The following is a 66,225-nucleotide window of genomic DNA, read 5'->3' as shown; positions in this document are numbered from 1 at the left end:
AGGTCAGCCACGTCAGCCCATTTTACAGATGAAACACCCTCCGACTTGCCAAAGGTCACTCAGCTGGTCAGCGCCAGAGGCCAGACGTGGCTGGTGCCTGCCTGGCGGCAAAGCCACGTACTCGGACCGCTGGAGGGACGCCGCTTCCCTCAGCAGGAATGTGTCCAGCACCCAGCCCACTCGTCCAGGGGTCACCACAGGCGGGATCCTCACTGCCCAGAGATGAGAATCAGGGGCTTGGGACAGCCAGGAGCCAGGCCCAGGGGCTCCATATGGAAGGAAATGTGAAGGGAACCCCCTCGTGTGTCTTGGGGACCCAAGTGAGGTGCCCTCAGCTGCAGCAGCTCTGGTAGTTGGGGGAGAGGGTGGGCTGGGGAGAAAGGTGTGCAATGACTCAGCGAGACTGTCTCGCGCTGGTCCTTCCCTCCTGGGGAGAGCCCTGCGTCGCAGGCGGGCGGGTGGGTTGGGGACCTGGGAGCCCGCCCGCAGGAACAGGCCACTTAGCGTGCATGGAAGCGAGGCACTGTTTACAAATATTTTCTCAATGTCCCCCAAATGTCTTTTTTATTGAGAATACATAGGTTTATGACATTACATTAGTTTCAGTGGTACAGCATCACACCCCACTCCCGTCAATGCTGCATCTCCCTCCACCAGAGGCCGTTGCCATCCTCCACCCGAGAGCGACCCCTTTCCCGGGGACCCACCCCTCCGGGACCGCCAACCTGTGGTCTGCCCCCAGGAGGCTGTTTCTGTCTTATCTGTTTGTTCACTGGTTTTGGTTTGTTTTCTCTATGAGTCTGTCTCGGAGAGGAAGAAGGAAGGCCAAGGGGAGGGCTGCTTGCTATCCCAGCCCCCTCCCTTCACTTGACCGAGAAGCGCTGGCCGGTGACCTCGGGGTGGCAGCCACACCCCACACTCATCTCCTTCCGGAACTGGCAGGCCTGTGAGGTGAGGCGATAGGGTGGGTTAGCCGAGGGCCCAGGAGCGTGACTGCTGCCCCCCTCCACTGCTCTGGCCCTCAGGGCTCCCCTTCCACCAACAATAGGAATGCTAACAAAGCAGAAGCAGGCGCGTGGAGCCCACTTGTGCCCAGCACCTAGCGCTTTTTGTGCGTGAGCCATGTCATCTTGCACAGCCCTTTGTTGTAGCCCTTAAGTATTACTCAGTAGTAATGTGAACCTGGAGCACAGAGAGGTTAAGTAACTTGCACAAGGTCACCCAGCTATAAGGTCAGAGCAGGATTCAAACTGTGTTTCCACACAGCTGATTCTTCATGGCCAAGAGCTGAGTTCAGCGCCTTTGTGAGCCGGTCAGCCTCTAGCACTCCCCGCCTCCTGTCAGTGGTCCCCAGCCCCTGCCTGCCTGGCCAGTGTTTCCTCCCAGCCACCAGCCGGGCTTTCTTTTCTCCTTGCTCTGCCCTCCTCCTTGCTCCTCCCTCCTCCCTCCCTGCTCCTTGCGCCTCCCTCCTCCCTCTTCGGTCCTCCCTCCTTACTCCTCCCTGCATGCGGCCGCTGTCACCCTTCTCTCCGAAGCTCTTGCTCTTGTCAGGGTCCTGGGCACCAGGGCCAGTCCCGCTGCATTCGGACCACAGTGTCACTCACCTTCTTGATACCGTACAGTGCGCTGACGATCGCTGCCACCACGGTGACGGTGATCAGCACGATGGCCCAGTCTGGAAGCGCGGGGCCTGAGGAGCAGAAAGGGTCAATGACCAGGCAGGTGGGCCTCACGCCCCGCCTCCCACTGCGACCCTAAGACCACATTTCTCAGTGGAGTTCGCTCCTATCCTCTTGGGAACAGAACCTGGGTGGGGGGTGGCGGTGAGGGCCTTGATCCAAGCTCTGATAGAAATAGGTGGATGGTCTCCTGACCTTCGATAGAGGCACCCACACAGCACAGTGGTGGGGCGGCCGAGGGTCCGGGAAATCAATGGTTTTGGGGCAACAGGCTACCAGTGAGGGGAAAACTTGAACTTGACCCCCTCTGTATCCAGGAATTAATCCGAGATGGCTCATAGGCTTAAATTTGAAAACTAATAATAAAGCTTCTGGAAGAACGTGGTCGAGAATATTTTCATGGCCTTGAAGTAGGCAAGAGGATGTTAGGCAGCTACAAAAGGCACCAACCACAGGGAAAAGGTTAAGAAACTGAAAAGCAAAGAAGGCTCCACTTCGTGAGACTCTGGGAACCCCACCCAGAGCTCCAGGCCAAGATGCATTGAGCAGCAGAAATATCACCTGGCAATGCTGAGCCGGGGCCTGAAGCGCTCCCAGACACTGTCGGGGCGGAAGTCGAAGGGCGACTGGGGAGATTCTCAGAGGTTGGAGACACAGAGACAGTGGAGACAGTCGCAGACACACCCCCAGGGACAGTGGGGAGGCCCCCAGGGACAGTGGGCAGGCCCCCAGGGACAGTGGGGAGACCCCCAGGGACAGTGGGCAGGCCCCCAGGGACAGTGGGGAGACCCCCAGGGACAGTGGGCAGGCCCCCAGGGACAGTGGGGAGGCCCCCAGGGACAGTGGGCAGGCCCCCAGGGACAGTGGGGAGACCCCCAGGGACAGTGGGGAGGCCCCCAGGGACAGTGGGGAGACCCCCAGGGACAGTGGGCAGGCCCCCAGGGACAGTGGGGAGGCCCCCAGGGACAGAAGGGAGACCCCCAGAGGCAGAGGGGAGGCCCCCAGGGACAGAGGGGAGGCCCCCAGAGGCAGAAGGGAGGCCCCCAGGGACAGAGGGGAGACCCCCAGAGGCAGAGGGGAGGCCCCCAGGGACAGAGGGGAGGCCCCCAGAGGCAGAAGGGAGGCCCCCAGGGACAGAGGGGAGACCCCCAGAGGCAGAGGGGAGGCCCCCAGGGACAGAGGGGAGGCCCCCAGAGGCAGAGGGAAGGCCCCCTGGGACAGAGGGGAGGCCCCCAGAGGCAGAGGGGAGGCCCCCTGGGACAGAGGGGAGGCCCCCAGAGGCAGAGGGGAGGCCCCCAGAGGCAGAGGGGAGGCCCCCTGGGACAGAGGGGAGGCCCCCTGGGACGTCCCCGGAGAGAGAGAGACTGTCAGAGACAGTGAGGACGCCTCCAGATGTTGTCCTCCATGGGTTCAGCTGAGCTGTTGGAAAGAACAGCATCGGTGAGAAGAGGAGACCACGTCCCTGGGTCTTCACCCCAACACCCAGCACCACTTTCCAGCCTGCTCACCAAGTGTGGCGAAGGCCTGCAGGCCCAGGAGCAGCACCCGCGTGGCGTCCATGGTGCCAGCCAGATGCCTTTGCAGGCCCACGGCCCTGGCTTTTAAAGGTTCTGGGACCTATTCGTGCTTCTGGAGAGCCAGGTGTGCCAGGACCTCCATCAACACCAGGATCTCCGTCCCCAGGGAGAGGTCACCAAGCTGTCCCAGAGGATTAGCCCGTCCCAACCTGATCCCAGGAAGCACTGGGCGAGGGGGAGCGTGAGTAAGAGCCTGAGGACTCCCCTACCTGGCCCTCGGGCTCTTTCCAGACCAGGGACCTAGCCCCCAGCCTGAGTCAGCCTCCCACCCAGACCCTCCTGGAAGGGAGGGGCGGGTGTCCTGCCCCCAGGGCCTCCACTTGCCGTTGGAAGTACAACTATTGGGGTGAGGATACACGGGTCTCTGGGGGAAGCAGGAATTGGGAGCTGGGTGGGGGTGAAGGACGTCCCGGCCTGGGGATGGCATCTGACCCTCAGGAGACCCAGGGCAGGGCGGGTGGACACCTGAGTCCTCCCGCGTCTGACGGCTGCAGCCCAGAGCGCCCGTTCCTCTGGTGGAGAGGAGCAGCAGGGAGGACGCCACCGTGTTGAGGGCAAGTGCACTGCGGAGGTTCAGGGACCAGCTCCGGGCTGACTGCCCCGAACCCATGGCCTCCCAGCTGTGCGCTCTGGCAAGTCACAGATGTATCTTCACTCCTCAAAGGAGGTGCTCTAGCCCCAGTTTAAAGGGCCCTGAAGAACGTTACAGGGAACATGTCGCGCCCGGCACAGCATCCACCTCGGACGGAGACACAGATGCTCCCGCTCCTCGGAGGAAGCTCGGCCGCCCAAGCGTCTCTCCAGGCACCGGCCGCGGCCGCTGCACCTGCTGCCCTTCCTGCATGTCTTCTTCTAGCACAGGTCTGGGTCCCGCTGATGTGTGGTAGCGTCCCCTCCGTCTGCTCCAGTCTCCCGTGCTGGGCCCTCTGGTTTTCGGGGGCGGGTTGGGGGCGGTGAGAGGTTACATACAGAGGCAAACAGGAAGACGAAGAGGCTTCGTGACTGGTGTGTCAATCCTGTCCGTCATAATGAGGGATGAGCTCGAAGCCCTCTGCTGCTGTCTTGCTGTGTGGCCTGAGTAAGTTATTCACCCCCTCTGGGCCTGATTTCCTGGTTGTTCTTTTTCCTGGTTTTTAAAGAAAGATGGTGAATTGGATGGGCTCCCCGAACCTCCCTCTACACATCTGCGCTGGGTCTGCCATGCTGAGCGCCTGTGCTGGGAGGATGAGGGGGCCCTTTTGCCTGAACCGCAGGGGGAGGGGTTTGATGAACCCAGGCCTCCACCTGAGTATCTGGGATGTTTGGAGCCACTGAAATCACTCAACGAGGAAGCTCCCATTGCCTAGACTTCTCACCTAGAAAGTCGCTGCGCCTGGCGGAGTGGGACACCTGGTTTGGGAAGAAACGTGGCTAATCCACCCCTCCCTTTTGGGCCCACATTCCTGAGCCCTTCGTGGCATGAATGATGGAAATTAATTGTAGTTAATAATTAATCCCTAAGAGCGATGAGAGGCCCAGGCCTGGGTGAGCCCAGACAACCTGCAGGACCGGCATCCATGAAGGAGGTGAGGAGGGACCAGCCACTCTTCCCCAGCAGCCCAGCGAATGGCTCTCTCCTGGGTCCTCAAAACCATGTTGGGAGAACTGGAAAATCCAGTCACCCACCTTTCCCCTCTGGTCTCCCCCCCCCCCCCCCCCCCCCCCCCCCCCCAGCACCTGTGCTGAGGATTGGCTGTAGGAGGCAGGCCAGCAAGGAGAGGCCAGCGGGCTCAGGCACCTCTGCTATCCGTCTGAGGAGCGCCGTGGCCACCATGGGGGCCAGACTGCCCCTCTTCCTCCTCCTGACCCTCCTGGGCAGCTCACAAGGAGCAGGTGAGGCTGCAGGGCTGGACGCAGGGGCCTTGTGGCAGGAGGTTGAGAAGGGGAGCTGGAGAGACAGAGGCACCGGGTCCTGAGCCGGAGTTCAGGGCGAACCGCTGCCGGAGGGGCTGGAGGGCCTGGTGCGAAGGGAGAGGGAGCAGGGGTGCCTGCACCTCGGCCCTGGTGGCTGGGTCCTAAGCTGTACTCCTGGGCCCCCAGGGCCGGGGATGACCCTGCGGCTGAAGCTGAAGGATTCCTCTCTGGCAAATTCGTCCTATGGCTCCAGCTTCCTGGAACTGCTCCAGAAGGTAGCTCTTGGGGAGGGAGAGGGGGAGCTGTGGGAACTCCAGTGTGTTTCTGAGGGGGTTTGGGGCTCTCTGCTGGCTCCTGTGTGAGAGCCATTAACCCTTCTCTCCGCAGCTCTGCCTCCTGCTCCACCTCCCGCCAGGGACCCGCGTGACCCCCCATCGGGCAGGATCCCCACACCACGTCACCTGCGCAGGCTGAGAGCAGTGGGAGCTGCCCTGGGGGGAAGGGGGTGGCCCCAGCTTCAGCAGAAAGTCGCTGAAGGCAGTAAATATGCTGAATCCCTGGCTGAGGGCGGCTGTGGGTTCTGAGTAGAAGGCGGCTGTGGGGTGGCTGTGGGTTCCGAGCAGAGGGCGGCTGTGGGGTGGCTGTGGGTTCCGAGCAGAGGGCGGCTGTGGGTTCCGAGTAGAGGGCGGCAGGAAGAGGACTCAGGCCCTGGGAAGCAGAGGGTCCGGGAAGGACACCCTCTCCCTCAGTGCCCTGTCCACACTGGCCGGGTTCCTTAGCTCCTCTCCCAGAGGGTGGACTTCCCAGAGCGGGAAGTTGGGTGAAAGGCCTAACACCCAGCCCCGGATCACCTTCTGCTCACAGGCTGCCTCCTACCCCGTGGGGAGGGTGGCGAGCGGGGGGCCGCCAGCCCTCCTTTAAGACAGCCATGGGCTCCATCCGCCTCGGGACTCCCCATCATCCCCACCATGGGGCAGCTCACACGGGAGTGGCCTGCGACCCAGACAGCCCTGCCTGTGGGCTTGCAATCGGGACAGAGCTGTGCTCAGCCCCTGAAAGCCCTCTCCATTAGGGAGCACTGTCCTGGCCCCTCAGAGTCACTGACTGTGGCCGGGCCCTGAGAGCCAGCTTTCTGCCTCCTTCCCGGGGACCGCCCTTCCTTGAGGACAGGGACCTTCTTGCTGCCACCCAGAGTCTGGACCACAGGGAGGTGGGGCGCTGGCGTCCTCTTGGGACCCTCCTCCGCATTCACGGGCCCCACCAGCCTACCCACTGGACCACTCTCAGCTGCTGACCTGGCGCCAAGCCCTTGATCACCTGACCCATTCCGGGTGTTCACCTGGGCCCAGCCCACACCCTTGGTCCCGGGTCATGTCACCACTTCCAGCTGTCCACCTGGCCACGCCCCCTGGTGACATAACCACTTCCAGTTGGTCACAGGGCCCCACCACTCCTGCTGTCCACCTGGCCCGCCCAGCTTGATGACATAACCACTCCCATCTGGTCACCGGGCCCCACCTTCCTAGCTCATCTGACCACTTCCGGGTGTTCACCTGGGTCCATCCCACCCCCTCAGTGCCTGGTTATGTCATCACTTCCGGTTTTCCACATGGCCTCGCTCCCCTGATGATGTAACAACTTCCACCTGGTCACCGGGCCCCACCCCCACATCGCTCACCTGACCACTTCCGGCTGTCCACCTGGCCCCGCCCCCTTAATGAAGTAACCACTTCTCGCTGGTCACCAGGCCCCACCCCCCCTCATTCAACTGACCACTCTGGGTGTTCACCTGGGCCCAACCCACCCCTTCGGTCTCGGGTCATGTCACCACTTCTGGAAGTCCGCCTGATTCCGCCCCCTTGATGACGTAACCACTTCCAGCTGGTCACCGGGCCCCACCCTCCTCGCACACCTGACCACTTCCGGCTGTCCACCTGGCTCCGCCCCCGTAAAGATGTAACCACTTCCAGCTGGTCACCGGGCCCCACCCACCTCGCTCAACTGACCACTTCCAGGTGTTCACCTGGGTCCACCTCACCCGCTCAGTGCCTGGTTATGTCACCACTTCTGGCTGTCCACCTGGCCCCGCCCCCTTGACGTAACCACTTCCTGCTGGTCACCAGGCCCCACCTTCCCTCGTTCACCTGACTACTTCCAGCTGTCCACCTGGCCCCTTTTCATTGATGACGTAACCACTTCCAGCTGGTCACTGGCCCCGCCCTCCCTCGCACACCTGACTACTTCCTGCTGTCCACCTGGCCCCGCCCCCTTGAAGACGTAACTACTTCCAGGTGGTCACAGGGCCCCAACCCCCCGTCACTCACCTGACCACTTCCAGCTGTCCACCTGGCTCCGCCCCCTTGATGACGTCACCACTTCCAGCTGGTCACGGGGCACCCCCCTCGCTCACCTGACCACTTCCTGCTGTCCACCTGGCCCTGCCCCCTTAATGATGTAACCAGTTCCAGCTGGTCACCGGGCACCACCTTCCCCCCTCGCTCACCTGACCACTTACAGGTGTTCCCAGGCCCTGGTTCACCTGACCAGTTCAGGCTGGTCACCTGGGCCCTCCCCCTTGTTTTCGAGACACCGCCCCGTGTTCACCTGACCACTGAGCCACACTGGCCGGGCCCATTAGCTCCTCACCCAGATGGCTGGATTTCCTGATCGCTGGAAATTGGGTGAAAGGCCTAACACCCAGCCCCGGATCACCTTCTGCTCACAGGCTGCTTCCTACCCCGTGGGGAGGGTGGCGAGCGTGGGGCCGCCAGCCCTCCTTTAAGACAGCCATGGGCTCCATCCGCCTCGGGATTCCTCATCATCCCCACCATGGGGCAGCTCACACGGGAGTGGCCTGCGACCCAGACAGCCCTGCCTGTGGGCTTGCAATCGGGACAGAGCTGTGCTCAGCCCCTGAAAGCCCTCTCCATTAGGGAGCACTGTCCTGGCCCCTCAGAGTCACTGACTGTGGCCGGGCCCTGAGAGCCAGCTTTCTGCCTCCTTCCCGGGGACCGCCCTTCCTTGAGGACAGGGACCTTCTTGCTGCCACCCAGAGTCTGGACCACAGGGAGGTGGGGCGCTGGCGTCCTCTTGGGACCCTCCTCCGCATTCACGGGCCCCACCAGCCTACCCACCTGACCACTTCCAGCTGGTCACCAGCCCCCACCCCCTTGTTCCTGGGACCACCTCCGCTGCTCACCTGGCCCTCACTCGACCACTTCTAGTGTTGACCTGAGCCCCGCCCCTGGTTCCCGAGACCCTGCCCCCTTGTTCACCTCACCACTGACCACACTGGTCATGCTGCTCTGCTCCTCACGCAGAGGGGTGGACTGCCCAATCTCTGGAAGTTGACTTAAGTGCCTAACACCCACAGCCCGGGATCATCTTCTGCTCACACAGCGGGCAGGGCAGGCAGATGATGACTGCCAGGTCCAATTCTTTTCCATCCTTTTTTTCTGACACCTAAAGTTTCAGCTACAGCATCTGAGGATCAAACACATGTCAATGACCATCTTATCAGCTGTTCTCAAAGCAAGCGCTGTGTCTCCTGACTGCCCTCCCTCTCTCAGGGCCCTCCTCCCCACCCCACATCCGGTTAAACAATTCTAGCACATTCCATTCCTCCCAAGGAAGGTACCCAAATACATATTATCCCAAGACCACGAGGCACCTGGCAGTTTCTGATCTTGAGTATTTCCTTCTTTAAGCTTCTATCCTTGTCACAGCCCAACAGAACCTAATGTCCACTCTTAAGACAGCTATTGAATATGCCAGAGGTGAGTCCTAGTGATCAAAGTGGGGACAGCAATGCCTGCCTCCGTGGGAGAGCTTACCTGAGCCTGCGTGGCCCGAGTCTCTCTCTGCGCCTGGAAGATGATCCAAATGCTTCCTTTCTCCTTCTTGTCTTCTTGCTCTTGTAGGGAGAGAGAGAAAGAGAGAGAGAGAGAGAGAGAGAGAGAGAGAGAGAGAGAGAGAAGAGACGAAAGGGAAAGATGTTAACCTGTCAACAGGCCCTGCCACTTACATGGGATGCAGAGGTGGCCCCGTGCATTTGGGGACAGACCTGTGAGGCAAACAGATACACACAAATGCAAAGGGAAACTCATTCCAGCCACGAGAGCAGCCTGCCTTGTCCTTCACTGGTCAAGCAAGGACTGCCAGGCACCCGGACTCACCAATAATGTAAAGAAAAAAGTAACAAAACGACCACCTCGGGAGGAAGCGGAGCTGTAGGATAAAGACGAAGAAAATGCTTTTAACATTGTAATTAGCATCATCAGAGAGATTTCAAAGTAAGTTTCATTCGAAGACTATTTTCATTAAAAAAAATTAATATTGCATTGATCAACATCATAAATGCGGAACCATGATTTCAGTTCAGCTTAAGAATCTCATTATTCTCATTATAAATGCACCAAATTTCAAGAAATCATTCTAAGGAGGCTTTTATCACTTCACAAAACTCCCTTTCATATTTGAAATTGTTGCATTAATAAATTTATCATACTTGATTTCCTTCATAAGGATTGAAATATTTTTCTGACTCAAAAAACCTTCCAATTACTTAAGTAACTCCTTATTTACCCAAGTGGATAAATCTAACCAATTCAACTTATAAGTAAATCCTAAATATTCCAATATTGTTTCTAAACAATAAACGTTCAGTTTAAAATCACAAATCTAAATCGATTCTTCAACCGTAATTTTTAAAAATGAATCCACTAAAAAAACAACAAAAAAAACAAAGAAAATCTCCAAGGTAGAGCTGCCTGAACCTGAGCCTTGGCCTCTCACCTTCCTCCCCAAACAACATGAGCTTCAGCGCCCACTCCAGCTTCTCCAGCACCCAACTCCCAGGCCTGGGCTCCCCGCAGTCACACAGCCACCGGCCCCGCCCCGATGGCCAGCAGCGTGGCCAACATCTACGCAGGCGCCAGGGCCTCGGACTCCTGGGTCTCCGTGTCCCACTCCAGGGCAGCTGGAGGTCCAGGGCCTTGGCTGTGGGGGTGGTCTGGGGTCTAGCAGGCATCAGGGCATCTGGAGCAAGAAGGAGGCGAGGCAAAGCCTGAAGGACTACCTGGCCTCCTGGCTGGAGAGGGTGCGGAGCCTGGAGGCTGCTGATGAGAGACGGGAGAGCAAAACCCGGACACCTGGATGAGACGGGACCCTGGATCAGAGGCACTCATAGTTGTGATGGCAAACAGGTTGTGAACTCAAGTGATCGGCAGGGGCCGCGGAGTCCTGAGGTGAGAAGTGTTTCGGTGAGTTGTTTGCGGTGAGTTGTTTGCGTGAAGGGCTCTGCCTGTTCACTCCCTCGGTGAATTCGCAGCCTGAGAGCGTGACTTATTGAAGTCCCCTATTGAGAGGTGGTGTGAGTCTCCCTAGCCCCGAGTTCTGAGTTTGGCCCAGGTTCTGACCAAAGCAGAGTGCTTGCAGGGGGCCCTTTCTGCCCTGGCATCTGTACTGTTGCCACGAGAATAAGACAGGCCAGCCTGCTGGAAGGAGGACAGAGACACGGGCAGCCGAGCCCCAAGCCGACAGCCTGCCAAACCCAGGTCATGGGAGGGAGCCTCACCGAGGCCTGAATCACTGACCCACCGACGCTCTTGAGCTGAAGAGATGCGTGTTTGAAGCCGCTGCGTTCTGGGTGGTTTGTTACGCAGCGTGACTGTGGCCATAGATAGCTGAGACAAGTGCTGAGAGCTGCGTCTGCCACGGTGCAGACTTCCGGTGAGGTCTTCAGTACACCGGGGATGAGGGCGCGACTGAGTCCGTTTTGAGTCCGTCTGGTCACAGGCGCGCCCCTGGGTCAGTGCCTGCAGCCGCGTGGACTTCATTAGCCGACCTCACAGACAGGACATTGAGGCTTAGCGCTCAGGCCGCACCCCTGAGGCCCATTAGCGGTGGCGAGGTCACGCCAGATACCTGGGCTTCAGAGCATCTCCCTCTGCTTGAGCTTTGAGGCTGGGGGCTCAGAGCCTGACAGGGATGTGGACAGACACCCCCAGGACATGAGCTCCCCGACCCAGGGGTCCACCCAGGTCCATCGGGTGGAAGGTGGAGGGAGGCGGCTCAGGTGAGAGGGGAGGGGTTCCACTGATGACAGGGTGGCCACTGGCCCCTGGGGGGGGGGGGGCAGCCACACAGACCCACACTTGAGTCCTGGGTGTTTCTCACCCGCATGGAGCCTGCCTGCCTTCACCTGCAAATGGGACTCCTGCCAGCACCTGCCTCGCAGGATTGCCGAGGGCCACACGGACCCGCTGCCTGGGCACACGCCGCGTGCTGCCAGAGAAGGGCCAGCGGCGGGGGTGGTTATTAGGGTGGAAAGCCGGTCCCATCGGGCTGCAGGCGTCCCCCTGGTTTCCTCGAGGCAGGCTCACCTGACTCCCCACTTGAGACCGACTTGACTTCTATTTTTTTAATCCTCACCCGAGGATATTTTTCCATTAAATTTTAGAGTGGAAGAGAAAGGGAAAGACAGAAATATCAAAGTGAGAGGAACACATCCATCGGTTGCCTTCTGCATGCGCCCCGACCAGGGCCCGGGCCAGGAAGGAGCCTGCAACCAAGGTACGTGCCCTTGATCAGAATTGAACCTGGGACCCTTGGGTCCGCAGAAGACCATCTTGACTTCTTACCAGCCGTCTCAAACTGCAAAGCCCTGCCTGCTTGGGGTGTGGACAGGATTGCTTCCTGCTCTCACAGTGCCCGCCTGCCTCCTGTCCACCCACCCAACACCGTCAGCACCTAGGAAATGAGCGCCGGCTGCTCTGGAGGGAGGGCCCCTGAAGCGAGGGGAGCATAGGAAGTGGGAGAGTGAAGACAAACTCAATCCCCCTGGTTCCCGCTGCACCTGTCCTGGGAGTTAGCCCAGAGGAGAGGTGGCTGAGGGCCCGAAGGGCCCCTATGTCATGACTTGCCCCCGGCCTGCCTGCACGGTGGGCAGTGGCACCTCTGTGTTGGCCAAACAAGCTGGGGGACTAGAAGTCTGGATCCCCAAGTGTCTGGAGCAGACTGACTGCTTCAGAGCCTGGTTCTTAGATCTCAGGACCTGAGACAACGGGGCTGTGACTTCCAGATGCTTTTCTCTAAGAATTCTCTCCCCAAACTCACGACATCAGTGCAAAGAATGCTTTGGGGTTCATTAGCCCTGGGGTGGTAAGCATGCTCCTCCTTTTGGACAGCCATGTGAACTTCAGCTGGGCACCTGGCTGGGCCGTCTCCGGCCTCCCTCGCAGCTAGGAATGGCTGTGGTTGGGGTCCAGCAGGATGCAAGCGGAAAGGAAGTAGGCAGCTTCCAAGGCAGCAAAGCCCTTACAATGGCCAACAAGCTCCTGGACCAGCACTTCCCACAGGACTTTCTGAGATGATGGAAATGCTTTGGAGCCTGTGCTGAGCGGCATGGTAGCCACCAGCCACGTGTGGCTGTCAGGCCCTTGATGTAGGAACTGAACGTTGAACTTTGTAAATTACTTTAGACAGCCAATGGCTACCATTTTGAACAGCACCACCCTACATAACCCTCCTGAGCCTTCCTCCCCTCCGCACCCGGCACTGCCGCACTGCTCAGCCCCCGGGCACCGAGTTTCCCAGACATGCTCCACCCACTCTCCCTCCCCCAGACGCGCTCGCAGCTCCCTGACGTCCACTCCCGGAAGTCCTCGCCTCCTGCAATGACTCCCACCTGACCCATCTTAATACTACAACCTGCTCTCCACACACACACCAGGCCCTACCCCCTTCCTTCCCCCAGCTTTCACGACCTTCAGACACACTACCTATTAAGTACTTATGTCATTTTGACTTTCCCTGCTAGAACCAAAGTACTACCAGGCAGAGATCTTGGTTTCTTTCATTCACTGATGAATCCAAGGGTGTAGAACAGGGCCCAGTACAGAGCAGGTGCTGAAGCAATACCTGGTGACGCTGGGGAAGAGAAAAGGAAGCTGCCCGCCGCTTCCGCTCACTCTGGGCGGGAATGTGGATGTGGGTGGGACCGGGCAGATGTTCGATCTAGTTAGAAAGTGTAGAGCAGAGGAGGAGCGGCCGCCAGCGCAGAGCCACCATACACGTGAAGCTCGGATACAGCACCAGAAAGAACTGCATGTAGGTCACTGGGCTAAATCCCAGGTGATACTTTTTACACAAACTACTTTTAATCTCTGAGCACATTCCTTCATCTCAGAAATGGAGAGAACGCCCCCACCTCTGAGGTCTCAGGATTCAGCAGCACCAGGGCGGGCCCAGCTGCGAGCGGCCACCATGGAATTGGGCCTAGAAGGGCCAGGCCCTGAACTCCACTGCCACGAGGCAGCAGCTGGGGCGGGCGGTGGGCGTCTGCGCATCTGTGCGCCCATCAGGGCTGGGCAGCGTCCCTGCACCCATCTCAGCAGAGTGGGGCGCACTCCCGGCAGCCCCTACGGCCTGGAAGGAGTCCCTGCTCCTCTCAGCCCTCACCAGAGGAGCAAGGAAGTGGGGAAGGGCAGGCAGGAGCAGCGGGCACTGTCAGCAGCCCGGGCAGTAGTGGACCCGGGTCACTGTGCCAGCACGAGAAAGCTCCGCTTCCCTCCAGCGAGGCGGCCCGCCCAGCACCCACTCCCACGGCGGCCGGAGCCCGAGGCAGAGGCACCCTCCTTTCCCAGGCAAGAATCTCGGGGACAAGTGAGAGGCAAGAGTCACCACTGGGGGAAAGAGGGACAAAAGAACCACAGGCAGATGCGTTTGAGACTAAGTTTATCTGCCTTCCTCGTGCCCAAGCTTCCAGGTGGGGCTGCACAGGGGCAGCGGCAGGAGTGCAAGCATCGAGTGGCCATGCTGGTCTGCTCCCAGGAGCGAGGGGCACCACATGGATTCCGAGGCCCCCTTGCCGGCAGCTGCGGGATCAGTCTGTCCTCACAGGCAGGTCTGGCGGGCGGAGAAGCGCCAGGTGGGAGGGCTCACGGTTCCCTGGGGCTGGGAGACGCAGCCATCAGCTGCCTGAGGTGAGAGGCCGCCTGGTCCAGTTTCGACAATTCCAGGTGGAGGGAAGAAAGCTGGACGGGCGAGAAGCAGTAAGGATCCGGCAGGAGGCCCACCCTCCCTCCACCCTCCCTCGGGAGGCGGACTCCCTGAGCAGCCTCCCAGCCTCACCCTCTGCTGCCGCCGAGCCTCGGCCTCCCCCTCTGACGGGGTCCGGGCCATAAGGCCGTCCAGCTGCTTCTGCAACTTGTGCCTTCGGGCAGCCAGCAGAGGCAGATGGGCCTGCGGGTCCACCAGGCCCTGCGGGAGGACAGAGGCATCGCGGCCGCCCTGCGCCTCCCACGCGAAGACCCTCCTCACTGACAGAACTCGCCCTGCCCTCCGCCCCACAGCCTTTCTGACCCTCCCCAGCCCCCAGCTCCTCTGGGCACCTGCAGCTCCATGTAGACCTGAACGCTGTCACTGAGCGGGGCCTGGGCCCAGCCGGAGGGGGCGGCTGCACCTGCAGGCAGGAGGCCCACAGCCCCGCAGCGGCCCAGGGTGCCCAGCGGCTCCAGGAAGGCCTCGAAGACACCCTGCTCTCCAGGCTCGGAGCTCTGCAGCAGCACTGGGGGAAAGGGGCCGGTCAGGGTCAAGGCCGGCCCCAAGCGCTCCCCCTGCCCCGCCAGCCGCTGCTTCTCCCGCAGCCACTGGGAGCCCAGGCCACGCCTCACCTCGGGGCCGGGCCTTGGTGAGCTGGTACGTGGCCCGGAGAGCCCTCAGCGCCTGCACGGCCTCCTGGACCCGGGAAAAGCGCCGCTCCAGCTCGGGGCGGTGCCAGCGCTCCTGCAGGTGGGACCGGACTGGGGCTGAGCAGCAGGCTCCTGGGACCCGCCAACTCTCCTGGCTCTGCCCCGCCCACCCACCTCTGCACCACCTCAGGGATGTCACCCGCAAAACCTGGGCACCATCTACGATCTTAGATGATCAGTGGCTGTTGCCTGTTCAGTCGCTCTGACTGACGATACCAAATAACCAAAAATAAAATATTTAAAATGTATTATTCAAAACTCACAAAAGCACGTAACTCAGAAAACACATCATTTAAAAACTAAGTTAAGCTTGAAAATGATTTTTGAGTAAGTTTGAGGCATTCACCCTTTGCAGGTTATTAAAGCTTAAAACTGCACAGAGAATTTGGGAATCCTGTTACTAGCATCCACCCTCATCACAGCATGGCACTGCCTGCCACCATCCCGGTTTAACGACAGGGGAAACTGAGGCACGGTCGCTCTTGCCCACGGTGCTAACAGGGCTCCCCAAGGCGCTGCAGAACTCAAAGCCTCCGCAGTGAAGTGTCAGCTGTTAGTGACCCACAGCTAACCCTTTCGGAAGACCCCCGCCCCGGGCCACCCCAGGGATGTGTGACTCACCAGGCTTTGGGCACTGGGATAGGGGGCAACAGAGATGCTGGGGGCGCGGGGGCCGCCCGGCCCGGGGGGCAGCCTCTGCCAGAGCTCCTCGGCCAGGAAGGGCATGAACGGGGCCATCAGGCGGAGACCGACGTCCGCACAGCAGAATAGCACCTGAGGCGGCCCAGGCGGGCGGGGGCCGTGCGACAGCCCCGGCTTCACGGCCTCCTGGGGAGGAAGCCTGCGGGTCATGCCACACCCTGGCCGCCCACAGCCAGGACTGCGGGCACAGCATCGGCTGTCCCATGAGAAGGGAAACCCCAGGCAGGATTCTCAGAGGAAGGTGGGTAATCGAACTCTAGGAAGGTTGTGTAACTTAGAAAGAAAACTATTGCGTTTTCTGCTCATCAAAGAAACAGAGTTTTTTAAAAGACTGAGAAGCAGTGACCTCGGGCAGCGGTCCTGAGCTAGCAGCATCCCCGGGACAAGCAATGACCATTTCCACCACCCACCGCCTGGGGAGCCCGCGCTGGGGCAGGGGACACGGGTGCACCCGCTGGCCCTCCCGCTGGCACTCCCGCGGCATTAGCTGAGAAACCCCGGTGCAGACCATGGCGCTTCCTCCCCGGCCAGCCCAGTGCCCAGCTGCCCGGCCTGAACCGAGTCAGAGGCTGAGGAAGAAGCTCCCTCCACCTCCGGGCCTGCCTGTCCGACTGCTTCAGAAGCCTCCCCGCCTCCCGCAACCTCTCGCCCAGGCGATAGGCAGGGCAGGCGCTCAACCAGCCCCAGGAAGGGGAGTCAGGGTTCCCTGGCTCGTCATCTTCCTGTCCTAACAGAACAGACCATGGGGAACCCAGCTGAGAGCTCTGCCAGGGACCACTCGCTCTCAGGGCACGAGGGGCAGGCCTGCAGGAGAGCACGCACTGGCCCTGCCCCACTCACCAAGTAGACATCACAGAGACTGTGGAGCCAGAAGTGGTGCAGGGCATGGGTGGCAAGGGGCAGCTCCCGGGTGAGGAAGCCTCGCTCGCACTCCCGGGCGGTGCGGGCCAGGCGGCTCAGGATCCAGGCGTCCATGGGGGACGTGGGGCACAGCTGCAGGCAGAGAGGCTGCAGGTCACGGGAGGGCGACTCCACACCCCTCCCTTTCCTTCCAGAGGCTGCCTTCCACCTCAGACGGCAGACAAGCCCACGCCAGGCACCTCCTCTGCAGGCTGCGGCGTGAAGTTCTCCCCTAGGGCACTGAAGATAAAGCGCAGGGCGTTCCAGACCTTGTTGCAGAAATGTCGGGAGCTCAGGACCTCAGAGACAGACAGGTGCAGGTCCCCCGCTGGGAGGGAGAGAGGAGAGCGCATGCAGGTGGACGCGTTGGCACAGGGCGTCCTCAGCCCTGCCAGCCCCTCTTCGCAACCCCAACACCTTGCCCGGCTTACCCAGGGCCCCATGGGAGCACAGGGCGAAGCGCAGGGCATCTGTCCCACACTCGGGGATCCCATGAGGAAAGTCCTTTCTCTGCAACCAGAGGGAGGAGGGGTGGCAGATGCCCATGAGGCTGGAGGGCCAGGAGGCTGGGTCGCAGAGAAAGCCAGTGGCTGTGAGCTAGAGGCCGGATGGGGCAGACACCAGGGACAGACCTGCGCTGCAGCCGCGATCGCCAGCTCTGTGGGGTCCAAGTTCCCATCCCTCAGCTTCTCCTGCAGCACCTGGGACAGGTGAGTATTCGCTCGCCTCAGTCCAAGACCCACCCCTACAAGGGTCCCACCCCTGTACCCCCAGCTGGCTCCTCCCCCCACAAACCTCAGCCCTGCCCAGCTCTCATCCTACCTGCAGCTCCGCCCCTCGGATGATGTCCCGTGGGTCCAGCACGTTCCCCAGGGACTTGCTCATCTTCCGGCCCTGCCTGTCCCGAACCATGGAGTGCAGAAGCACCTGGGGGCGGGAGGGCGGCAGAAGGCGGCCTGGAGAGCCTTCCCGAGGCCCCGTGGGCTTTAGGGCTGAGGATGGGGAGGGAATCGGGAGGTGGAGACCACCAAGGCAGGGGTCAGAGTGAGGACAAGGTTGGGGAAAGGAGCTACCGAGGGACAGGGCACGACAAGGCGTTACCTTGCTGAAGGGGAGCTGCCCCGTGAGCTGGGTCCCCAGCATGACCATGCGGCCCACCCAGAACAGCAGGAGGTCACTGCCGGTCTCCAGAAGTGACAAGGGGTAGAAGCGAGTGAGGTCTGGGGTCTGGGGGAAAGACAAGCAGGAAGAGACCCTGGCGCCATCTCCTCGAGACTCGGGCCCACATGTGTCCTTCACCTCCACCCTCCCTCTGCCGCTCGCCAGGGGCCTCACCTGCTGGGGCCAGCCCAAGGAAGAAAAGGGGAAAAGAGCTGAAGAGAACCACGTGTCCAGGACATCGGGGTCTGCCAAATAGAACTGGAACCTCAGCTTCTAGGCCCTCAGCCAGCGCACTCAGCCCCAGCCTCCCCACCAGCTTCCCCTACCCCACCCCTCCAGGCCCAGCCCTCACCTCGCTCCAGGGTCAGCTCGGCGCCTGGCCTCCCTGTCAGTGCTGCAGCTGCCTCCCTGGCCTCAGCCTCCGTCCGCCCGACCACCCAGCAGTCCTCCCCGTGGCCCTGCAGAATGAGGCGCGTGAGGAGCCGCCACAGGTGGGAAGCCTGTCTCTGGGTCTCCCAGGGCCTCCGCAGGGAGGTCACAGGACTGAGGCTGGACCACGGGAGAGAAGGCCTGAGCCCCAGCAGGCCTGGGACTCCGGGCTAAGCCCCGCCCTGCCCGCCCGCTCTGCCTCCTACCACCTTCCCGGGCTCCCCCACGAGCAGGTAGGCTGGAATCCGATGGCCCCACCACAGCTGCCGGGAGACGCACCAGTCCCTGCCACAGAGCCAGAGGAGTGGCTTCTCAGCGGGAGCAGCACCACCCCCTCCCCGCCCCCACCCCCCAGAGACCCTCTTACTCAGTGCGGGAGAACCAGAGCTGCCAGGTCTTCTGGTGGAAGGATGGGCTCAGCTCCAGGGCCCCCGACTCCACAGCCTGCAGGAGACGCTTCAACAATGCTCCCGCCCGGCCCCACCCCCTGCTTCTCGAGCTCAAAAGGACCTCCCAAACCTCCTGAGAAGATTCTGGGCTTGAGTGAGGACACGAGCCAGCCCTCTGGGCCACGTCGCCTCCCTGCCCACAGCGTCCTGATTCTGCATCTGCCCAGCGTCCTTCCTCACCTGCGCAGCGCGGGCCGCCATCTCCCGGCAGCGGACGAACCACTGGCTCTTCAGCAGGTACTCCACCACGTCCCCCGAGCGGCTGAAAGGGAGAGGGCTGAGCCCTGGCCCAGCCCTGGCCTCGCCCTAACCCAGCCCTGGCCTCGCCCCAGGGCTCCGGGGCCCTCGAGGTGCCAGGCCCGCGCCCTGAGGACACAGCAGCCAGTGACACTGACGCAGGCCTGCGTTCCAGCCCGAGGGGTGCAGAGCCCCCATGCCCTCCCAGGAGCCCGAGGGAGCCCGAGGAGAAGACGTCAGGGAGGCTCACCTGCAAATGGGCAGCACCATGGGGTGGCTCTGGAGGCCCCGGAGCAGGCCCCGCTCCCTCAGCGCGGACAGGATCTTCTCCCGGGCCACGAAGCGGTGCAGACCCTGGAAAAGGGGCAGCAGCAAAGCTTCAAGGCCTCCCTGGAAAGGAGAATGGGGCGGGGGTGCCCCCACAGGGTGGGGAACAGTAGGCCGGTCCCACCTGGAGCCAGTCCCCACAGGCGGGGGCCATGGTCCCATCCTCCGCAATGACACTCAGGGGGCGCAGGCCGTGGCGGGCCCCCAGCTCGGCGTCAGCAGGGCTGTGCGCTGGAGTCACCTTCACTGCCCCTGGGGGAGCAGAGCCCGTGAGCACGGAGGCCGCCAGGCGTAGGCTTCCCATCGGGGCCCAGGCCTCCCAGCCCTCCCTCCTCTGTGCCTCCCCTTTGTGACCCCACCACCCCGACGACTCCACACGGGTTCCCCGCCTTTCCTCCTCCTCCCGGTCCCCACTCCCAGCACCCGGCTTCCCTGCTCCCTGTGGCACTCACCCGTGCCCACATGCGGCTGGACAGCAGAGTCTGTGACGAGCGGGAGAAGCTGCCCTGTCAAGGGGTGACGAAGGTGTCGCCCATGTAGATGCTGAAGGGAAGGAGGGGCAAGGACAGGCACATGTGAGCAGAAAGGCCTGGGCAGGGTGGGAGAGCCCTGAGGATAAGGGGGGAGGACCAAGTCAAGAGCCAGAGGGGTCAGCCACCGTTTCTCAGGGGGTTGGGGAGCGGGGGGTGTGTGACTACTATAGGCTCTGCTGGCCAAGGGGCCAACGCAGCCTCTGGCTCCTCCACCTGCCTCAAGGTAGGCGCACACAGGCAGCGCGGATCTGCCCCCGCCCGACCTGGTCAACCCCAGCGAGAGGAAAAGTGCGACATCGAGAAGAGACCGGGCAGCCTCAGAGCCCCTGGAGGGCTGAGCCGGTGGGAGCTGGAGAGAAGGCGTTGCCATGGGGAAGGTGGGGCGAGGAAGCTGTGGGCAGGATGGCCAGGGGCAGGGCAGGGCAGGGCAGGGCATTACTGTGTATCGGGCGTCATCGGGATGAACAGCCACTGCCACGTCTCCAGGCAATGTCTCTGGTCTCGTAGTCCCTACCACGACCTCTGCATCTGAGGGTAAAATCCAAGCACGTCCAGCTAGTGACCATTCTCACCCTCACCCCAGACACAGCCAAAGGCAGGAGAACTGGAAAAGGGAGGGGCAGGAGCAGTCCAGGTTGAAATAACGAGACATGAGGAGCCTGGGACAGAGGCGGTGCCGGAATCCCTGGCAGAAATGGGGATGGGCATTCGGAAAGGCGGGGCCCAGGGGACCCCAATCACAAACGCTGCGCGCCTCCCACCACCAACACCCTCTGACACTCCAGCTCATCTGCCAGCCCCGCCTGGAACTGAGCGCACCTCCTGCCCACACCCCACTCCAGAACTGACCTGTCTCCCCCGGGGCCAGCCTCCTGCAGAATTACTCCGAGCTCCCAGGGCCCAGGAGCCAGGCTAAATGCCCACAGAACACGAACACTACCAGGTTCCTCACGCCCCTCCCACCAGGCCCACATGGGCTCGAAAAAACAGGGAGGCAGAGGTGAGTGGGTGGCCCTTCCCAGACTGCCTCACCAGGCTCTCCATCCACGGGGAAGGCCACAGAGACCAGGAGGCCGAAAGACACAGGGGTGGGGCAGCCAGGCAGCCGAAGCTCTGTGGGGCCAGGCAGGGACCGGCTCTCCACCTAGCGGGTGGATGAAGCAGGGTCTGAGAGCAGCCCCGTGCAAGGCTCCCACCCGGGCCTCCCACCCCCACTCCCCCACCCGCCCAGCCTCCCTGCTGCGCACTACGGAAGCCTTCAGAGGGCGGGGTGCCACCTCCGGGCCCTCACCTAGCGCTGCGCAGTGCAGCTGCCGTGGACAGTCACCGAGCACAGCCACACAGGTGCTGTGCTGACACCTCCCAGGAGGCCTCCCTCCATCCTCACAACACCCCAGGGCTTTCCCATCAGCCCTGATGTTCAGATTGCGAAAACTGAGGCTCAGAGACTGAGTCGGGCAGTCTGGCTCCAGACTCAGCTTCCACCCGCCACGCGCTCCCCCGGGGCCGCTTCTCTTCCCCGCCTCACCTCGACATCCGAGATGGCTGACCTCAAAGCGCACGACCAGTTGACAAGCTGCCGGCTGCGGTACAACAACCCTGCCTTGTGGAGTCGCACGAAAGCTTCCGTCACAGCCACTGAGGAGCCCTAGGATGAACGAGTGTCCACACCCAACAGCCCCTTCTCAGCCCGCCGCCCCCGTTCAGGGCCCCGCACTCCCACCCTGCTACCCCGACACACTGCCACCCGCCACCCTCGCTATCTCTAAACCCCTCCCACCTCACAGGGCCTGAGGGCACACTCACTGCGTCCATAGTGAAGCACTCTCGGTCCCAGTCCAGGGAGGCCCCCAGAGCTCGCAGCTGCCCACAGATCTCTCCCCCTTTCCTGTGCCCAGAGAGGTTTGTCAGCAAACATGTCCCGAGCACCAACGACCAGGCCCAGGGACACCCAGCCACGCTGGGGGCTGGGAGGAGTGCAGCATTGGTCCAGCCTCTGGAAGCTAATGTAGACAGTATGGAGACTTCCAGAACATCAAAAAAAGCACAGCCTAGCCGGTGTGGCTCAGTGGTTAAGCATCGACCTATGAACCAGGAGGTCACGGTTCGATCCCCAGTCAGGGCACATGCCCAGGTTGCAGGCTTGATCCCCAGTGTGGGGTGTGCAAGAGGCAGCTGATCAATGGTTCTCTCTCCATTTATGTTTTTACCTCTCTGATATTAATAAAAATATACTTTAAAAGCATAAAGCTCTATAAGAGGTCAGCCGACCTGTGGGAAACCCAGAGCAGCTTTGCAGAGGAGACGGCATGTGCTAGCCGACCTGGGGACACGAGGACAGGTCAAGCAGAGGGAAGGTGGCAGTGGGTGAGTGGGAGATGATAAAGCCTAGGCCAGGAAAATGGGACCAGTGGGAGCGTGTGAGTGTATATACATACACATACGTCAATAAGCACATCTTATTGTGTCACACACACACACACACACACACACACACCAGTGGGAACATGTGAGTGTATATACATACACATATGTCAATAAGCACATCTTACTGTGTCTCACACAGACACACACACACACACACCAGTGGGAACGTGTGAGTGTATATACATACACATATGTCAATAAGCACATCTTACTATATCTCACACACACACACACACACACACACCAGTGGGAACGTGTGAGTGTATATACATACACATACGTCAATAAGCACATCTTACTGTGTCTCACACACACACACACACACACACACACACCAGTGGGAGCGTGTGAGTGTATATACATACACATACGTCAATAAGCACATCTTACTGTGTCTCACACACACACACACACACACACACACACACACCAGTGGGAGCGTGTGAGTGTATATACATACACATACGTCAATAAGCACATCTTACTGTGTCTCACACACACACACACACACACACACCAGAGGGAGCGTGTGAGTGTATATACATACACATATGTCAATAAGCACATCTTACTGTGTCTCTCACACACACACACACACCAGTGGGAGCGTGTGAGTGTATATACATACACATATGTCAATAAGCACATCTTACTGTGTCACACACACACACACACACACACACACCAGTGGGAGCGTGTGAGTGTATATACATACACATAAGTCAATAAGCACATCTTACTGTGTCACACACACACACACACACACACACCAGTGGGAACGTGTGAGTGTATATACATACACATACGTCAATAAGCACATCTTACTGTGTCTCTCTCACACACACACACACACACACACACCAGTGGGAGCGTGTGAGTGTATATACATACACATATGTCAATAAGCACATCTTACTGTGTCTCTCACACACACACACACACCAGTGGGAGCGTGTGAGTGTATATACATACACATATGTCAATAAGCACATCTTACTGTGTCACACACACACACACACACACACACCAGTGGGAGCGTGTGAGTGTATATACATACACATAAGTCAATAAGCACATCTTACTGTGTCACACACACACACACACACACACACACACCAGTGGGAACGTGTGAGTGTATATACATACACATACGTCAATAAGCACATCTTACTGTGTCTCACACACACACACACACACACACACACACACACACACACACGCGCGCGCGCGCGCGCGCGCACATACGCAGACGCAGAGCTTGGAGACCCCACCAAACACTAAGAGGCTCCAGAGCTCAAGTCTCTGGAAGTGAGGGAAGTGAGGGGGATGGGAAGAGCAACCCCCAGCCGGAGAGAGGCTGGGAAGCAAGGTCCCAAACCCATGATCTCGACCCCTGCGCCTGGCACTCACTCCTCCTTCCACTTCCACACCTCCCGGAGGAAGTCTTCCCGGCCCAGCTCGTGTCTCCTCAGCCCCCGCTCCTTCCACAGCTGCTTCTCCACCACAGCCTAGGAGATGAGGGGCAGACAGTGAATCGGGTGTCTTGCACCCGAGCAAAGGAAACAGTGGCAAGAGACATACTTGGGTAGCAATCCCTGCATGATCTGAGCCAGGGACCCACAGCACGCAATCCCCGCGCATCCGGTGCCTGCAACAGAAACACGCACACGCGAAGCCCTGAGCTTCCACGTTTATCCTCCCTCCTCCCCCTCCCGTGCCCCTCCCGAAACTCAAGCAGCCCCCTTCCCCTCACCAGCGCACAAGCGCGTCCTGGATGGCCACAGTCAGTGCGTGCCCGACGTGCAGGGACCCGGTGACGTTGGGAGGGGGGATGCACATGGAAAAGGTCTCCCCCGTGCTCTGGGGCAGCCTGGTCTAGGAGCCAAGGCAAAGGGCAAGAGAGGGCTGGCCCTTACCTGGGTGAACAGCTCCCTCTGCTGTCCCGGGGCATAAAGGACTGGAAGTAACGGCCAGGGCGGGGACCTGCCCAGGGGATGTGTGGGGACACTGGAGCAGGAGACAAGCTCTCCCATGAGTTGGCCTCGGGGACTCCCCGCCAGTACAGACCTGATACTCGGGTTTGAAGAAGCCCTCTCGCACCCACCAAGGGTACCAGGCCGCCTCCACGTAGCGGGGGCTGTAGGCAGCAGGCAGGGGCCGGGAGACATCTGTGGAGGCGGCAGAGCTCCTAAGTCCCCTGCATTTCAGCAGACCGGATGGGCGACGGGAGAGCCAGTTTCTAGCTACCTTTCTTTTCGCCGGGTTCCGTGGGGAGTTCATACAACACTATTTCTTTAGGAGTCCAGGCCTTACTGGATTCTGCAGGTGCCTGGGGGACGGGAGAGGGGGGAGGGGCCGAGGGAGGGGCTGCAGTTCCCGGTGCACCCCAGGCACCTGGGGTCCAGTCTCCCTCGCAGCCCCGCCCACGTCTCTCGGGGACCCAAGGACAAGCGGGGCGACCCCAACCTTGCTCTTCCCGGCTAGCCCGGCCTCCAGCGCCGCCTGCTTCTCTCGCAGGCGTTTCTGTTTGGCTTCGCGGTTCCTCCGGGAGGTGGGGGTCCCGTAGGGCTCGGACTGGGTAGAAAGGGCATGGGACCCGGGGAGGCCCCGTGAGGGCCTCAGCCCCCAGGGCCGGAAAGAGGCCCGAGGCAGGTGCGGCATCGGCAGGGCTGGGACAGGCACTGAGGACAGGGCGCGCGGTGGTCACACCCCTGGTCCCGCCTTACTCCCGCCTCCTCCCAGCCTGCGTTACTCCCTCCCACCCCGCACAGCGCCCGCCGGCACCAGGGGGCCCGTCCCGGCAACCGGACCCGGAGCCACGAGGAGCGCTCTCCCGGGGAAGGGTCAGTTTCTAGCCCCGATCTACGCACGTGCGAAGAGGGGGTGACCGCTGACACGCGGGAAGGTGAAGGGCTCGGGGATTCGGGGAGATGGCCGCCCGGCGCGCCGAGAGCCAGCAGGAGTCCGGCCAGCCACCGCGACCTCGGCCTGCCCAGCGCCGCCGCGCGCGCTCACCCGACCCCAGAGCGCCCCGCAGCGGCGACGCCGAGGACTGAGCTACCGGAACCGGACCCGCGGCCGCGCGGCGCAAGGGGCAGAGCTCGGCGAGCGCATGCGCGGCAGCCGCGGACCCGCCCCTCCTCCCCCCTCCCGGCCAATGGGCGCGCGCGGGGGCGGGGCGGCGAGAGGGAGGGGCCGGACCGCGAGGAGCGCTTTCCGACTTTATTGAACAGCAGGGGCCCCACGTGCAGTCCGCCCAAGTCCCCGGGGCATCGCCCGGTGCCCGCGTCAGGAGCTGTGCTTCTGCCGCTTCCAGAAGCGCTTCACGTCGCCGTGCCCCGCAGGCGTCACCACCATGAGCCGCTTGGCCGCGTTCTCGAACACCAGCACGCCCAGCTCCCGCGCGTGGGCCAGCAGCAGCTCAAAGTCCACTTGCGACAGGAACTGGTTATACAGGACGCCTGGGGGCGAGGAGGCGCGCCGTGAGCCCCTCGCCCCTCGCCCCAGGCTGCCCACCATGTCAATGTGGCCCTCTAAGTCTCTTCCTTGGCTCATCCAACCATATTCAGGGAGGCAACGTAGTGCAGTAAGAAAACCCAGAATGCTCACCAAAACCAGAGAGGTGACCCCTCCCAATTTCCCTCTCCTAACTAAATCCAAATTACACAGATTTGAGACTCGCCCGGAAATAAAGTGTCTTGTCAGCAAGACAAAAAAAATGCATCAATAGCTTTTTCAGGTCATCAAGACGGAATTGTCCTTCCTCTGGCCAAAGGCTAAGAATCAACCACCAAAGCCACTCACCCTCGGTGAAGCGAAGTCTGTCCCTTTCCAGCTCCCACAGCCGGATCTGGTCTGTGATGGTGGGCGGCAGCACAGGTGTCTGCAGGGCCAGGGGTGGCTGTGAGGTTCCGGAACACCGCCCCAGAGGACCCAGCCCTCCACGCAGCCCCGATTTCCCAGCGCTTCGTCACCAGTGCCAGGGCTGCCAGCCTCCAGCACGTGGTACCTGTCTGTACCTGTTTAAGCATCACTGGGTGGGCCCTTGTCCTTAGGAAATGGATGATCTAAAACAACAGAGAAGAATGAAATCAGGAGCTTGAATAAGAGGGCAGGAAAACTCCCTCGGCCATCACCTATGTCAGTGGAACATCAACTTACTGCTTACAAACTCTCAGCCACCGGGCTGTCATCAGCCCATTCCCTGCTCAGCTGTGGTCCCAAGTTGCTGTTCCCACTGGCCATGTCTGCCATTTCATCTGCCTTTGCACAGTCTTATTTTGTTTTTCTTTAAAATAGCAGCACTTAATGTGTGGCAGGCTCTGAGCTCAATGTTTTACTGCTGCTCTCTCACTGAATCCTCCCCTCAATCCAGTGAGTTGAAAACTCAGGATTCCCATTTCCCACACAAGGAAACTGAGGCTCAGAAACGAAGCACCTAGCCTGTTTATGCAGCTAGGAAGTAGTGGTGCCAAGACACAAATCCAGAGCTAACCCTCGTCCCTCCAGTCTTTCCCACGCCTAGAGCCTCAACTTCTCATGTGCCTGCTCCATGCTCAAGCAGGCAAGTCACACCACCCACTGCAACAGACCTGGTGCTGGCCTTCTCTAAGGGGACCACACAGCCCATGTGCATCCCGTCTTCCCGCCACACCCCCCAGGTGGGGCTACCTGCTGGGCTGTAATGCCGCTGGCGATGGCCTGCTGCACGCTCTCCCGGGTGACCTGCGCCACCACCATGTTGGGGAAGCGATAGAGCATCTCAGAGAAGAGGGCAATGAGGGCGATCTGCAGCTCCGACTCTGCCCGGGGATGGGAAGAGAGGATGAGGAGGCTGCCCTGCACCCAGGCTCCCTCAGCCCTGCCCTCATGTGTGAATGGAAGTGTCGGAAAACTGTACACTGTCGGATAAACTGAAAAAACCTGACATTTCCTCCGGCCTCCTTCCCTCCCCACTCCCATCCCAACCTGCTCTCCCAGGGCCTCTGTCGCCTCACCTGTGTAGGCGTACAGCCGGTAATTGGTTTCCACGACAATGAAGCCTGGCTGATGTGCAGTGCCCCCCGTCCCAGAAACACCGGATGAGAGATTGATGGCCAGGCGCGTGGGGTAGTACCGCCGAGACTTCCTCTGGGAAGGGTGGAGGGAAAGGCAGAGGGCCCTCAGGTGTCATGCCTCCTTCCTGAGACACCCGATCCCTCCCAGTGCACAGAGCCCCACCCAACTTCTCTCCCAAGGGACCCAAGTATTCAGTCTGGCAGCTGCTTTCTGCTGCCTTGCGAAGGCCCTCTCCTTTCTAAAGGCCATGGCAACATGGACCCGCCTCTTCCCTAGAAGCCGTGTGTTTGGGTGCTCATACCTTCCTCTGGAAAACAAGCCCAAACTCACGCAGATGCTGCAGGAAGTTCAACAGAGAATCACTCATACCTTCCACAGAGTAATCCTGGGGAAGAGGTAGCCAGCTGGGGTCCAAAACACCTCCCCTTCTCCCCCTGCCAAGCCCACCCACTCGCTCTCTTTTCCCATCTCTGGCCGTGCTCTGTTCATTCTCATCTTTCACTCTCTTGCCACACAGCCTCACTTCCCCTTCCCATCTCACCCCTTCAGTTTGCCCACCCAGACCCCCAGCTCCAGCCCCTGCATACCTTGCCCAGAGTAGAGAAGCTGAGCTGGAAGAGGAAGGAGAGGATCTCCACTAGGTCCATGCCCCGACTCTAAGGAGGGGTGGGCAGAGACAAAGAGAGGAGGGTCAGGGAGCAGTCCGTTGGCAGCAGCCTCCGAGGGGGCCTTGGGAAGAGCCGCGAGCGGCGAGCAGCCCCACCCCTCACCTGGGCCGTCTGCAGGTACTGCAGCATGAAGTACCAAAGCTGGGCGGGGGTGTCCAGCAACAGGAACTGGAAGCCAGCAGAGGTGATGCAGGGCGGCTCTCCAGGCTCAGCACTGGGGGCGGGGAGAGGGATGGGAGAGACGTGCAGGGAAAGGCCACAATCCCCACTGGTCCTCTCACGTCTTCTGGTTTATCTCTGGCCACACTCTACTCAACTCGCCTTTTTCAGTCAAGCCCCTCCACTCCTGACCGCCCAGACACGCCGTTCAGCAGGCAAAGGCAGGCGAAGCCGGGCACAGTCGTGCCTTTGGCTTCCTCACCTCTTCATAAGCCCCGCCTGGCTGAGGAGCTGAGCCAAGTCCTGGCTGACGGCTGCACTGGGGGAGCCCACCATGAAGTGCAGGACCACCTGAGGGAGGGGAGAGAGCAGATGCCTCTAGGGCCCACGGGAAGGAGCACGAGCAGAGACACACAGAGTCCCAAGGCCTCACCTCCCATCGCTCCTCGGCGTACTTATCCAGTGAGGGGACATCCCGGGCATGCTTGTCTGGTCCCAGCTGACTTGTGTCATCAGACCAGGCCTTGCCCCTATGCCCGGATAGGCCAAGAGTAAGGAGCCCTGCCTGTGTCCCATGCCCACCCTCTGCCCTCCTTCCACCCTCGTCCCCAGGGGCCATGAGTGGGAGGTCTTCCCCATGCTGTGCAGCCACATCCGGTCCGACTCATTCCTAAAGGGACTCCCGAAGGAGGCCCTCAGGTCCGGAGGCCCTGGCCCGGCTCAGGAAGATCAGGAAGGACATACCCACCCAGAAGCGCAGTGCGGAGGTTCTGGCGGAAGACGGGGTTGAGGATGAGGCCCTGGAGACCACCAGGAAGCAGCTGCGTGTGCCAGATCCGGAGGCCGCTCAGCAGCCCTGTACTTTCCTCCTGAGCTCTGACACAGAAACAGAGAGTGAGGGGGTGTCTGGAGAACAAAAAAAGGAGGCCCAGAATGGCCTCCATTCCTACCTTTTCTGAACTGGTGATCCTTGGGTCACTGTTTCTGGGTGGAATCAGTGTCTTCTTAAGGCAAATTTCTGTACTGCAGCACTTACCAGAGCCTCGTTACAGACACAACAACTCTCCCCGAGGGAAATACAGCATGCTGAGTTTCCCAGACTCATTTAGTTACAAGTTTGGTGCTGTACCCATTACTATTCCTGAAAATGTTCCCGGGAACAGCAGTTTGGGGAAATCTAGCTGTTGAGAATGCAGCAGACTCACTTGCTGAATTCCTTCTTCACCCACAGGGCCACAGCAGCTTGTGGCAAAGGCTGCTCCAGAAAGAGCATCCGCATCACCCAGTTCTTAGCCAACGACGGGAGCTCCCTGCAGGGGGCAGAGACAAAATGTTATTGTCAGCAACTGCTCTCCACCTGCACCTCAGCCTCTCACCCCCACAGCCTTACCCGTCTCGCCGTCCCACAAACACCATCTGTTTTGACCTGATACACTTTAATCTCCAAGCCCCTTAGAATTATGCTCCTACCCATGATGGCTTACCCCAGTCTGCAGGCCCATTTCATTTCCCACCATGGTGCCTGTCAGGAAGGGCATCCTCACCTGAAGACAGCCAGACAGGTGGCAGGGTGCCCGTAGAGTCGGTCCAGTACCCCAGGGCTCAGGCCCCCAAGGAACTCCTGCAGATTCCTGCATTGTAGGTGTGCTCGGTTCAGTCCACCCCTCGACGGGGTGCTCTCCATCACCTGAGATTCAAGTGTTAGAAACGCAGCCCACAGTGTGTGCCAATGTCACCCCTCATCTTTCCCATTCAGGTCCCAGATCCACTGGCCCCACCATGACCCATCTTTTCTCCGGTTTCCCTTTCCATGTCATTCATCTCTTGTTCCTCCCAAACCCGACTGACTTCTTCCTCTCCTGCCTCCTCACCCCACTTCTGGCCTCAACTCCAGTTTTCTTTTAATTTCCAAGCAACAGACTGTTAATTATCCCATATTTTCAAAATTATTTTGTATTTCGGTAATTTGTCTCGTCTTTACTAAGCAGTGACCTCTCCTGGTCAGAGCAGCCCCTACGCTCCACATCTGTCAGACCTTCCCATCTACTTGGCCCACGCCTCTTGCTGGCCACGGCAATAAGCTACCTCTCCCTCCATGTCTCCCCAATCTAAGTCTACCTCTTTCCTTTTCCTCCCCCCAAGACTACTGCTTCACCCCATTCGACCTGATCCACCACGTCCGATCTAACTTCCCACTTTTCTCCCACTCCTCCCTCTCACTCAACGCTCCTACCCTCCGCCATCCCCTCTCCCGGCCCCTTACCACTCTGTCGACCCCAACTCGTGTACGTCGCTTAATCGGAGTCAATGTCTCGCACTGGCTCCAGGAAACAGGGGAAAGGACGGTTAAAAATTAGAGAAAAGGGTAGGGAGAGCGACGAAGGCTTTCACAGACAGGGGTCCCGAGTGGAGGATTCAGAAGAGAAGGGAAGGAGTGGGAAAGTAGGGAGGATCAGAGCAGGCGCTGCACCCGACCGCCGCGGGGCGTACTGGGATTTGGAGTTTTGCCCTTGTCCACCCAACAAGCTGGCTGAAGCGCGTCTGACTACAACTCCCAAAAGGCACCGCGGGGAAACAGCAAGGAAAGAGGGCCCGGGACACCCGAGCCCGGGACACTTGGTTCCGCGTCGCTCTCCACTCTTGCCGCCCCTCGGCATGTCTAACCCACCGGTAGGCTAGGCGGCCCGAGGGCTTCCTGGCGGAGGCGCGCAGACAGCTCGGTGGTGAGGCTCTTAGTTTTTAAGACCCAGGAACGGGGTTCCTTGGACTCCGTTGCTCCCGGTAAAATTGTGATACTGCGTTCCCCAGAGCGTTTGCGCGGGTTAGGAGTTGTTACTGGCCACATCCGCCATGCCGTGCCCCCCCCCCCCCCGCCCCCCGCCGTAATTAGAAGATCCTAGTAAATACAGTGTTTAACACAATTGCTCGCTCTGATTTGATTGATGAACCTACTTCAGGAAAAGGGAACGGGCGTCTTCAGCCAAGATGAAAGCTACACACTTCCCTAAATTCGTAAAAGGCCAGTTTTATTCCCGTTTTACAGACTACAAGGCAGAAGGCCAGTGAGATCTAGTATTTTCCCACGACCCGACAGCTGGAAAGCACCGAAGCAGGGACCTAAAGGGCATCTGCCCTGGACCAGGGACTCACTGTGTAACTGTCCTGTTTGCTTTGTTGTTTCTTTCTTTAGCAATTAATGTTTAAAGTCCTCAATGAAGGCCACAAAATTAACAAAGCTTCTCTATGCAAATGTTAAGTAAAGTTAAAAGACAAACTACAATCTGGGAAGAAGTATTTGATAAAATGGACAAAATACAAAGAGCCCTTATAAAGCAATAAGATAAAGAAACAGCATAGTGGAAAGATTGATAAGAAAAATAACAGGCAGAAACAAGAAATACAAGGGAAAACCTCTCAACTTCACTGGTAATTCAGAAAAAAGTAAACTAAAGAAACAATCACATCCAATTTAAAAAGAATTAAGAACTGTCCACCTCGATGTTAGTTTAGCCTTAGTACGTGAGCCTATGAGCATACTCACACACTTTCCCTGATAGGCATGCTTTTTTAAGGGCAATTTAGCAACCCCCCCTTTAAGAATGTTTCATACTAAAATTCTACCACCTGGGTACAGAGATATACATGCAAAGATGTTTCTGGAAGTGTGTTTGTCGTGTTAGGAAAACAATGGAAACAGCCCAAGCGTCCATCACTGGGAGGTGGTTAGATAAGATGTGGATCTTTGCAACATAAAGAATACTGGGCAACACTTAGGAGGGGAGGTACAGTGGTGACCTGGAGCTCCGCACTGCCTGTCACGAGGGAAGAAAAGCAGATTACAAAATGGCACGCCTACCCTAGGCCATCTTTTTTTAAAAAAATATATTTTATTGATTTTTTACAGAGAGGAAGGGAGAGGGACAGAGAGTTAGAAACATCGATGAAAGAGATACATCGATCAGCTGCCTCCTGCACACTCCCTACTGGGGATGTGCCCGCAACCCAGGTACATGCCCTTGGCCGGAATCGAATCTGGGACCCCTCAGTCTGCAAGCCGATGCTCTATCTACTGAGCCAAACCGGTTAGGGCCCTAGGCCATCTTTGTACAAGCTTTCATGTGTGTGTAAAACTCAACTAGGGCATATGCTTCATGTTAATGGAAGAGAGAAGGTGGGGCTGGCAGACCAAGCCACATGTAAGGAAAGCTCTGAGGCTACTGAGCTGCTAGCCACCTGTAGCTATTTCTATTCAAATTAAAACATTTACAATGTAGTTCTCAGTCACACAGCCCGTTTCAAGTACTCAGCGGTGGCTACCAATTGCCCAGTGCAGGTATAGCCGTCTCCTCGTCACAGAGTTCTCTTGGAGTTTCCTGCTCGAAGGGATGCAGTAGGCGAGGGCACATGTTCCTGGCAGGAACTGAGCAGGCTGATTCCTGGAACTGGCCTTCAGAAAGAAATCAGCCTGGGCTCCTAGGAGCTGATTTGTAGAAAGCTCCCTGATTTAGGGCTGTCCAATCTGTGCTCCAAACTTGCTGTTGAAATAGGAATTTTGGGGGGGTGAAGAAGGCAGGTATATGGAATTTTTTAAATTAAGGGGGTCCATGAAAGAAACACAGGGCTTCAGAGTTGCAAAGGAGTACATTTCCATAAGACAAGGGAGCAGGGAGCCAGCAGAAGTTACGTTTCCATAAGACAAGGGAACTGGGAATAGCCAAAGATCTATATTTACAAAATAAAGGAGGGCCTCACATGTCCCATGTGAGGTTTAACCTTTGAGCTCAGGAGTTGCTATAGTGACCAAATCAAAGGGGAATAGTGGCCAATCAGAGGGGATATCAAGGCACAAAAACTGCAGCCTTTATAAATCAGGGCGGGGAGGGGAACTCTGAGGGACTCTTTCCCCCTCCCCACATGGGAGTCTGTGCTGTGAGATTCTTTCCCCTTCCCATGTGGGAGTCTGTACTTGTTCTTCAATAAATTTCCACCTTTGCTATACCACCTTCCGTACGTGGATTCATTCTTCGACTCCTACGGACAAAGAATCTGGGGAAGCCATCCTGCCCAGGGGAACACCGTGTGTTCCAGTCCAAAAATCCCCTATCACTGTGATGTAGAGTGAGCAGCATCCCCTCAGGCAGCATTCTGGAGAAAGAGCAGAGATCCAGGAGCCCACAGGCTGCTTCTCAGCAGCACCGCCCTCTGAAGCTGTGCCCCCTCTGCAGCTGTGTCCCCCTCTGCAGCTGTGCCCTCTGCAGCTGTGCCCCCCCTGCAGCTGTGTCCTCTGCAGCTGTGCCCTCTGCAGCTGTGCCCCCCTGCAGCTGTGTCCTCTTCAGCTGTGTCCCCATCTGCAGCTGTGCCCCCCTGCAGCTGTGTCCTCTTCCGCTGTGTCCCCCTCTGCAGCTGTGCCCCCCTGCAGCTGTGCCCCCTCGGCAGCTGTGTCCCCCTCTGCAGCTGTGCCCTCTACAGCTGTGCCCCCCTCTGCAGCTGTGTCCCCCTCTGCATTTGTGCCCCCCTGCAGCTGTGCCCCCTCTGCAGCTGTGCCCTCTGCAGCTGTGCCCTCTGCAGCTGTGCCTCCCTCTGCAACTGTGCCCCCCTCTGCAGCTGTGCCCTCTGCAGCTGTGTCCCCCTTGCAGCTGTGCCCCCTCTGCAGCTGTGTCCTCTGCAGCAGTGTCCCCCTCTGCAGCTGTGTCCTCTGCAGCTGTGTCCCCCTCTGCAGCTGTGTCCCCCTCTGCAGCTGTGTCCCCCTCTGCAGCTGTGTCCTCTGCAGCTGTGTCCCCCTCTGCAGCTGTGCCCCCTCTGCAGCTGCGTCCCCCTCTGAAGCTATGCCCTCTGCAGCTGTGTCCCCCTCTGCAGCTGTGCCCCCTCTGTAGCTGTGTCCCCCTCTGCAGCTGTGTCCCCCTCTGCAGCTGTGCCCCCTCTGTAGCTGTGTCCCCCTCTGCAGCTGTGCCCTCTGCAGCTGTGCCCCCCCTGCAGCTGTGTCCTCTGCAGCTGTGCCCTCTGCAGCTGTGCCCCCCTGCAGCTGTGTCCTCTTCAGCTGTGTCCCCCTCTGCAGCTGTGCCCCCCCTGCAGCTGTGTCCTCTTCAGCTGTGTCCCCCTCTGCAGCTGTGTCCCCCTCTGCAGCTGTGCCCTCTACAGCTGTGCCCCCCTCTGCAGCTGTGTCCCCCTCTGCATTTGTGCCCCCCCTGCAGCTGTGCCCCCTCTGCAGCTGTGCCCCCTCTGCAGCTCTGTCCCCCTCTGCAGCTGTGTCCTCTTCAGCTGTGTCCCCCTCTGAAGCTGTGTCCCCCTCTGCAGCTGTGCCCCCCCTGCAGCTGTGTCCCCCTCTGCAGCTGTGTCCCCCTCTGCAGCTGTGTCCTCTGCAGCTGTGCCCTCTGCAGCTGTGTCCCCCTCTGCAGCTGTGCCCCCCCTGCAGCTGTGTCCCCCCTCTGCAGCTGTGTCCCCCTCTGCAGCTGTGTCCTCTGCAGCTGTGCCCTCTGCAGCTGTATCCCCCTCTGCTGCTGTGTCCCCCTCTGCTGCTGTGTCCCCCTCTGCAGCTGCACCACCCTCTGCAGTTGTGCCGCCTTGGGCAGGTGGCTTCACCTGGCAGCGTTTTCTTCCCTGTGAAGTGGCAGTATTTTTAGCTAGTTTATATGTTGGGAGTATTAAATATGTAAGAAGTATGGCACAGGGCACATAGTAGATGAATATATTCTTTTTAAAAACCACACATTTTGCCAAAACCAGTTTGGCTCAGTGGATAGAGCGTCGGCCTGTGGACTGAAGGGTCCCGGGTTCGATTCCAGTCAAGGGCATGTGCCTGGGTTGCGGGCACATCCCCAGTGGGAGATGTGCAGGAGGCAGCTGATCGATGTTTCTCTCCCATCGATGTTTCTAACTGTCTACCTCTCTCCCTTCCTCTCTGTAAAAAATCAATAAAATATATTTAAAAAAATAAAAACCACACATTTAAAATCACACCTCTAGTCAGTGCTACAAAGAAGAGAGTGGTGGTGCTCTGCGCATCAAGAGGGAACGTGACCTCGGCAGGTCAGGGCGCCTGCTGAGGGACAAGCAGATGCTCCCAGGAAGACAGCGGGGAGCTGTGTTCCAGGTGGGGGACAGCGTGCTACAAAGGCCATGAGGCAGGAGGGCATGAGGTCCAGGGGAGCTGAGAGGCTGGTGCCTAAAGGAGAGGGTGGGGAAGGACCCAGCCTGTGGGTGGGAGCCCAACATTGGCCAGGAAGGTTTTGTTCTTTTTTTTCCTTAAAGTATTACAAAGAGTATTATACATGTCTCCTCTCCCCCTTTGACATTCCCCCGGCTTCCCCCACCCCCCAGTGTCTTGTGTCCATTAGTTATTCTCATATGCATGCATACAAGTCCTTCGGTTGATCTCTTACCCGCCCCCCCAACCCTCCCCAGGGTTCCCACTGTAGTTTGACTGTCTGCTCAATGCTGCTCTGCCTCTGTATCCATTTTTGTTCATCAGTCTATAATGGTCCTTATTATCCATAAATGAGTGAGTTCATGTGGTATTTTTCTCAGCTTCCCAGGGGCCGTTTCAGTCTCACAGGGGCCGTTTCAGTCTCACAGGGGCCATCTCAGCCTCACAGGGGCCGTCCCAGCCTCACAGGGGCCGCCTCAACCTCACAGGGGCCGTTTCAACTTCAGCGGGGCCGTTTCAACCTCACCGGGGCCATTGCAAGCTCACCAGGGCCACCTCAACCTCACAGGGGCCGTTTCAACCTCACCGGGGCCATCTCGACCTCACCGGGGCTGATTCAACCTCACCGGAGCCGTCTCAACCTCACCGGGGCCATCTCAGCCTCACCTGGGCCGTCTCAGCCTCACCGTGGCCGTCCCAGCCTCAACGGGGCCATCTCAGCCTCACATGGGCCGTCTCAACCTCACCGGGGCCGTCTCGACCTCACCAGTGCTGTCTCAACTTCACCGGGGCTGATTCAACCTAACCAGGGCTGTCTCAGCCTCACCGGGGCCATCCCAGCCTCACCAGGGCCGTCGCAACCTCCCCGGGGCCGTCTCAACCTCCCCAGGGCCGTCTCAGCCTCACCAGGGCCATCTCAGCAACACAAAGTTTGGCATTCTGTCCTTTTTGGGCGGCTCCTTGGTGGACAAAATCTCCAGGTGTTCCTAGTGGCTGAGTATCTGGTATGCTTGCTTGGATTTCGTTTTCTACCAAGTGCACAGACTGTTTGTCTGCCGTCTCCCAGCGTCCCATGTGAGAATGGATCTGGTGGACCTGCCTGTGTGTTTGCTGGTACAGCGGTTCCATGTCACCCACCCAGCCAGGTCCAGCTCCGGCTTCCTCTGAACCTGATTCTGCTTCTTGAGTGTGTCCCTTATGTATGCGAGGAGTTGAAATCTGCATTCTGCTGGGCTGGGCTGCAAAAGCGCCAGTGGTTCTCTTTGTGCCACTAGCACAGCTTGGGTGGGGATGTAAATTGAGTAGGGCAGGGTCTCAAGGAGTCACCAGGGCAGAGCAGACAGCAATGGCATCTCCGCAGCTTCTCGCCTCTCCAGACTCCACAACTCCGCGTCCCTGAGTGCTGGTGCACAGCTCCACGAGAGAGCCACCCTCGCTCTTCGACCCGCTGCAAGGGCATCCCACCTCTCCCCGGAGGGGTCTGTGACCTCAGAATTCCGCCCCAAACAAGCTCAGTGGATTCAAGAGTTTGTAACCCTTCCTATTGAAAAAAAAAACCTCTTCTTGAGTGTGTCCCTTATGTATGCTAGGAGTTGAAATCGTCAGTTTCTTGGGTTAAGCTGTAAAAGCGCCAGTGGTTCTCTTTGTGCCACTAGCACAGCTTGGGCGGGGATGTAATTTGAGTAGGGTGGGGTCTCAGGGAGTCCCCAGGGCAGAGCAAACAGCAATGGTGTCTCCGCAGCTTCTCGCCTCTCCGCAACTCCACGACTCTGCGTCCCCAAGTGCTGGTGCGCAGCTCCGTGAGAGAGCCACCCTCGCTTTCTGCCCCGCTGCACGGCCGTCCCGCCTCTCCCCATAGGGGTTTGGGACCTCAGAATCCGTACCTCCGCTCTTGGCGCCTCTGCATATCCTACTCAGTCTCAATGCGCTTCTTTCTTTCCTTCCAGTTGTAGAGCTTCCACTGGGCCAGCTTTCCCATGGTTCTGAATGATAGCTGTTTGTCTTATAGTTGGTAGTTTCAATGTTGTTGTGGGAGGCAGCACGCACAGGTCTATACCTTACGCTGCCATCTTGGTTCTCCCAGGAAGGTTTTGTTCTTATTCTAAAGTCCATGGGAAGCCATTAAAGGGTTTGAAACCATGGAGCAGATTTACGTGTTTTCAAGTTCAGTCTGGCTGCAGTGCTGAAGACAACCCTGAGAGGAGCAGGCACGGGTCCCTCGGGACACTGTCCGAGTCCAGGCAAGAGGACTTAGGCGTGCCGGGTGCCGGAGAGGAGGGACAGGTTTAAGGGAAGTTTGGGAAGCAATGTCAACAGAGCCTCGTGATAGGCTGGATTTGTGAGGGAGAGCAAGGGAGCCCAGGTTTGTGGCTTGTGCGCTGAGTGGATTCCACTGCCATTCAGTCAGGGAACAAGGGGCGAGGACACACCGAGACTGACATGCACCTGAACTTCTGGTAGTTGTGTCTAGGGTAGCGATTATCAACTGTGTGCCGCAAGAATTGTTAAAACATGAGATACCTGACTATTTAGTCAGAGCACTGGCCTCTTTTCCTTTAGATTAAAAAATGGCAACATCCAGGCCCCAGCCTGGTAGCTCAGCTGGTTAGAGAATCGTCCGTTACGTTAAGGTTGCAGATTCAGTCCCGGGTCAGGGCACGTACAAGAACCAACCAGTGAATGCGCAAATAAGTGGAACCACAAACCAGTCTCTCTTTCTCTCACTCTCTCTCGCTCTCAAAAAAATAAATAACATGACATCCAACACAATAGCCGTCCAGTGTGAATGAATCAAAATTATACCTATTTTGGTCAGATTAGCAAAAAACACACATTTCTTTAGTGTGCCACAGAATTTTAGCGATTAGTTTGTGTGCCACGAGATGAAAAGGGTAGGAAGTCTGAGCACAGAGGCTTGGGTCCCCGCCTGCTGCACGGCCTCCAGACCTCACCACGGGGCTCTGGCTGCTGAGCCCTGGCCCTGCCGTCACCGCCTCCCCTCGCAGTGCGGTTCGCGCTCAGACCTGCGGCTCAGCGGGCTCCTCCACCGTCCTGGGCCCCGAGGGCCCATGAATCCAACGGAAGCTGAAAGTGGTCTCTACTGCTATCCTCACCACCACCACCACCCCCTCACCCCCCACCACCCCGCCCCGCCGCCCCACCGCTGGCTCATTGTGTGAACATCGACCATGTCCCCTGGGTCTTTATTTCACAAGAACTACCATCACGGTGGGTCTGCCTTTGCTAGTACTTGCAACTGATTTTTTTCCCTTTCCAACCAATTTTGAACTTTCTGTTAAATGTTCTCTTGGTGGTTATAGATCATCCTTCCAAGCCTGAAACAATTTAGGGTCTTGTTTTTGGCTCCAGGAAGACTCCCACTGGGTGACCTGCACACTTGACCAGCATAATCCAAGTGAGTATTCTCCAGCTGGGACTTCCAGAACCTTGCGGGGGGGGGGGAGGGGGGGCTGGAATATGGGCTAGAAAAGAAGGACAGGTCTATTTTTATTAACCTCTAGCTGAAATTTAGCATCTCCTCCAAGTGTGAGTATGAGCAAAACCCCCGCATGTGCCTGTCACTAACAGACCACAGCCATTTTCACATCCCGCCACAGAAATGTCAGGTACCGATTTCTGTTTGAACATGTCAGTACTTATTACAACTGCTGCTAGATGTTATTAAATATATTTAAAAGGAATGGGCATAGCATAATTTTTAACATTTTTACAAACACTGTATCATCCTATATATACACACCCCACTGTAAACCCAGAGGCCCCTCCCTGCTGCCAGAGCCGTGGGTCAAACGAGGTCCAGATGCAGTCCCTCCCCCTCTCCCCCCGGCAGAGCTCTTGCTGGAGCTGCTGAGGCTCAGACAGTCCTGGGTCCCAGCAGCAGGGCCTGGCTTATGGACACGAAGCACTGTGCTAGGCAAAGAGCACAGCAGGGAAGGGAATAGGGACGAGGGAAAAGGAGGAAGAAACGGAGCAGCAGTAGGAGATTTTACCAAAACCACCAGAAACCTACTCATAGCTGTGGAAAACTCAACCTTTATTGTTACCTGCCTAGTGCAGGGGATTAAAATTACACTGAGCTTGATCCATATATTAGTGTAAAAATCTGTGTCTCTTCCGCCAAAAATGTACAAACCCCAAGTGATCATAGAAAAACCAATGTGGCAGCTACGACAGAGATGCTGACCCCAGGGCCACAGGCGTTTTCCCCTCTGTCCCCTAATTCCAATATTTATTCCACAGAAACATCGGCTTAGAGGAGTTCTAGCTCTAACGGGCAGGAGAGGTGGGCGTGACTGGGGCCGGGCAGGGTCACCCAGGTCCAGTGTTTCTGCGGATGGGCGGGAGGGGAAGCCAAGCGGAGGACAATTCCTTTTGCGCCCTCCTCACCTCCCAGGTCCTCAGCCAGTGGGGTCCAGTGTGTGACGGAGAGAGAGGCTGTGGGCCACACCTTCCCTCCAAGAACCAGTGTTGTCCAGGGGCCCAGGGGCTCCAGAGGCCAAGTCCAGTGTCTGCCCTGTGTCTGCCAGGCCTCCCCAAGGGACGGCCAGAAGAGGCCTGAGAGGGTCTGGCCACAGGCCTGCTGGGTGGGCGGGGGGGCTGCTAGGAGGGGAGCAGCGAGGGGTCACACTGCCTCTCAGAGGTAAAGGGCAGGGGGCGGGGGGCCATGGGCTCCTCTGGTTGGCGCCTGGCTCCCCTGAGCCCCCTGAGGGAGGCGGCTGGGCGTCAGGATTCACACTGTGTTGAGTGCATCTTCTGCCAGGAACCGGTGCAGCTGGGAAAAGGGCGGCCGCTGCTCCGGCTCCCGGCTCCAGCACCGAAGCATCAGCTCATACACGCCCAGGGGGCAGGCAGGTGGCCGGGACAGGTACACCTACATTGTGGGAGCAGGTGGAGGAAGGCCAGGGACAGATGTGCCTTAGTTTCCCTGACGGCAGGCCCCGCCCTCCCCGCCCCACCCCGCCCCGCCGGGGCCTGTCTCACCTGGCGGCCCTGGTCCCGGAAGAACTCCCCTGCGTTCTCGATGACCTGCTCGTCTGTCAGCTGCCCGAAGGGCTGGGCCCGGCAGAGCATCAGCACCTCCCACAGGGTCACCCCGAAGGCCCACACGTCGCTGGCCGTGGTGAACTTCCCCTGGTGCACGGGTGAGGCATCAGGCAGCAGACCTCCCTTCCCCTCGGCCCTTCCCAGGCCCGGGGCCACTCCCCACGGGGCTCTCCCAAGGAGCTGCCCCTCTCAGCCTTGCTTCTCCCGGCTCGTCCTCTCCCTCCGCTCTTCTACCCTCCTGCCCCCATTTTCTGGTCTCGACTAACTCCCAACTCATCCTCTTCTAGCTCTAGCCCCCCGCCTCCTATCACTTGGGCTCTCTTGCTCTCTGCCACCCTGACTCCACCTGTCGGGCCCACTCCTGTCTCCTGGGCCCTCCCCATCACGCCCTCCCTCCCTCCTCCGTGCTTGCTCCAGCCCCTGCACCACACCTCTTTGTAGATGAGCTCGGGTGGCAGCGGAGCACCCGCCGCCCCTGCAGGCATCTCACCATGAGGATGCACTCCCAGGCCATCCAGCGGATGGGCAGCACTGCCCGGCCCTGCACCCGGTAGTAGTCCCCGGCGTAGAGGTTCCTGCTCATGCCGAAGTCGGCGATTTTGATGGTGAAATTTTCCCCAACCAGGCAGTTCCTTGTGGCCAGGTCCCGGTGCACAAAGTTGAGTGTGGCCAGGTAGCGCATGCCCGAGGCGATCTGGGTTGCCACGTGCAACAGCATCGGGTAGCTGAGTGGGGGGCACGGACAGAGGGTCACTGGGTAGCCCCAGCGCTCCCCGCTTACAGATCCCCAGGAGGAAGGGCAGCCACAATGCCAAGATGGAAGTACCAGGGGGAGGCTGTGGTAAGTGCCCGCCCAACCCTTCTCTGGTCATCGGACCCCAGGGAGCCGCTGCTTTTATTATGCTCCGGGACCTAGCCTCAGGCAGTGAGGGTGAAGAGGGCACAGGGAAACTCCGCCAGGTCCAAGTCCCTTCCGCCCTTGCGGCAGGTAGGCCCAGCCTTCCTGCCCCTCGTGGTCCTCATCCCAGGCCCTCCTGCAGCCCGTGCGCCCCACCCAGTGCTCTCTGCCCGCAGGCTGGCGCTCTCAGGGCAGGGCCTGCCTGGGCAGCTGCTGACCTGATAGTGGGCCCCTGGGCGGGCTCCCCACCCTCAGGGGCCCCCGCGGCCGCCTTGTCCTCCAGCTGGTGCGCACTAAGGAACTGGTTCAGGTCGCCGTTCTCCATGTAGTCGGTGATCATGCAGAGAGGGTCGTCCTGCACGCACACGCCCAGCAGCCGGATGATGTTTGGGTCCTTCAGCCTCGCCATGATCTTCACCTCCTTCAGGAAGTCGTTCCTGGAGCGGCGGGGAGGCGGCGAGGGCATGTGGGCTGACCTGCACATGCATAGCCCCTGCTCCATGGGCCAGCCGCCCCGCGACACACGCTGGCTCACGGGGGACGTGGGCACCTTCCCCAGACACCCCTCAGCGGTCTCTACCACATTTCTCTCTAGATCACTCTCTGTGGCCTCACCTCCACTCCCAGATATGCCATCCTGGTGCTCACCTGGCATTCTTGGTGGCATCCGGCCGCAGGATCTTGACAGCTACCAGCAGGGGGTGCCCCTTGCGCACACTAAGGGGGAAATCGAGACTGACCAGCTCCTGAGGGCGCTCCACCTCGCACAGGTGCACCTGCAGAAACAGGGTCACGTGTCAGAGGGTCGAAGGGTCACCAAGGCCACAGGGTCCACTGGGGTAACAGTCAGATGACAGGTTCCTGCTCCAGGGCGCTCTGTGGGCACCTGCCAGCCCCCGACAATCAGGTACCCTGATGGCTGGCAGGGTCCTCCTTACCTCCCCAAACTGGCCCTCGCCAAGCTTCTCCTTGAAGCAGAGCCGTGACCGAGGAAAATCCACTCTGGGGGGCCCGTCCCCAGCCCCCCCGGGGGGCAGCGCGGGCACGGCATAGGTGTTGCCCCCCGTGACGCCCTGCAGAGTGACAATGTCAGCCTCGGCATAGTGGGGGACGCTGTTCTGAGGAGGTGGGGGCAAAAGCGGGGCACCTGGCTTCTCAGGCTCCATGTAGTCCCCACTGCAGGCTGGAGGGTAAAGGAGAGAAGACCGGGGAGGCGTCAGGAGCCGCCCAGGAGCCACACTCCCCGCACCCCAGCCCCCCCCCCCCCCCCCACCCCCGTCTCCTGTTGGGTCAGAGACTGGGTCTGCCCTCCCTCAATGTCCTCAAACAGAGAAGCTGCTGGCGTGGAGGAGGCTAGTGGGCCAGAGCTTTCCCAGCACCGGCGACGTCGTACGTCGTATTCTCTAGGCATCTCAGCGCAGCCCAGAGCCCGGGAGTCTCTCTGGAAGAGGGACTCCTCTCCGCACCATCACAAGGAGGATGGTGCCAGCCATCCGATCGCCCTCCGCTTTCCAAACCTTTCCGCCACTGCCAGCTCCTCGCTCTCACTTAACTGTTCCCTTCCTCCCCCCGTCCCCCACCACCACCTTCAGCCTCGGTTCCTCCCTGCCCTCATCACCCCACCCCCCTGACCCACACACCGAGCTCAGAGACAAGCAGAGACAGGGGCACACAGAGGGGAGGGACGTCCCTCAGGCCCGCACAACAGGGTCTACATACAGGAGGGAGGCAGAGCCGCCCTCGGCCTGGAGGAGGGCAACAGTGAGAAGGCAACACCACGAGAGGAGGGCAGACAGAAGGAGGGGCGGGCCTTCACCTCGGGGGCCGCGGAGAGAGGACACATGGGGGGACAGGGCCAGCACCCAGGGTGAGAGGCCCTCCTCCTCGAAGCTCTGGAGAGGGGAGAACAAAGGAGTCACAGGAGAGCCGGGCAGCACCGCAGCCTCCTCTCGCTCTGGAGAGCTGAAGAGATGAGGTGGGAGAGGAGGAGGGGCAGAGCTGAGGGCCAGTGGGCTTCCCACTCCTCAGCTCAAGGGGAGGCCGTGAAAGGAGCGAGCAGCAGAGGAGAGCTAAGGGCACAAGAGAGGCCTCCGTGGGAACTCGGGAGGCGAGGAGGCGGTGCGAGGGGTGAGGACCTTCCCTGTCCCATAGAGGCGTGGGCGCCTGGCGGAGTCCCGGGCAGAGGGGCTTACCCTGGGTGTTGGTGGGTTTGGCCCAGGCGGGTGTGGGGGGGCCCGGGCCTCGAGGGGGACGGGCGTAAGTGGCCAGAAGGAGGCGGTAGGCCGGATTGGAGAGCAGCAACGCTGTCGGGAGAAGGAGGGGTGGGGGACACGGGGAAGGGGTGAGACTCAGGCTGGACAGACAAGGCGACCCGGAAGAGGGCAAGACCAATGTACTAAGAGAGACAGGATAAAACCAAGATGTGGAGAGTGCTGGCTAGCTGGAAGGATAATGGATGGATGAACAGATGGCTGGCTGCATGGATGGATGATGGATGGATGGTTGGATGAATGCATGGATGGATGACGGATGGATGACTGGATGGGTGGATGGGTGATGGATAAACGGTTGGATGGATGGAATGAATGACAGATACATGATGAATGATGTATGCATATAGATGGGTAGATGATGAATAATGGACGGGTGAGTGTGGAAGAAAGGAGAGGGCCAGGAAGACGCAATGAGAGAGCCCCACAGAGAAGAGAGGGAGGCGTGTATGGACACAGGGCCAGGAGGAGACCGCTGGGACCATGGGTGGCAGGCACGGGGAGGCTCCTGAGATTACAAGGTCGGGACATGGACTGCTAGAGTGGGCAGTGACCAGAGACACAGAATAAGAAAATGAGTTGAAACTGGGGGTGACATAAAAGCAAGGGGACGGGAAAGGAACACAATAAGAAAACAGGCGGGGAGGACGGAGGCGGACCCAGAGCGAGGCAGGTCTTACCAGAGCCGTTGGGGACACTGGGGGCAGGGTGGGCTGGGTTCCCACGAGGCCGGGGCTCCTGGTAGGGGGGTGGCTCTCGAGGGCCCGGGCGGTTGTTGATGAGGATGGTGTCCCCAGGGACAGAGAGATGAACTGTCAGCTCCTCTTCTAAGACCCGCCGCTCGGCCTTGTCCGGAGAAGGTGAGATGTGAGCTGCGCCGCTGCTCAGCTCTGAAATGCTGCACCCAGCTCCCTCCCCGTCCTCACACGGGCTGGAGTGGCGACAATGAACTCCATCCGCAGGCGAAACCCGGCTGGAGAGCCTTTGAGCCCGCAGATGGGACCCCCAAGTCTGACCAGCCCACTATCATCAACTGTAACGGAGCCGCCACCGACTCTCTCCGGAAGACGGGTGTGGGGTTTCCACACTTCCCGCATCTGTTCCCACCGCCGTGCCCAGGAGTCCGGAGGCCCTGGACAGTGCGGTCTGCGCTTTTCCTCCCAGCCTGCCCTCCAGGCCTGCCCTCCTCTCAGCAAGCAGCCAGGAGACTATGGGGACGACGCCCCCCAGGCCCCACCACCCCTTGATTTCCATGCACCCCACCCACTAATTATCCTACTTAGACACGCGGAGGCCCTGAGGGTCCCTGACTGGCAGACGGGACCCAGGCCCGGAGCCCCGCCCACCTCGCTGAGGAGCCGGAGCCCCGCCCACCTTGCTGAGGAGCCGGAGGCCCGCCCACCTTGCTGAGGAGCCGGAGCCCCGCCCACCTCGCTGAGGAGCCGGAGCCCCGCCCACCTCGCTGAGGAGCCGGAGGCCCGCCCACCTCGCTGAGGAGCCGGAGCCCCGCCCACCTCGCTGAGGAGCCGGAGGCCCGCCCACTTCGCTGACGGGAGCCCCGCCCACCTCGCTGAGGAGCCGGAGCCCCGCCCACCTCGCTGAGGAGCCGGAGCCCCGCCCACCTTGCTGAGGAGCCGACGCCAGTGCAGCCGCCAGAGCATGAGGGCGATGATGAGCAGCAGCAGCAGGATGATGGCCACCAGGCAGCCGATGAGGATGGCCGTCGGGCTGCCCTCTGCCTTGGCCACGGGCTGCTGGCCCCGGGGCTCCAGCTCTGGGGGGGCATGAGGGTCAGAGCGGCAAAAGGCTCCCCACCCACGCTGGGGTGCCCGGGGGGAGCGGAGCACAGACCCACCCCGAGGAGGCCCAGGCTGCTCACCCAAGCCGCTGAAGTTGGTGGGAGGTGGGCCAGGTGGCCACCAGGGGGCTGGTGGGAAGGTGCCCCCCAGAGCCAGGGAGGACTCATTCACAACATCTGGGGAGAAGGAAGACAAGAAAGAGAGGCAGCCAGGGCAGCCCAGGGCAGGGCCGGGACTGCAGAACCAGGGAGGAGGCCAGTGGGAACAGGCTGACCCTCAACCCATGTCCCAACCAACCAGAACGGGAGGTGGGAGGGAGGTGGGATGGGGCCGGGGTCTGGAGGCCTGGCTGTGGTGGACGTTAACCTTTTAGGTGCTGGGTTGTGGGAAGATGCAGGGCTCAGGGGAGCACCAGGGGCTCAGAGAAGAGGCTAGTTCCCAACCAGCAGTGTTTCAGTGTTTAGCAGCCAGCGTCATACTGGCTCAACGTCAGTCCTGGGGATCTCACCAAAGACAGGCAGACAGGTGGGAGGGGGAGGGTGGCAATCACTCGGGGACCCCCTGCTTGGGAAGTCTCCTGGGTGGCGGGTGCCGGGGTGGTGTCTTGGGGCCTGCGGCTTGGCAGCCGGAGCTGGGGATTAGGCGGACACCAGGGCTTACCAGAGACGAAGGAGATCTCACTGAAGAGTAGCCACGGCCCAGCAAAGAGGAAGCGACACTGCAAAAAGCGGGCCACGCGGCCGCCCAGGGGCACCGACACAGTCCGGGCTCTGGGGTCCCCCAGGCTGCCCCCCAGGACGTGACGCACAGGCTCCCCCTCCCAGGCCATGGCTGGGCCTCGCTTGAAGCGACACTCCACCCCGCCAGGCAGGCGGGCTCCCAGGGTGTGCATGTTGTTGCAGTGAACCTGGGGGAAGGGAAAGAGATGTAGGGCCAAGGCCAGGGGAGCTGGCGAGCTCCCGGGGGCACCGCCTGGCCTCAGCGCCCTCCCTGGGAGCTGGACACACTCACTTGCATGGCCTGGAAGGCCCTGAGCTGGTCAAACTCAAACTCCATCTCCACGTAGCCGCTGGGGAAGCTATGGTTGCTCCATCCCACATAGTCATAGCCCGGCCAGACCCGCAGCTCCTGGCTCTCCCGAAAGTCATCCAGCCCCAGCACACCATCTGCCAGCTGGCCTAGCCCTCCATACTGCAGCCTGGGGAGGAGGGCCGGGGACCAGGTTGGAAGAAAGTGTCCTATCCAGGTGCTTGGCAACCCCAGCCCCTTACCCCAGCCTCCCCACTCTCTCCCACCACCAGGACTAGGACGGGTACTCTGAGCCATGTGCTGCGCAAAGCACCCTACGATGCATATGTTTATTGTGACAATTCCCAAAAGATGTGTTAGCAAAGGGGTGCCTTTTTCTAATTCACACAAAGTGGCACATGAGCTACCGGTCGCCTTGCTGCCCTTCAATCCTGGTCCTGGCCCTTTTGCCCACCTAACCCATCCCCCGCCCCATTCTTCTATCTCACTGCGACTACTTACCACCCCCACCCCCACCCATTTTCCTCCCTCCGCCCCTCCCTCCCTCCCCAGGCCCCTACGGCAGGGGCAGGGCCTGCTTCTTCACCCGCCAACAGTGTGCGTGGTGTGTCCATCGTAGGTGGAATCGTTGAGGTGCACGGCCTCAGCCAAGTTCATCAAGTTCATCGTCTGCCCCACAGGGGCCGTGTACGATAGCAGTCCATCTGGGCAGAGCGGGAGGGGGCATGAGGGCAGGCTTGGAGGAGGCCATGATGCCAGTCCTCTCCTCACTCAGAATGAGGCTCCCCAAGGGAGAGGCCCTGGATGCCCCCCCCCGTCCCCCCCCCCCCAAGGATAGGGAAACAGTTGGGAGGGGGGAGGAAGAGCCTCTGAACAACTCACCTTTCCAGACGCAGCCGTAGAGCTCCACCCGCAGACAGACGCTCATGACCCGGTCGGCCCGAGGGTAGAAGCGAACCAGTCGGGCCACCATGGGGGGCCCCAGGTCCTTCAGCACCACTCCCCCCGGGTCCTCATTTCCCAAGATCACCTGCAGGCCAGGGAACAGGGTGGATGGGTGGGAAAGGCAGGTCTGCCATCCCATCACCTGCTCCCACCCTAGCCCCCCAGCCCCTCTGCAGGTGCCCAGCAAACCCTCACTGGTGAGCGCCAGTCCCTCCCCTGCGGACGGAGCCCACAGGGAGACAGCTGTGAAGAATGAGGCAGCAGTGGGGCTGGAGCAGTGAGAGGAGGGTGGCCAGAAAAGGCTGGCTGAGGTGACATCTGGGGGAAGGGCGAGCCTTGGGCAAGGGGGTGGACATGGGGCAGGAGGAGCTTTCCAGGCAGAGAATAGCCAGTGAAAATGCTGAAGGTGTGGGATGAGCCCTAGCTGGTTCACAAACGGCCAGAAAACCAGGGTGGCCAGCGGGCAAGGACAGGGTCATGGGCGCGGCCAGGGCCAGGCAGGCCAAGTGTTGTTTCTGGTGAGCGGGAGCCAGCCGCGGCCTGCAGCCACTGTGCCCCATCGGACGTGCACCTCCTTTTTAATTTTTTTTAATTTTGAGTTTATTAAAGTTGGAAACAGTGGAACACAGGATAGCCTAGGGTAGAAGACGCAACAGGGAGGGGCTAGGCAGGGAAGGGTGCCAGGGCTGGGCTGCTGGCTCACTAAGAAGTCAGAGAAGCCCTGGCCGGTGCTCAGTGGTTAGAGATTCCGCCTGTGCAGCAGAGAGTCACAGGTTCGATTCCTGGTCGAGGGTGCGTTCCTTGGTTGCGGGTTTGATCCCCACCTCAGGGCCAGGTGGACTCCGTGTGGGAGGCAACCAGTGGATGTGTCTCTCACAGCATATCTCACTCTCTCTCTCCCCTTCCACTCTCGTTAAAGATCAAAGGAAAAAATATCCTCACTCCTTGGGCAAGGATTGATTAAATGAAAGAATGAATGAATGAATGAATGAATGAAATAAGTCAGAGAAAAGGAGGCCTTGGGGACAGGGTCAGGGTTGCCGGGGATGAGCTGCGCTGCCCAGTGGTGCCCTGATCGCCAATTGTGCGGGTCCCTTAGGGTGGAGGAGAGACATGTCTGTGCGGGCCTGGTGGCCTCGTCTGAAAAACACTAATGTCGCCTCAAAGGCAAGATCTGACTCAGGCAGGATGGGCGGGAGCAGGGGGAACAGCCGGGAGATCCCTCAGGCCCGCACCTGAGCGGGATGGGGTGGGGATGGTGGGCTCGCCCAGGGCAGGTGGAAGAGGGCGGTGGGGAGTGGTGGAGGCAGGAATCAGCAGGCGGTAGCACAGACTGGTCTTGCTGATGCATCGGAAGCAGGAGGTGAGAGAACAGAGTTGGGGATATCATCTTAGCTCCTGACCTGAGCCCTGGGCACATGGTGGGCCATTTCCTGAGCTGGAGACATGGGGGAGGAGGGGACAACGGGCTGGGGCGGGCGTGGGACTCAAGCTCAGCTTGGGAAGCTGATGGAAAGTTCGAGGCCCCCTTGGACGCCCAGGTTGAGCAGCGCTTGATGGAGCTCAGGTGAGAGGTTTGGGCTGGAGAGGACCTGGACCGAAGGATGGTCAGTGGAGGAGAGAAGAGAGCCACCCCTCCTGGCTGTCGCCCTGCCAGCCTCACCTCCTGACCCCAGCGGTCCCTCCAGTCCATCCAGCGGTGGCCGTCCCGGGAGTAGCGCAGCCGGTAGCTGGGTGAGAACTCTTTGCCCAGGCCTCCAGCATGCCGCCCCTGGGTGCCCACCAGAGCCACCAGGTGCAGCCGCCGAAGATCCACCTGCAGGTACTCCTCCTCCTTGGGAAAGACCGGCCCTGCTGGGCACCAGGCCCCGTCCCCATCGCTGCTCTCCAGCCTGGGAGGGGGCAGGGGGTCACAGGAACGTCTGGCCCTGGGTCTGCCTCTGGCTCTAGTGTTTAAAGCCCCCAGGGCCGTGGGGTCGCATTGGCATTGGCCCTCTCAGAAGCCTCTTGGCTTGCGCAGAGGGGTTGGAGGGGCAAGTAGAGACCCCAGGAGCTAAGCTCCAGGGCCGCCCTGCCCGGTGTGCCAGGTACCTGCTGTGGCGAGCAGCCGTGGAGTCTGACCAGGAGCTAGAGGCAGAGATGTCCCCGTCTGGGATGGTCCGGTCCTGCATGCCCAGGGCATAGCGGCACTTGGCTGGGTGAGGACGGGCAGGTGAGGGCCTGCCTCTGATTATCTGTCTCCCAAGTCCCTCCCTCAGGGACCCAAGAGCCAGCCTCCTCACCAGGGTTGAAATGTCCTGTCATGTCAGCACCTCCAGTTGCCACCGAGAACAGCAGCAGCAGCAGAGATGAGAGGGCCCTCGGCCCCATAGCTCCTGATTCCTTGGGCCTAAGGGGGTGGGGGCAGCATCTCTGCAGGGGACACAATGGGGGTGTGGGTAAGTTAAAGGGCAACCAAGGAGAAGGGCCGCAGCCAGCAACAGATAGGCAGAACGGGCTGCTTTGGGGAAATGGCAGGAAGGGGACACCCGCGTTGTTGGACAGCATCCGCTGTTTTTAGAATGCTTCCCGGGAACCAGACGCTGGGCTAATCTCTGGTCCCCTCCCCATCTAGGAGCCCAAATTTTTAAGACAAGTGGGGGACCCCGCAGTTTCCAATCTCACAGCTCCCAGTAGCCTACTAGCCCCAGTGTGGTCCCGGGACCAGGAACACCGGGAAACGTGGGAGAAGCGCAGGCCTCAGGCCTCACCCTGGCCCGCCAGTGATCTGTGCCAGGAACGCCTGAGAACCCTGCCCTTCCCCCCTGGGTCCAGGCAGCTCGTCCCAACGGAACCCATCCCAACAGCGCCTCCTAATGAACCCTGGGACTACCTCCCCAGCCCTGCAGGTGGGACTACCTCCCCAGCCCTGCAGGTGGGACTACCTCCCCAGCCCTGCAGGTGGGACTACCTCCCCAGCCCTGCAGGTGGGACTACCTCCCAGCCCTGCAGGTGGGACTACCCCTCCAGCCCTGCAGGTGGGACTACCTCCCAGCCCTGCAGGTGGGACTACTTCCCCAGCCCTGCAGGTGGGACTACCTCCCCAGCCCTGCAGGTGGGACTACCCCTCCAGCCCTGCAGGTGGGACTACCTCCCAGCCCTGCAGGTGGGACTACCTCCCCAGCCCTGCAGGTGGGACTACCTCCCCAGCCCTGCAGGTGGGACTACCCCTCCAGCCCTGCAGGTGGGACTACCTCCCCAGCCCTGCAGGTGGGACTACCCCTCCAGCCCTGCAGGTGGGACTACCTCCCCAGCCCTGCAGGTGGGACTACCCCTCCAGCCCTGCAGGTGGGACTACCCCTCCAGCCCTGCAGGTGGGACTACCTCCCCAGCCCTGCAGGTGGGACTACCCCTCCAGCCCTGCAGGTGGGACTACCCCTCCAGCCCTGCAGGTGGGACTACCCCTCCAGCCCTGCAGGTGGGACTACCTCCCCAGCCCTGCAGGTGGGACTACCCCTCCAGCCCTGCAGGTGGGACTACCTCCCAGCCCTGCAGGTGGGACTACCTCCCCAGCCCTGCAGGTGGGACTACCCCTCCAGCCCTGCAGGTGGGACTACCCCTCCAGCCCTGCAGGTGGGACTACCCCTCCAGCCCTGCAGGTGGGACTACCTCCCCAGCCCTGCAGGTGGGACTACCTCCCCAGCCCTGCAGGTGGGACTACCCCTCCAGCCCTGCAGGTGGGACTACCTCCCAGCCCTGCAGGTGGGACTACCTCCCCAGCCCTGCAGGTGGGACTACCTCCCCAGCCCTGCAGGTGGGACTACCCCTCCAGCCCTGCAGGTGGGACTACCTCCCCAGCCCTGCAGGTGGGACTACCCCTCCAGCCCTGCAGGTGGGACTACCTCCCCAGCCCTGCAGGTGGGACTACCCCTCCAGCCCTGCAGGTGGGACTACCCCTCCAGCCCTGCAGGTGGGACTACCCCTCCAGCCCTGCAGGTGGGACTACCCCTCCAGCCCGTGCCGGAAAAGCAGCCTGGCCTGTCCTCTTCCCGGGTCCACTCTGAGCTCCCCAGCCCTGGAACCCTGAGGGACCCCAGGACCACCCTTCACGCTGCAGCTCTTCCTGCTGTGCCTTCCCTCCTGAGCCCAGACCACCTGTGCCCCCAGCCCCCTTTCTGAAGGGGGAAGGCCCAGGGCTGAGGTCACCCCAGGGTGTAGGAGGAGTGGGGCACACTCCCCCCATCCTTTTGTCCTCCTCCAGCTGCTCCCACAATGCTCTAGGCAGGAATGTAAGAGGCAGCTGAGACCCCGCAGCTCTGAAGCAGCAGCTGAGGGCTGAGTTACGGAGGGCACCCTGCATCCAGTCAGAGCTAGAACCAGAGGCATCATACCTAGTCCCCAGGAGCCACCCATAGGGGCCTGGAACCCTGGGTGCCGCTCTCCACCACCAACCCCCCGCCCCCCCCCGCCCCGCCCCCCCCGCCCCGCCCCCCCCCCCCCCCCCCCCCCCGTCAGAACAGCAGGCCCTTGTTCCCTGAGTAACCTTCCTGCCAATCCCAGATGAGTCATCAGAGCCAGGCGGGCAGAGGGGCCTGGCAGAGACACAGACCCGCAGAGGATGGGCGGCGGGAGGTGGGAGGCGGGAGGCAGGAGGCAGGAGGCAGGCGAGAAACACAAAGCAAGAGGTAAATAGGGCAGGCGCCCGGGGCCACCCTTCTCCGCCTCCCATCCCCCATTCTCTCCACTGGGCCAGACCCAGAGAGGCAGGCCCACAATCCTGCCCCCCACCACCCACCCTGCCCATCACAGCCAATGACAGCCTGGGGGCTGGACACCCTCCCCACCCCCATGCCAGACAACAGACACACACACTCACACAGACACTCTCACACACAGTCACTCTCACAGACACACACTCTCACAGACACACTCTCACAGACACACACTCACACAGACACACAGACACACACTCTCGCAGACACTCTCACACACAGTCACTCTCACAGACACACACACTCTCACAGACACACTCACACACAGACACACACTCACACAGACACACAGACACACACTCGCGCAGACACTCTCACACACAGTCACTCTCACAGACACACTCACACACAAACACTCACACACACAGACACACAGACTCTGACATTCTCACACACACCCACTGACACTCAGACACACACTCAGACACACACTCACACACACCCACTGACACTCAGACACACACTCACACACACACTCACACACACACTCACACACAGATACACTCTCACAGACACAGACACTCTCACACAGACACACTCACGCAGACACACACACACACACACACACACACAGACTCTGACATTCTCACACACACCCACTGACACTCAGACACACACTCAGACACACACACCTGGAGCCCGCTGTGTGCAAGGCCGGATTAGCTCAGCACACACCTCTGTGCCGCACAGCACCCGTCAGACTCAGTGACGGACACGTGACATCCACATACTCGAACACAGGTTGACAGACTCCCAGCAGGACAAACACAGCGGCTCACACAACCCCATCCACACCTCGGCCTTCTTTGCGCGCAAGCCCATCCGTAGGGAGAGCCAGCGTCAGGCACCTGTGGGCCTGAAATGGGCCCAGGCCCCTGCCCACATGCGCGCCCGCCCTCAGGGGGCAGCGCCAGACACACACCCAGGCCCTGGGCAGGACCCCCAGCGAACTCGGGCGCAGGCCACCACCTAACCCTCCCCCCACCCCGGGCCAGGGAGGGGGAGTCCGGGGCGCGGGAACCGGGGCGGCCGCCGGCGGAGGGAGAGCTCGCACCCTGCGCACCGGCTCGCGGTTCCGCCCCGCTCTGCCCTGCGGGGCCCTCGGCCCGGAGCCTGAGCGCCGCACTGGCTGGACCCGCTGGACCGAGGTGCGGGCAGGCGCGTGCAGCTTCGGGGGACCTGCGGGCGGGGCGGGCGGGGCGGGCGGGCGCTGAGGCTGGTGCTTTCTCTCCGGGCAGAACCAACCGACCGCCCAGCGGGGGTGGCGGCTGCCCCGGGCAGGTCCGGGCGCCAGTGCCTGTGCCGGGCTGTGGCCAGGCCGCCCGACTGGGAGCTGGCCCGGCGGAGGCCCGGGGACCGGCCGGGCAGGGGGGCGCCCGCCTCCCGGGGGCCGAGGAGGAGCGTCCTGCCGGGCGAGGGGCCCACCCGCTGCCGGGCACTTGCCCGAGGCCGGGCCCCGCGCCCACCGCCAGCCCGGAGGCGGCAGGGCAGACCTCGGGCCGCGCCAGCAAGTGCAGCTCCGCACGGGGGTGCCCTCCGCCCCCGCCCGGCCGCCGCCGCCGCCCCCGCCCCCGCCAGGCCCCGCCGCCCCTACCTCTCCTCGCGCTGCCCGCCCGGCCGGCGGAGCGGGGCCTCGGGAGGCGGCGGGCGCGGGGCGGGGCGGCGCCTGGCCGAGCGGAGGCGCCGGCGGGGCTCGGTGGCGGCGGCTCCGAGCAGCTGTCGGGGGCCTGCGGGGCCCGCAGCCAGGGCCTCGGCTGGGCCAGGCGCCGCCCCGCCCCGCGCCCGCCGCCTCCCGTGGCCCCGCGGTCCCCGGCGTCACCGCCCCCTCCGCTCGGCGTCCGCGTCGCCCTTCACCCACCGCGCCCGGTTCCCCACGGAGAGCCGCCGAGCCCAGGCCCCGCTCCGGGCCTCCGCGCCCGCCCCTCCCCGCCCCCTTTCTGGGCTCGGTTCCCGGAGAGGGAGGTGGCGAGGGGCAGCCCCAGGCGAGGCGGGAGCAGGTTCCCACAGGCCCGGCGGGAGCAGCGGCGTCCGCGGGGCAGGAGGCAGCTCACCTGACACCCAGCCCGGACCCACTCCGCGCACCGCCGCCGGCCCCCCACGCCGCGCCCCGCCTCCACTGCCCCCCGCCTGGCGCCGGCCCCTCTCCGGGCCCCTCGCTCCTCCCTGACCCGGTCCGTCCTCCAGCGCCGGAGCTCTCCGGGGCCTCGCCACCAGCCGGGCGGCGGGCGGGAGGGGCCGGCCACTGGCAAGGACGGGCCTGGACGAGGGGGCAGAGCCGAGAGGAGCCGGACCCCGGAGCCGGGCGCACCCCGGGGACCGCGAGCGGTGGGCGAGGTGGCAGCGGGCGCTCCCGCCCACCCACTCCGTCGCCGCGGCGAGGTCTCCGCCGGCCGCCGCCCACCCCGGGCGCCTCACTCCCGCCCGCCGCCCCGCCGCCGGCCCGGAGGGCACGGATCCCCGCCGACAAGTGCCCACGGCGTGCGGGGAGGGGCTGGCCCGTGCGGGCCCGGCGCAGGGGCGTCCGGCCCACACCCGCACCAACGCCAGCGCCCACCTGCCGAGGGCTCACCGGCCGCAGCCGGGCGCCGAGGCCGGCTCTGCCCCTCGTCCGCTCCGGCCCACCCGGAGGCCCGGCACCTACCCCTCGGGAGCCGGTCTCGGGGAGTCTGGGCGGGAGAGGCGGGCCGAGGGCGGAGCCAGGCCGGGCGGGGCCGGGGTGCCCGCGCACCTCACCTGGCGGCTCTCAGCCTCCGCTTCCAGGCGGCGCCGGAGACCAGCCCGGCCGGCGGGCCGCGCCCCCGCCTCGGAGAGGAGCAGCCTCGCTCCGGTGGGACATTCCGCAGCCCGGCCCACGCCGGCCCGGCCAGGTGGCGTGGCGGGGCCAGACGCGGGGTGCGCGGCGGAGGGTAGGGCTGGCCGTGAAGTCCTGAGACACCCCCCCCCCCCCCCGGGAAATTCCTAACTGGTGATGCCCACCTCGCCCGGCCCAGGCCCGGGGAGCGGCAGGACGCAGGGCTGGGGCCCCGCGGAGTCGAGTGACAGCAGGAGCGGCTGGAGCCGGCTGGAATGCGGGGCTCGGAGCCCAGATTCCCAGGGCGCGAGGGAAACCCCAGCCATCCCGGGGCCCAGCGCGGTGCCAAGCCTGAGCGTCCACACCTGCCAGGGCCCACCCCGCGTCCCCTGCCGCACCCCCACTCCAGACGCCCTTTGTCCTCCGGGGCCCCCACAGGTCTCCCCTCCCCCACCATGCCCTCCCGTCCACGCTTCCCTGCCTTCCCACCCACGGCCTCGGCTGCCCTGCCCAGGAGAGGAGGGAAACAGCGGGGAGGACGTGCGGGGGAGCACCCAGCAGAGGGGCTTCGGGGCCGCGGGCACCGGGCCGGAGGGGAGGCCCAGCTGGCCCCGGAGCTGCAGTCCTCTTCCCGGGACCAGCAAGCTGGCTCGGCCCCGGGCGAGGGAGAGTGGCTGGTGGGGACGGGGTGAGGGCAGGCGAGGCCCCCTGACACCACTGGGTACAAGTGGGAAACCGAGGCTCCGGAGTGGGAGGAGGCGGGGTGCGGGGCGGGGGGGGGGGGGGGGGGCGGCTCCGCGTGGATAGCCCGAGCACGAGGAGAGGCGGTCCTGGCGGTGGAGACCGACGGGCAGAAGATACACGGAAGCCGGGGGCGAGGGCGCTGGGGCGGCGAGAGGACAGGGCGGGGAGAGGGCACAGCACAGCCGGGAAGGTGGGGAGCCTGAGGTCTGGGGAGGAAGCAGGGACGGAGTGGGTGCCCTGTGTGGGGCGAGAGGGCAGGAAAGCCAGGCCCGAGCGGGCGGCAGACCGAGGGGACAGGGAACAAAGACAAAGAGAGAACAAGGGGCTGGAGTGAGACCAAAAGCTGGGGGAAGAGAAGGGAGACTGAGGCACAGGGGCGTGGAGCGACGAGGAGAGTCAGAGGCTCCAAAGGGCGGGCAACTGGGGACAGGCCAGGGGAGACGGCGACGACGGAATCAAACCTGGTTCTGGGCTCAGGACACAGGCCGCAGACCTCCCCTTGGGGCAGCCCAGCCCCTCAGCCCAGTCTCCATCCTTCCCCTCCTCCCGCCAGGCAGGCGAGCTCCCTCCTCCCCCGCCTCCAGCCTCCAGCCTGGACCGCTGGTCCCTCCCTCCAGGGGAGGCCCGCTCAGCCCCACTCCGGCCTCCCAGTCCAGCTCCGGCTTCCTCTCACCTCCAGTTCAGTCCTGGGTCCCAGTCTCCCCAGTCTCAGGCCTTTGGGGTCCCAGGTCTGAAGCTGCCAATGCTGCCGGGCTTTGTCCGCCCTTCAGGGCGGGAGCAGCTGCCCCAGCCAGCTGCCTCGGCTTCAACGTGACCATGGCAACCCAGCCGGCGGCCCCCGCAGAGGGGGAGGGAACAGCCTGGCCCCGGAGAAAGGGAGGGAGAGGCCAGAACTGAGAAACTGAAGCAAAGGGAGACCACAGACAAAGAGCCCCCAAACAAAGGGGGGTGGGGGAGGCAGGTCGGGAGAAAGCTGCGCGGCGGGGCGCTGGGGCCTGCTGAGGGGGAGGGTCCAGGCGGGGCTGACCGCCAGGAGGTGGGAGAAGGGAGAGTGGAATTGCCTGGCGGGTCCTTTGGAGGTCTCCCGAGTCCCCTCCAGTTCACATTCTTCTCTGTTTTTGCACCCTGGGGAGAGAACCAGAGTTCCAGTTCCTTTTTTTCTTTTTTAAATATATTTTTATTGATTTCAGAGAGGAAGGGAGAGGGGGAGAGAGACAGAAACATCAATGATGAGAATCATGGATCAGCCGCCTCCTGCGGGCCCCACACTGGGGATGCAGAGCCGGCAACCCAGGCACGTGTCTTGACTGGGAATCCCACGGTGCCCTCCTGGTTCATAGGTCGGCGCTCAGCCACGGGGCCACGCTGCTGGGCAAGAGGACCCGTTTCCTAGTTGGTTGCCCCCAGTTGTACCAGTGTCCATAAGTCACCCTTAGTTTCCAAGAATAACCCGTTTTAAACATAGTCTGGCCTGTCCCTCTGAAGACAAATGTCGTTGTCAGACAATGTTGTCCATTTCTTGGTTCAGAAACTAGGTCCCCAAAGCCAAAGGTGGCTGGTTGGGCTGGAGGGGCAGGGAAGGAGGAGGAAGCACGCACAGCACCATGGGGGGGGGGGGGGGGGCGGAGAGGAAGAGACTGAGCGAGCTGGGCCCTGTCTGAGAGGCCAGCAGTGAGCTTGCCACTGGCATCTGCATCCCAGACCCCTCGCCCTTAGGCCCCAGGAGCCTGCTGCTATGGTCTTGTGCGATGGGGCTGCAAGGGGCAGGCCCTCTGATGGAAGCAACAACCCAACCCCCACCAACCTGAGTGCCTCCCTCTGTGGTTTCTCATGTGTCACTTGGGTCTGAGTTCCACCTCCCAATTCATTCCTGTTAGGGAGGGTTTGTCAGCGCAGGGGTCTGACAGTAAGAGCTATGAACGTGCACTCCCCGTCCTCCGGCATTTACAGTCAGAGGCGGAGCCAGGCATGTACGTGTGTGCACGTGTGTATGTGTGCATGCACGTGTGTATGTGTATACTAGTATGTATGTATGTGGTGTGCGTGTGTGTGAGTTGATAAAGACTCCCTGGAACTTTCAGCAGCCTGGAGGGCCTCTGGGAAGAGCTGGGGCTTGTGGAAGTTCTCCCCCAAGTAATCGTGAGAACCCTGCAGGAGAGCCCTCAGGAAGAACTCTATGTTGGCAATAAAGCTCCCTGTTCTCAGTTCCCTCCTTTAGCTTCCTTTCCCTTTGTAAACAGCCCTCCATCTTGGCACGAAGGCAGAGGCGCATCACTGGGTGGCAGCCGGTTCTTTTCCTGAATAAATCCTTTCTGGTGATGGAACACTAATTGACATTGTTTTCAGTCGCCGTGTGTGTGTGTGTGGGGGGGGGGGGGTGTGCGTGTGCGTGTGCGTGCGCGCGCACACGTGTGTGTATGATCACAGAATGCAATGTGGCCCGTGCGTCCTCGGGGCTGCAACGCCTCCTCCTGAGAGGAGAGGAAGGCTGGAAAGTGCAGAGATGGGGGTGGACAGGGTGTGTGACTGGGAGACAGGGTCTGTCCAGGTGAGAAAACCGAGAGGCAAAGTGAGCTTCTTCTGAAGGCGGGAGGAAGAGCCTGGAGGTTTGAGCCAGAAACCGCGTGATTAGGTTTGTGTTATTTTACAAGCAGAGTGCTGGGTGCACAGTGCAGAGCAAGGCTGCTGGGGAGGGAGGCTTACCCCACTCAGTCCCTCCACACACCTGGCGCTGCCCCCAGCCCCACCCCCCACCCCCCCGACCGGAATGCCAGGAGGAAGTGGGAGCTCCTCTTGACCCTGGAAGTCAAGGTCAGTGCTAAGATAGTGTTTCTCATACTGAGGTCCCTGGACTCCTTAGGACCCGTGAGTGCCCTGTGGAAATGCTAGGCATTTTCCTGGTGTTTTCTCTTATCATCTGATCGCCTCTTTGGGGCCTCTGAGGTGGGTGGGCAGGGCTCTTCGTAAGAAGGGAACCGCGTCCAGAGAGGCTGCGCCTTCCCACGCAGCACTTGGCCTGGGTGCTCCACCTTACGCCTCCGGAGCTGGTGGGCCTCTGTGAGGCTGGGCGCTCACCTGAGCCTCTTAGGTTCGCCCTCCCACCACCACCTTTCCTCCGTCTTTTGCTGGTCTCGAGGTCCCTGCAATGAACAGGAGAGACACTGGGGCGCTCGCTGCACAGGTGACCTACACCGCTGCAGGGAAAGAAGTCAGTCTGTGGGCAGAGCCGCTGGGAGCTGGGGGAGGGCACAGCTGAGAGGCTGTGGGGACCTTAGGGCAGCTGCAGGGCTCCTCGGGGTGAAACACCTGACAGTCACCCATCAGAAATGTGGCTTACAGACAGCATTTAGACGCTTCTCTTTGTCTTCTATTGTCGTTGGCCAAGCGCCTGTGGCGTTCTCAGCAGCCCCTGGCCACTTCCTATGATGATCACTGGCCTTGCTGGTTGCCAGGCTCTGCCCTTGGCACTTTCCCGTTTGGCCTTCACCATGGCTCTGTGAAGGGGCATTTTAAAATATGCCCACTTTACAGGCACAGAAACTGAAGGTAGAGAAGTCAGACACTCACAGCAACATACAGATCTAGAATTCAAACCCGAGTTCTTTTGACTCCAAAGCCGAAACTAGACTGGAGAGTCTCAGTCATCATTATTGTTAGGGTCGCCAAAGGAGGAACGTACAAAGCCAAAAGGCGTAAAGAATTATAAATGTACTAGAGGCCCGGTGCACGAAATTTGTGCGGCAGTGGGGGGGTGTCCCTCAGCCCAACCTGCACCCTCTCTAATCTGGGACCCCTTGGGGGATGTCCGACTACTGGTTTAGGCACGAACCGGCAATTGGACATCCCTCTCACAATCCGGGACTGCTGGCTCCCAACCGCTCGCCTGCCTGCATACCTGATTGCCCCTAACCACTTCTGCCTGCCAGCCTGATTGCCTCCTAACCACTCCCCTGTCAGCTTGATTGATGCATAACTTCTCCCCTGCTGGCCCGATTGCCCCCAACTGCCCTCCCCTGCTGGCCATATTGTGGCGGCCATCTTTTGACCACATGGGGGTGGCCATCTTGTGCGAGGATGTGACGGTCGATTTGCATATCACTTCTTTATTATATAGGATTGTTACATCTGCCAGCAGAAGGGCTGAGACCAAGTTGGCATCAGCAGGGCAGAGTAGGGGGAGTGTGATATTTATGTCCCTTGTAAGAGTAACGGGTGGGACCAGGTGCAGGTGGGGGCCAGGTGTAGGGGGTTTACTGGAAGCCGAACAGGACAATAGCTGGGAGGGGGTTGTGCCTAACAGTTATTTTCCCAACTCAAGGGTCTGTAACAAACCCTGTCCCTTCCTTTACAGTCCTTGAAGGTCTTCTAACTTTACTCATCTCCTGGAATAGCAGTGGCCCGAATCATTCTTGTGTGTGTACAAGGCATGTACAGAGACCCAACAATGGCAAAAGATCAGTTCAAGGTCACCCTGGAAGTCAAGGTCAGTGCTTTGATAGTGTTTCTCAAACTGAGGACCCTGGACTCCTTAGGGCCCATGAGTGCCCTGTGGAAATTATTCGAGTCCATGTTTTCATTTCATTGGTAGTTTTTAAAAAGCATCATAAGCATGCTCCGGCTCACATGTAACCAGCCTTGGCTGCACGGGAGGGCCTGCATTCGGTTCTGTCACCTTCTCAAGGTTGAGTTAGCACTTCTTAATGGTCTGGGTTGCATTTGTACCAAGTGAAGTCCAGCAAACATGTACTGACAAAGATTTCTTAGTAATTTGAAGAGGCAAATGGGAGGTTGGGGGGGGGGGCACTGAGTTATCATCAGGCACCCAGTGGAATGCTGTCAGTTTCAGAAGAGCCTGCAGCAGGCAGTGCTTTAGTGGGTCATGTCCCAGCAGCAACTGAATTTCAGAAAAATGGCTCTTCATCACTTCCAGTGAGACAGCCAGTCAGCCAGGTCATCGGACCGGGAATGGAGACAGTTAACCGGCCAAGCAGTTCGCAGCCATCTAGTAAATCGCAAAATCCTATCTTTCCTAAACCAAGGACACTTCAAAGTAAATGGTTTGCACTTCTCACCAACCAGAGGGTAAATAGCTTAAGTCACCCCACCCAGGGAGGCAGATAGCAGAAATCCAATTTGTTCCATATGCCAACCATACCCTAGGATGGATGAAGTTAAGGGACTAAATCTCATGTTGGCGCATCGGCATAAAGCTGATGAATATTCTATTGAGAGGCTCCCCTAAGACCTCCCTGAAACTCCCAGTCTTTAAAAACCTCTCAAAACAAAAGTCCCAGCCTGTGCTCTCCCTCTGTAGAGTGCACCATACCTTTCCTTTCCCCTCTTCTTCCGTAACAGGTGTGTGTCCCCTAAACTCTAAGGGACCTCATGGGACTTGCAACCAGGGGAGCAGCAGCTCCTCCCAGGCTAACCCCTGAACCTGACCCCAACGCCCCCTTTTCTCTAACTCCCCAGAGAGCTACGGCAGCCCAGCCTGGGCTCTCCTGTTGCTGCTATCCTAGGCCCTTCCTTGTTGTGTCTCACTGTCCTCAGCTTTATTAAACGTCCTCTCAAAGTCACTTGGATTCCTGTTGTGAAATCTTCCTGCCTAAAGTCAAGAACACACTCAGGGCCAGGTCCTCTTTTCAGTAACAAAATTGCTGTTCATTTAAATTGCTTTCATACTTTTTAAAAAAATTAAATCTTTATTGTTCAGATTATTACAGTTGTTCCTCTTTTTTCCCCCTATAGCTCCCCTCCACCAAGTTCCCACCCCACCCTCTACCCTTACCCCCACCACCCACTGTCCTCATCCATAGGTGTACGATTTTTGTCCAGTCCCTTCCCACATCCCCCACACCCCTTCCCCCCACAAGAATAGTCAGTCCACTCCCTTTCTATGCCCCTAATTCTATTATATTCACCAGTTTATTCTGTTCATCAGATTATTTATTCACTTGATTTTTAGATTCACTTGTTGATAGATGTGTTTTTGTTGTTCATAATTTGTATCTTTACCTTTTTCTTCTTCTTCCTCTTCTTAAAGGATACCTTTCAGCATTTCATATAATACTGGTTTGGTGGTGATGAACTCCTTTAGCTTTTTCTTTTCTGTGAAGCTCTTTATCTGACCTTCAATTCTGAATGATAGCTTTGCTGGGTAAAGTAATCTTGGTTGTAGGTTCTTGCTATTCATCACTTTGAATATTTCTTGCCACTCCCTTCTGGCCTACATAGTTTCTGTTGAAATATCAGCTGACAGTTGTATGGGTACTCCCTTGTAGGTAACTGATTGTTTTTCTCTTGCTGCTCTTTGTCTTTTGCTCTTGGCATTTTAATTATGATGTGTCTCGGTGTGGTCCTCTTTGGATTCCTTTTGTTTGGGGTTCTCTGGGCTTCCTGGACTTGTAAGTCTATTTCTTTCACCAGGTAGGGGAAGTTTTCTGTCATTATTTCTTCAAGTAGGTTTTCAATATCTTGCTCTCTCTCTTCTTCTGGCACCCCCATAATTTGGATGTTGATACGCTTGAAGTTGTCCCAGAGGCTCCTTACACTATCTTTATATTTTTGGATTCTTTTTTCTTTTTGTTTTGGGTGTTTTTTGCTTCTTCGTATTTCAAATCTTTTTTTTTTTTTTAATATATTTTATTGATTTTTTACAGAGAGGAAGGGAGAGAGATAGAGAGTCAGAAACATCGATGAGAGAGAAACATCGATCAGCTGCCTCCTGCACATCTCCTACTGGGGATGTGCCCGCAACCCAGGTACATGCCCTTGACCGGAATCCAACCTGGGACCTTTCGGTCTGCAGGCCGACGCTCTATCCACTGAGCCAAACCGGTTTCGGCCGTATTTCAAATCTTTAACTTGATTCTTACGATCCTCTAGTCTGCTGTTGGAAGTCTGTATAATATTTTTTATTTCAGTCAGTGTATGCTTAATTTCTAGTTGGTCCTTTTTCATAACCTTGAGGGTCTCACTAGATTTCTTGAGAGTCTCACTAAATTTATTGGCAGTTTCTAGAAAATTCTTGAAAAACCTCAAAAGTGTGGTTTTGAACTCTATATCCAGTAGTTTGCTTTCCTCCATATCTGTCATTTGTGACCTGTTTCTTTGTCTCCACATTTTTTATGCTTCCCTGTGTTGATAGAGTGGCTTTCTGTGTTAGGTGTCCTATAGGGCCCAGTGGCTCAACCTCCCCAATTACCTGAGGTGGACACTCTTGGTGCACCCCTTTTTGGGCTTTGTGCACAGTCTTGTTGTAGTTAAGCCTTGATTGTTGTAGGTATCACTGGGAGGAATTGACCTCCAGGCCAATTGGCTGTGAGAATCAGCTGTGTCTGCAGTGGGAGAACTTCTGTGCTGGAGACAATCTTATGGGGCAAGACTTGCTTCAGTGGGGCTTTGGTGCTCACTGAGTCTACCCCCTGAGTGTGTTCCTTATGGGTCTGAGGAGTTGTAATCTGGATGGTCCCACTCTGACCACTGGGTACACTGGCTCTTGGATCTCTAAGAAGGTGCTAATTTAGCCTCTGCTTGAAGCTACCTAGCAGGAGCTATGGAGAGATTCCTCTTCTTTGTTCGGGGTTTGGAGGTGCCCAGAGGAGACCCAGCTGTGAAGCAATGCAAGCTGCTGTGGGGCCTTGGACCTTCTTTTGGAAGTTCTGGGTCTCTCTGACCCAGCTGCAGCTTGTTAGGTAATTTTCAGGTTGCAAAGGGCCAGGCCTTTCATATGCAAAAGCCTCTGTGCACAGCTTGGGTGGGACAGGGTCTCAGGGGATCAACAGGGCAGAGCAAGCAGCTATGGCTGCTCCCCAGTCTTACCCTAAGAGGCCTGCATCTCAGTGTCCTGGTAATCTTAGAGAAAGCTGCCCTCGAGTTCTGCCTGATGCCAGACAGTCCAGTTTCTCCCCGTATGAGTCTGGGTCCCCAGAGACTCACCTGGAACTGGAGTTCAGAGCAGTCGGGAGCTTGAGACTCCCTCCCGATTGAAAAAGAGAACCGAGTCCTCAGTTTCCAGCCCTTTCCACGTGCGCAGCGTCCTCAGTTTCCAGCCCTTTCCGCGTGCGCCTCCGTACCTCTGCACTTTACTTCCGCACCTCCTCTGAGTCTCAGTGTGCTCCTCTCTTTCCCTCCAGCTGCAGAATTTCCACTCAGCCAGCCTTCCTGTGGTTCTGGATGATGTCCGTTTTATCTTTTAGTTGTATTTTTGAAATGGTTGTGTGAGGCAGCAATTTCCGGTGTTTACCTATGCTGCCATCTTGGTTTTTCTCTGCTTTCATACTTTTGTTTGATTTATTGTTACTCCGTTTTGGCTTTCTAACTGTTTAAGTTCTGAAGCATAGGAGTTCATAGTTAGCTGTGGTTGCACATGGTTTGCACACATTAAGTAATAAAAATAACTTGAGCCCGGCCGGCATGGCTCAGGGGTTGAGTGAGCATGGACCTATGAACCAGGAGGTCACAGTTGGATTTCGGTCAGGGCACATGCCCTGGTTGTGGGCTTGATCCCCCGGGGGGTGGGGGTGGGGGCCATGTGAGAGGCAGCTGATCAATGATTCTCTCTCATTATTGATGTTTCTATCTCTCTCTCCCTCTTTCTTCCTCTCTGAAATCAATAAAAATATATATTAAAATAATAATAATTTAAGTCCATAAGAATTAAATTTCTTCCAAAAAGGTCAGGGCTAAATTAAACCTGGCCTTCGGGAGTCTCCGCCACAAACCTGTGGGTGATTGAGTCTTCCCAACCTTGAGACCAATGCTGAGCGTTAGCCTGGGGCTCTGGGCTGCTGTGTGTGTGGCGGGGGGAGTGGGGGGGAGATGTTCACAAAGTCAGGAGGGCACGGGGCAGGCACCTGGGGTCATGTTTAAGAATTTACATGACAGACCAGGGATTGAGGTGAGAACGTGTAGAATTTTTCCCAAATAAGTATACACAACTTTTTGAAGAAAATGGCAGTGTCTATGAAAATATTAAATGTGCATAATATTTTACCCAACAGTTCTTACCCCTAGGAATTGATGCTACAGATGGGTATTGTTAGGCACATTCTTGTACTCCATTATGCCCTGGTGGGGGCTCTCGCCCCTCCCTGCGATTTTCCTGTTGTTCTCATTGATTAACCGTCTGCGGCTTCCAGTAAACCCCCTCACCCAGGTTCCAGTGACCCCACACCTGGCCCCACCTGCACCTGGTCCCACCAGTTACTCTGCCTGACCCTGACGAGGGACATACATATCCCGCTCCCCCTACTCTGCCCGCTGATGCCCTTTTGGTCTCAGCCCTTCTGCTGGCAGATGTATATATATATATATATATATATATATATATATATATATACCTAATATGCTAAGTGCCTGTCTGACCTTTTGACCATTTGACCAGTCACCTATGACACACACTGACCACCAGAGAGCAGACGCTCTGACCGGTAGGTTAGCTTGCTGCTGGGGTCTGGCATATTGGGACTGGGTGAGACAGGCTGGACACGCCCTGGAGCCAATGTCCCGCGGTCCCTCCCAGGCCTCTAAAATATTTCTTCTAATTAATTTCCTTTCAATGTGCACGAATTCACGCAACAGGCCTCTAATAAATTTATAATTCTTTACCCCTTTTGGCCTCGTGTGTTCCTCCTTCAGCAACACCTTTGTACAGGTGTGCAAAGATGTGTACAAAGTTTCCATTACCTTGTTTAAAAAGGAAGGAAGGAAGGAAGAGAAAGGAAAGGAAGTTAAATGTCTATTAATGGGGGTGAATAGCCATGAAAATTATTGTTGTGTTAGTTTAGGTTTCTCCAATAATATACCTTGGCACAAGGAATTTATAAAAATAGCTCATTTGGTCAGAGAGCCCAGGAACCACAAGTGAAGGGCTGGTAGGAGTGAGATGGGGAAGGAAAATAAACAGTGAAGTGTGTGTTGACAGTGGATGCCTGTGGGGCTCCTGTGTTTTAAGGGATGAAGAAAGTATTAGCCACCATCTTAGCCGTTTAGATTGCTGTAACAAAGTATCACCGACTGGTGGGTCCCCCGCAAACATTTCTCTCATTTCTGGAGACTGAAGTTCAAGGCCAAGCAGCAGGCTCTTCCTGGTTCCAGGACGGCTGCCTATTCACAGTCCCCCATGGTGGAGAGAGAGAAAGAGCTCTGGCCTCTTCCTCTTCCTCTCTGAGCCCAGTCCCACCACAGGGCTCCACCCGCATGACCTTATCTAAACCTAATCACCTCCCAACGGTCCCACCTCCAAATCCTATCACATCTGGGATTAGAGCTTCAACATATGAATGGGGGGGGGGGAGGTGGGGGGGTAGAGGGGGAAGGAGATACAAACATTCAGTCCATAGCACTCCCCAAGTCTTGTCCCTTGTAGGTGGGGGCTCATGGCCCTGGGGAAAGCCACGAAGCATAGATGCTGAGAGACTTGGGCACTTGTGGGGTAGGTAGTTGACAGACATGAGCAGAGCAAGGACCACGGGCCAGGTACAGAAGGCCACCTGGGCTTTCCGCCTAGCGATGGACAGTCAGTTGTGGGGGGACCTCGCCCAGGGTGACCTCCTCCCCTAGCATACGCTGGTCCTTCGGTGTGGACCCTGACCTTTCGGCCCCAGAGCTGACATCGAGGCCTCAGTTGTGTTTCAGCTTCAGGCCCAGAAAAGCAGCAAAACCAGACAAGTGACCCACAGCTGACGTCAGGACCAGCTGCACTGGGTACTGACCTGCCCTGGCGCTGACCAATCAGTGGAGACCTAGACCCTGAAAGGACACCCCTGGAAAGTGCTGAATATTCGATTGAGCTCTTCCCCGGGACCTCCCCCAACACCTCCCCCTCACAGCCCTTAG

The 66,225-nt window shown here is 59.5% G+C and overlaps 5 protein-coding genes across 17 annotated transcripts; 2 read left to right on the top strand and 3 right to left on the bottom strand.

The window, feature by feature from the left end:
- Positions 1 to 4,765: 4,765 nt before the first annotated feature.
- SFTA2 (surfactant associated 2) lies at positions 4,766 to 5,709 on the top strand. The gene is made up of 4 exons (XM_070418994.1): positions 4,766 to 4,821; positions 4,970 to 5,128; positions 5,336 to 5,424; positions 5,537 to 5,709. Exons 2-4 carry the CDS (start codon positions 5,068 to 5,070, stop codon positions 5,621 to 5,623), a joined length of 237 nt encoding a protein of 78 aa, XP_070275095.1. The 5' UTR covers positions 4,766 to 4,821; positions 4,970 to 5,067; the 3' UTR covers positions 5,624 to 5,709.
- Positions 5,710 to 13,868: 8,159 nt separating this feature from the next.
- Positions 13,869 to 25,156, bottom strand: VARS2 (valyl-tRNA synthetase 2, mitochondrial). Of its 5 annotated transcripts, none has more exons than XM_070418962.1 (30): positions 24,937 to 25,156; positions 24,533 to 24,747; positions 24,314 to 24,395; positions 24,134 to 24,234; positions 23,820 to 23,941; positions 23,648 to 23,714; positions 23,477 to 23,574; positions 21,446 to 21,527; positions 21,168 to 21,287; positions 20,672 to 20,783; positions 20,079 to 20,167; positions 19,559 to 19,649; positions 19,231 to 19,358; positions 19,030 to 19,133; positions 18,723 to 18,804; positions 18,461 to 18,537; positions 18,300 to 18,378; positions 18,017 to 18,122; positions 17,839 to 17,909; positions 17,605 to 17,730; positions 17,326 to 17,430; positions 17,136 to 17,204; positions 16,935 to 17,013; positions 16,704 to 16,831; positions 16,444 to 16,596; positions 15,523 to 15,729; positions 14,824 to 14,935; positions 14,542 to 14,717; positions 14,282 to 14,410; positions 13,869 to 14,184 (listed from the first exon to the last, which is right to left on the bottom strand). In XM_070418962.1, the coding sequence occupies exons 2-30, from the start codon at positions 24,725 to 24,727 to the stop codon at positions 14,089 to 14,091; spliced, it is 3,186 nt and encodes a 1,061-aa protein (XP_070275063.1). In that variant the 5' UTR covers positions 24,728 to 24,747; positions 24,937 to 25,156; the 3' UTR covers positions 13,869 to 14,088. The 5 variants fall into 5 exon arrangements, with proteins under 5 accessions (XP_070275063.1, XP_070275065.1, XP_070275066.1 ...); XM_070418964.1 differs by having other exon boundaries at positions 18,303 to 18,378; XM_070418965.1 differs by lacking the exon at positions 23,820 to 23,941 and having other exon boundaries at positions 21,190 to 21,287.
- A 125-nt stretch (positions 25,157 to 25,281) lies between these two features.
- On the bottom strand, positions 25,282 to 30,420 carry GTF2H4 (general transcription factor IIH subunit 4). The gene is made up of 14 exons (XM_070418987.1): positions 30,215 to 30,420; positions 29,496 to 29,638; positions 29,157 to 29,261; positions 28,696 to 28,827; positions 28,385 to 28,481; positions 28,214 to 28,302; positions 27,895 to 28,006; positions 27,712 to 27,780; positions 27,426 to 27,509; positions 27,064 to 27,196; positions 26,738 to 26,868; positions 26,086 to 26,133; positions 25,871 to 25,949; positions 25,282 to 25,527 (listed from the first exon to the last, which is right to left on the bottom strand). Exons 2-14 carry the CDS (start codon positions 29,633 to 29,635, stop codon positions 25,355 to 25,357), a joined length of 1,392 nt encoding a protein of 463 aa, XP_070275088.1. The 5' UTR covers positions 29,636 to 29,638; positions 30,215 to 30,420; the 3' UTR covers positions 25,282 to 25,354.
- A 1,916-nt stretch (positions 30,421 to 32,336) lies between these two features.
- On the top strand, positions 32,337 to 34,571 carry LOC139012965 (proline-rich protein 36-like). Its single transcript, XM_070419149.1, has 3 exons — positions 32,337 to 32,341; positions 33,195 to 33,820; positions 33,928 to 34,571. The coding sequence occupies exons 1-3, from the start codon at positions 32,337 to 32,339 to the stop codon at positions 34,569 to 34,571; spliced, it is 1,275 nt and encodes a 424-aa protein (XP_070275250.1).
- A 4,561-nt stretch (positions 34,572 to 39,132) lies between these two features.
- Positions 39,133 to 56,160, bottom strand: DDR1 (discoidin domain receptor tyrosine kinase 1). Of its 9 annotated transcripts, none has more exons than XM_070418972.1 (18): positions 56,060 to 56,160; positions 49,383 to 49,512; positions 49,192 to 49,294; positions 48,764 to 48,992; positions 47,038 to 47,185; positions 46,742 to 46,859; positions 46,138 to 46,324; positions 45,787 to 46,033; positions 45,207 to 45,302; positions 44,950 to 45,101; positions 44,008 to 44,173; positions 43,250 to 43,360; positions 41,996 to 42,240; positions 41,706 to 41,833; positions 41,276 to 41,494; positions 40,650 to 40,884; positions 40,097 to 40,246; positions 39,133 to 39,986 (listed from the first exon to the last, which is right to left on the bottom strand). In XM_070418972.1, the coding sequence occupies exons 2-18, from the start codon at positions 49,468 to 49,470 to the stop codon at positions 39,846 to 39,848; spliced, it is 2,763 nt and encodes a 920-aa protein (XP_070275073.1). In that variant the 5' UTR covers positions 49,471 to 49,512; positions 56,060 to 56,160; the 3' UTR covers positions 39,133 to 39,845. The 9 variants fall into 9 exon arrangements, with proteins under 9 accessions (XP_070275073.1, XP_070275071.1, XP_070275070.1 ...); XM_070418970.1 differs by lacking the exon at positions 56,060 to 56,160 and adding an exon at positions 54,493 to 54,547; XM_070418969.1 differs by lacking the exon at positions 56,060 to 56,160 and adding an exon at positions 54,406 to 54,487.
- Positions 56,161 to 66,225: the final 10,065 nt, after the last annotated feature.

This window comes from Myotis yumanensis, unplaced genomic scaffold, assembly GCF_028538775.1.
Source record: "Myotis yumanensis isolate MYYU_CA2020_CCGP unplaced genomic scaffold, mMyoYum1.0.hap1 SCAF_6, whole genome shotgun sequence".
NCBI lineage: Eukaryota > Metazoa > Chordata > Mammalia > Chiroptera > Vespertilionidae > Myotis > Myotis yumanensis.
Note: the sequence above shows the minus strand (reverse complement) of the source record. Positions and strands in the feature narration are given on the sequence as shown.

Excerpts from the sequence above, each read along its gene's own strand:
- DDR1 (XM_070418972.1), bottom strand. The coding sequence starts at position 49,470 with ATGGGGCCGAGGGCCCTCTCATCTCTGCTGCTGCTGCTGTTCTCGGTG. Across the intron at positions 43,361-44,007 it reads CAGTGTCCCCAACGGCTCTG|CGTTGCTGCTCTCCAATCCG; the intron begins GTAAGACCTGCC and ends TTCTCCCGACAG. Across the intron at positions 41,495-41,705 it reads GATGCCACCAAGAATGCCAG|GAACGACTTCCTGAAGGAGG; the intron begins GTGAGCACCAGG and ends CCGCCGCTCCAG.
- VARS2 (XM_070418962.1), bottom strand. The coding sequence starts at position 24,727 with ATGCCGCACCTGCCTCGGGCCTCTTTCCGGCCCTGGGGGCTGAGGCCC. Across the intron at positions 20,784-21,167 it reads CAGCCATCTCGGATGTCGAG|GTGGAGAGCCGGTCCCTGCC; the intron begins GTGAGGCGGGGA and ends TCCACCCGCTAG. Across the intron at positions 17,910-18,016 it reads CGAGCTGACCCTGGAGCGAG|ACCCCGATGTCCTGGACACG; the intron begins GTGAGGGCTGGG and ends TCTATTTGGCAG.
- GTF2H4 (XM_070418987.1), bottom strand. The coding sequence starts at position 29,635 with ATGGAGAGCACCCCGTCGAGGGGTGGACTGAACCGAGCACACCTACAA. Across the intron at positions 28,007-28,213 it reads CAGGCGGGGCTTATGAAGAG|TGCTGAGCCTGGAGAGCCGC; the intron begins GTGAGGAAGCCA and ends CCCCGCCCCCAG. Across the intron at positions 27,197-27,425 it reads GGCTTGTTTTCCAGAGGAAG|AGGAAGTCTCGGCGGTACTA; the intron begins GTATGAGCACCC and ends CACCCTTCCCAG.
- SFTA2 (XM_070418994.1), top strand. The coding sequence starts at position 5,068 with ATGGGGGCCAGACTGCCCCTCTTCCTCCTCCTGACCCTCCTGGGCAGC. Across the intron at positions 5,129-5,335 it reads GGGCAGCTCACAAGGAGCAG|GGCCGGGGATGACCCTGCGG; the intron begins GTGAGGCTGCAG and ends CTGGGCCCCCAG. Across the intron at positions 5,425-5,536 it reads TCCTGGAACTGCTCCAGAAG|CTCTGCCTCCTGCTCCACCT; the intron begins GTAGCTCTTGGG and ends TTCTCTCCGCAG.
- LOC139012965 (XM_070419149.1), top strand. Across the intron at positions 33,821-33,927 it reads TCTGCAGCTGTGCCCCCTCT|CTGTGTCCTCTGCAGCTGTG; the intron begins GTAGCTGTGTCC and ends CCCCCCCTGCAG.